General features: G+C 44.0%; 4 protein-coding genes across 7 annotated transcripts in view; 3 read left to right on the top strand and 1 right to left on the bottom strand.

Annotated features, from left to right (window-relative positions):
• DHODH (dihydroorotate dehydrogenase (quinone)) overlaps positions 1-7852 on the top strand; it is a 14307-nt gene extending 6455 nt beyond the window's left edge. The window contains exons 4-9 of the mRNA XM_081274205.1: positions 1860-1942; positions 4607-4794; positions 5377-5490; positions 6174-6327; positions 6495-6654; positions 7536-7852. Coding sequence (XP_081130331.1) covers positions 1860-1942; positions 4607-4794; positions 5377-5490; positions 6174-6327; positions 6495-6654; positions 7536-7590 — 754 coding nt within the window. The 3' untranslated portion in view covers positions 7591-7852. The remainder of the gene's footprint in view (positions 1-1859; positions 1943-4606; positions 4795-5376; positions 5491-6173; positions 6328-6494; positions 6655-7535) is intronic.
• A 25804-nt stretch (positions 7853-33656) lies between these two features.
• Positions 33657-38431, top strand: LOC308638329 (haptoglobin). 2 transcript variants are annotated; one of them, XM_081275673.1, is made up of 5 exons: positions 33657-33803; positions 35393-35475; positions 35741-35842; positions 36516-36590; positions 37486-38431. In XM_081275673.1, the coding sequence occupies exons 1-5, from the start codon at positions 33799-33801 to the stop codon at positions 38262-38264; spliced, it is 1044 nt and encodes a 347-aa protein (XP_081131799.1). In that variant the 5' UTR covers positions 33657-33798; the 3' UTR covers positions 38265-38431. The 2 variants fall into 2 exon arrangements, with proteins under 2 accessions (XP_081131799.1, XP_081131798.1); XM_081275672.1 differs by lacking the exon at positions 33657-33803 and adding an exon at positions 34099-34401.
• A 2385-nt stretch (positions 38432-40816) lies between these two features.
• On the bottom strand, positions 40817-48472 carry TXNL4B (thioredoxin like 4B). 3 transcript variants are annotated; one of them, XM_081274629.1, is made up of 4 exons: positions 48087-48472; positions 46063-46231; positions 44154-44305; positions 40817-42483 (listed from the first exon to the last, which is right to left on the bottom strand). In XM_081274629.1, exons 2-4 carry the CDS (start codon positions 46192-46194, stop codon positions 42318-42320), a joined length of 450 nt encoding a protein of 149 aa, XP_081130755.1. In that variant the 5' UTR covers positions 46195-46231; positions 48087-48472; the 3' UTR covers positions 40817-42317. The 3 variants fall into 3 exon arrangements, with proteins under 3 accessions (XP_081130755.1, XP_081130756.1, XP_081130757.1); XM_081274630.1 differs by lacking the exon at positions 46063-46231; XM_081274631.1 differs by lacking the exons at positions 46063-46231; positions 48087-48472 and adding an exon at positions 45082-45213.
• A 136-nt stretch (positions 48473-48608) lies between these two features.
• On the top strand, positions 48609-67376 carry DHX38 (DEAH-box helicase 38). The gene is made up of 27 exons (XM_081274628.1): positions 48609-48912; positions 51012-51353; positions 51708-51898; positions 52576-52680; positions 53644-53791; positions 53909-54027; positions 54188-54264; positions 54706-54861; positions 55383-55544; positions 55749-55856; positions 56207-56319; positions 57997-58134; positions 58507-58693; positions 58852-59037; positions 59419-59559; positions 59927-60037; positions 60132-60248; positions 60413-60520; positions 60949-61061; positions 61714-61922; positions 62030-62184; positions 62598-62753; positions 62850-62984; positions 63139-63264; positions 63766-63861; positions 65477-65598; positions 66879-67376. Exons 2-27 carry the CDS (start codon positions 51031-51033, stop codon positions 66961-66963), a joined length of 3687 nt encoding a protein of 1228 aa, XP_081130754.1. The 5' UTR covers positions 48609-48912; positions 51012-51030; the 3' UTR covers positions 66964-67376.
• The last annotated feature ends 2489 nt before the right edge of the window (positions 67377-69865 follow it).

The raw sequence follows: 69865 nt of genomic DNA, 5'->3' as shown, positions 1-69865 counted from the left end.
ATGAATGATATTAATAACATTATTGGTAATTATGATTTCATTATAAATAATATATTCTAAATATCATCATTTAAATATGTGGTCAGTACAAAAATTATTAATTAGTTATTTACCTTCTTTTACTTGCACCAATTCTTCCAAAGCTAGTGTTCCTTTTGTGTCCAGTACCTCTCACTGGACCAGCTACATTCTAGTGCTGAGGAGCCACGAGTGGCTAGCAGCTCTGTGTTAAGCAGCCCCACCTTCAGGAAATAGGATTATTTAGTATTCAGTACACATAGAAATCCTTCTAGATCATCTAAAATCTTTCTTCTTTTTTTTTTGGTGATTTTTTTTTTTATTTTAAACTTCAACAAACCCAGAAAATAAAGAAGTTCCTGCCTTTTTTTAAATATTTTTTTTTTTAGTTGTAGTTGGACACAATACCTTTCTTTATTTATTTTTAATGTGGTTCTGAGGATCAATCCTAGTACCTCACACGTAGTAAGCGTGTGCTCTCCTGCTGAGCCACAATCCCAGCCCCATGATCCTGCTTTTTGATAACAAAAGAGTTTTGGAGAACCCCCTTGGGGAGATTTTTATAGGCATCTTTGGGGCTTTAATGGCCTTCTAGGAGACTGACCTATCCTAAGTTTATATCACTGGGTTTCTTGCTTTATTGTGCTTGTTTCAGGGAAATCTGGCATCTGAGATCAAGTTATTGATTTTTCTGCTATAATGCAGGCTGCGATCAGTAGCTTTAGAACTGGCCAGGCAAAATATGTTTCTGATTCAGCTGCCCCAGGTAACTTCAGGTCTCAGGATGACGTTACTTGGCAGAATCCTGTTGATGAGTGGGATGGGATAGGAATCTGGTGCTCTTGGCACTTGTGTTTTCAGCCTCCTTACTCTGTGTGGCACAAACAAAGAGGAAGGGACAGAGGTCAACACCCCACAGTGGAACTGAGGATTCAGGAATGAAAAAGAGATATGAAGTCCCTGCCTTCTTGGGCTGTTTAGTGGTACAGGTGATAGGGGAGGAAGACACATCTCTTGCCTTGAAGATTATAACCTGGTGTGGAAACTTTAAGCATAGATGCGTATCCCGTTCCAGGAGAAAGACAGGCATAAAGTGCCCTGTGAATGCCAAGGTGAGGAATCCCTTGTGGTTGGGGGCTTTATGCAAGGAGAGAGGCAGCATTTGATCCAGGCCAGGAAGGAGGAGTGATTTTAACAGGCAGAAAGGATGGGGATGTGGGGTGGTAGGAGTAGTGTTTGGAGGTGGAAACAGGAAGTGGAAGTGGGAGGTGGAGAGTCTGTGCTTATCAGATAGTGGCTTGGCCCTGTAGGAGTGGAGGTAGGATCCAGGCAGGGCTGGGCTGCTTCCAGTGGTAGCTGACTGAGTAGCTTTTTCACACATTTTAATCTTTGCCTTTGTGTGAGTGTGTGTGTATGTGCATGTGTGTGCTTTGTGGTACTAGGGATTTAACCCAGGGCCCTCTACCTCTCAGCTATATCCCCAGCCCTATTTTTTTCTTTTTCTTTTTTTGGGACAGGGTTTCACTCAGTTGCTTAGGGCCCTTCTAAATTGCTTGAGGCTGGTTTTGAATTTGCCATCCTCCCATCTCAGCCTCCAGTTGCTTGGATTATAGGCATGTGCCACCATGCTTGTTTCCTTTGTCATTCAAAGTGTTTTGGCATGTTCTCTAGAAGTCCCAGGGGAGTTTAGACCTTGGAACTTTAAGAACTGATTCTGATTTTTTTTTTCTCTTTTGATTTATAAAGTCAGTATTTAGTATATGGTAGAAGTGCTTATGGTGCTTTTTCCAAAATCTTGCCTTCTAACCTTGCCCTCTCCCCTCTTGGCCTGTGTGCTACAGGTATGGATTTAACAGCCACGGACTCTCAGTGGTGGAACACAGGTTGCGGGCCAGACAGCAGAAGCAGACCAAGCTCACAGAAGGTAAAGTAGAGGTGCATGGGAGGGCTTTCTTCACCCATTAGAGGAAGAAATGTTGGGAGCATTCCTCGGGAAATGAATACAACTGAGCAATAGGAAAAACCACTGAGGGGGCTGGGGATGTGGCTCAAGCGGTAGCGCGCTCGCCTAGCATGTGTGCGGCCCGGGTTCGATCCTCAGCACCACATACCAACAAAGATGTTGTGTCCGCTGAGAACTAAAAAAAAATAAATATTAAAAATTCTCTCTCTCTCTCTCTCCTCTCTCACTCTCTCTTAAAAAAAAAAAAAAAAACCACTGAGGAACTCAGGCTCCTCTCCATTTTCCTGGTTCTAGTACAGCCTCCAAGATTTTAGCTCAATCTCACAGTTTATTTAGCAAAGCCTCACTGGTTCTGCTTCACAAGTGACCTTTGCTGTATCATCTAGGGGAGCCTGGAAGTGAGCCAGGTAGAACTCTCCCCCGTACCCACCAGCGTAGCCAAGATGTGAGCAGGACTGAGTGCCGACTTCGTCTTGCCTGCTATCCTTTTGTCCATGTATGAGTAATAATATATATTTTAGAAGAGTTAGTAGGTATAGAGCAGCCTAAAGAAGGAAAAGTAGAGTTACTCCTACTCCTCCCATTTAGGGGCAGTTAATGTGAGTGTTGGGGAAATATTCTTCAAGACTGATCTCAGAAACAATATGCACTTCTGAAGGCTGCCCTCCAGATACTGCTGCTTGTTCCCTGTGGCTCTGTGCTTTGCTGTCTCTAAGGGTGGGGGCACTTAGGGATCATAGTCCTGTGTTGTGTCATCCTGACCTTGGCTTCCCTGGCACCCTCTGGGATTGTGTGGGCTACAGGCCAGGAGGAAGAATCTTCCTCCTTAGGTCCTTCTGGAACTTCCTGGGTCTTAGTCTCATTAGATGTCCTGGTGACATATGAGGAAACATGCATTTATTTCAGGAAGTGAGGCAGAAGATATTAAACCATTTGGCAATTTCACCTTGTGGGAGCAGGAAGTGATCGTGTTTAGAGACCCCTAGCTTTGGCAGAACCAGACCCTGCTACACAATAGGTCTTCCCATTTAGGAACTTCGAAGGTTGTAATCTGACTTTCATGTTTTGTAACACTCTTCTGCCTTTTGTCTGCCTTTTCTTCATTTATACCTACAGTGCTCTGGTGCCAGCTTTATCTCCTGCTCTCCCTTGCCCACCCTGTCACCCCAGCTGTTCTTGCATTCCCTGGAGCGAAGCACAATCTAGAGCCATGCTCTGTGCATCTAGGAGCTAGGAGCCTTGAAGATGGCTTCTTGTTAGCATCATGCCAAGGAATAAAAAGTGATGGGCCCTTTGGGGAAAGGGTAGTTCTGCAATTCTCAACTCCAGAATCTTGTCATTCTGGTCAGATGACTATTAATGAAAGCTCCAATCACTCCATAAAAGCCACACTCTCAAGATAGTTTACCTGTGTGGGAAAGCATTGAAGCTTACAAATGATCCTGGCTTGGTGGGTGCTAGATGTGGGAGGCTTGGAGACCTGCTTACATAACTGTAGTTTTAATTGGGTTCCAATCCTAACCCTCAGCCCACTCAGAAAGTTCGTTACACATCTTATATACTTCAAGCTGATGATATAAATGTGATTGGGATCTGAGAAGGTGAGTAGCTTGACTGGGTGTTGTCCTTTAGTTTTCCCTGGATGGACATGTTGTGAACTAACTTGGTGTTCTAGATCTTTTCCCAGGAATCAGATGGAAGAAGCAGCCTGTACCATTGCTGTACCCTTGACTTTGCAGATGAGATAGTGTCTTAGGAGAAGCCAAGTGTAGACAACTCTTTCTTTCACACATAGCATGATTTTGTAAATGTATTTTTCTGGAGACCCAAAATGCAAGTCAATTGATAGTGCTGTTGATTTTTAATTATGGTAGCTGTGTCAGTGATGTGCAAATTGAGGCACTTTTAAAAGTGAAAGCAGGACAGGCATGAAACTTAAGCCCGGGCCACAGGGGTAATCAGGGCTGTCCTATAATGTATGGTTGCCATAATCATAAGGGGAAGTTCCTTTCCTCAGAGCACTAAGATTATAAATTTATAACTATGCTTCTACATTTTAGGCATGATAATTGAAAATACTTTCTAGTATTTTATACTTTTTCTTTAATTTTGTTTTTGCTACACCACTGCATAGCCAATCTCTTGACCCAAGACCTATGAGCATCTCTTGGTTAAAGTTGCCTCTCTGACATGCTTGTTGATGTGTATCTTCTCTCTGTTTTGTTAAATTTATGAAGTTTTTTTTTTTCTTTTTTTTTTTTTTTGGTGCTGGGGATTAAACCCAGGGCCTCATGCATGTTAAGCATATGCTCTACCACTGAATTACGCCTTCAGACCTATTTTTTTAGCATTAGTATTTGCATTCCTAATTTCTGTATTTTCCATTTAAATTTTAAAAATAAAAAGGGCAGAATGCAGTGAAACATCCTTGTAGTTGCCCAGCCTTTCCTGTTCAAAGATGTGTGCTCTTTTGAGGTCAGCAGGCAGCAGCAACCTGTAGCAGTTAGGGCATTTGTCCCCTGGTGTAGGAAAGTTCAGGTTTGGAAGCTATTCACAGGCTGTGGAGTCAAGGATGGTCTCAGAATGTTGCGCGGGAGACGGAACCTTGACTGGTGATATTTACAGATGGGCTGCCACTGGGAATAAACCTGGGGAAGAATAAAATGTCGGTGGATGCTGCTGCAGACTATGCAGAGGGGGTTCAGGTCCTGGGCCCTTTGGCCGACTACCTGGTAGTGAACGTGTCCAGTCCCAACACAGCTGGGCTGCGGAGCCTTCAGGGAAAGGCCGAGCTGCGCTGTCTGCTGACCAAGGTGGGCCATTGCATCTCTTCTCCAAGTCCCATTCCACTAGCCTATCCTCCTTATGCCTCTCCTTTGTCCTGGGCAAAGCTTTAGCATCTTCAATGAGAAGCTGTCCTTCGCACCTGGACTAGTTAAGAGCCCTTGTTGGACCTGAAAGCACTCTCTGATTCCTTAACACAGTACCGATTGTGTGTAATAATGAATGTTCAGTTGTCTGTGCTGCTGTTAAACCGTATGGTCCATAAGAGCAGGAACATGTCTCTCTGGTTCATCATTTTATCCCTTGCACCTAGCACGGTGCATGAATTGACTTTTATCACAGATGCTTGTGAAGTATTCCTTGTTATTTTTTTTGGAACAAAAGTCAAAACTCTTAAGATATTAGCTGTTGCAGTGGGGATCTCTTGGTTCAAAATAGTTGAACCAGATCTATCTTGGTGGGGTCGCTTCAGGAAACAGTAGGTTTTCTGTCTGAAGAGGAGAAATTGCTCCTGCCTTAGTTTGAAGCTTGTGTGAAAACATTGACTTGCACCACAGGTTGCGGTTGTAACTCCGGGCTGTGGTTCCTGTCTCTGGCCTGTGCTTCCCTAGGTGCTGCAGGAGAGGGATGCCTTGAAGGGAGTGCAGAAGCCGGCAGTACTGCTGAAGATTGCCCCTGACCTCACGGCTCAGGACAAGGAGGACATTGCCAGTGTGGCGAGAGAGGTTTGAGTTGGGCCAGGCCTGGGGGTGCCTCTCATTGTTAGAAGCCTTTTGATCCATTGGGATATCCCAGAATGGCATGATTTGTGACTAATTCTCTGTGATATTGGAGGCTTGTTGGGTGTTTGTCATCATGTAACTCATCTTGTGGTAAAGAGGGTATGTTCAAATAATTGTTTGAATGTGTCTTTTTCTCATGCCTCTTCCTTTCTCTTTGCTTATCTTCATCCAGCAAGGGCCTTACGGCTCGTGCTTGCATCTCTGACCAGTGTCAGTTGGGACAGGAGTATTGTTTGCCTTGTCCTCTCCGCTGGGTCTGAACACCAGGCCTCTATGGTGTAGGGGAACAGTGGAAACAGACTGAGCCCAGCAATGGGTTCAGATCCTGGTCCCACCACCCACTACCCAGGGCCTCAGACAATGCACTGTAAGCAGGTTGTTCTGAGGATTAACCCTGTTCTAGTGGAATGTTGTGGGTTGTCAGATGCGATGATGGCTGCTGTGTCACACTGAGGCTCATTCTGATACTTGTTCACCACAGGAAGTGGAGTGAGGCCCATGTAGCTCTTGCTTCCGGGGCTGTGAGTGTAGGCCCTGGCTGATGGCTGCCTCAGACCTCTAGAGAAGCTTCTCTGAGTTCCTCAGAGCCACGACTCAAAAGACTCTTTCTTTGTCTCTCACTGCAGTTGGGCATCGATGGGTTGATTGTCACAAACACCACAGTGAGTCGCCCTGCTGGTCTCCAAGGTGCTCTGCGCTCTGAGACAGGAGGGCTGAGTGGGAAGCCCCTCCGTGATTTATCAACTCAGACCATCCGGGAGATGTATGCGCTCACTCAAGGCAAGGTTTCTGCTGTCTGTCTGCTGCTGTGTGTGTGGCCCGCGCCTCTGGTTGTGACTGTTTCCTCATCTGCTGTGTTTGCTAGGTGGGGACTTTGGGGCTGAAGCCAGACTGAGGTCCTGGCTCTCACATCCTTCTTCACAGTGTTGCCATGTTCTTTTCTGCAGGCAGAATTCCCATAATTGGGGTCGGTGGTGTCAGCAGTGGGCAGGATGCGCTGGAGAAGATCCAGGCTGGTGCCTCCCTGGTGCAGCTGTACACGGCCCTCATCTACCAGGGGCCACCTGTGGTGGGCAGAGTTAAGCGGGAGCTGGAGGCCCTCTTGAAGTGAGTGTGGCCATGTGTGGCTGGAAATGAGAAGTCACTCAGAGTTAATTCAGAATGACCCAAATCAAAGGGTGTTATTGCCAGGCACAGTGGTGTACACCTGTGATCCCATCAGCTCAGGAAGCTGAGGCAGAAGGATCACGAATTCAAAGCCAGCTTCAGCAACTTAGTGGGGCCCTAAGCAATTCGTTGAGACCCTGTCTCTAAATAAAATATAAAAAAATGGTTGGGGGCGCTGGGGCTGTAGCTCAGTGGCAGAGCACTTGCCTACCACCTGTGAGGACTAGGTTCGATCCTTAGCACCACATAAAAATGAACAAATAAAATAAAGGCATACTATCCATCTACAACTAAAAAAATAAAAACGAAAAAAAAATGATTGGGGTGGTGAAGTGTCCCTGGGTTCACTCCCTGGTACCAAAAAAAAAAAAAAAAAAAAAAAAAAATCAAAGGGGTATTATTCATCCATTCATTGTTCACAGAAAAAGGATTTGAGGGATATACTGAACATAGGGGAAAATGACTTAATTACTTCTTTGACAAAGACTGTGCCAGGGGAGTTCAGGAGTAAGTCTAAGGCAAGGTTGGCCAGTTATTCAGGCCTGAGGAATCCTGGTAGAATTAAGCTGTTTTTAAAGTTACATTGGCTCAATGGCAGGGAGCTGTTGGTACGTGAAGTTGATTCCCTTCCTGCTCTGAAGGCCTGGGTGGAGATATCTCCAGGTTCCTGGTTGTGAAGGTAGTGAAGAGGGCATGAGATGTGCCTGGGATGAGATGGTTGTTCAGGAGAGAGAAGTGTGCTTGGGTGAACGCGGGCTTCTTCTGAGAGCAGGGCCTGTCCTTCACCTTTGCTGAAATTGCTTTGTTTCCTCACTTTCCAGAGAACAGGGTTTTAGCCGAGTCACAGATGCCATTGGAGCAGATCATCGGAGGTGAGGATGCTTGACAGAAATCCATGACTGGATCATGTGAAGAAGGACTCTAAAGCCATGTCTCCCAAACCATAGCTTAGCAGGACTATAACAGCCAATCATAAGGGGGTCACCAGAGTCAATGGAGACTTTTTTCAATTGGTTGCTCAAACATAGACTTATAGTTATGCTTCTTTCTGGATCCAAATCCCAGGATCCTTCAATTTGTAAGGATATTGAATATTTTGGGGGGAAATCATGGAAAAGATAAAGTCATTTAAATCCTGGCTTTGAACATATCCTCTTTCTGTAGAGCCAGGGCTTTGTCCAGTGTTGCAGGTCTTTCCAGGCCATACTCCCTGGATCTGCTGTGGGCTTCCCAGGACCATGACTTTCATTTTGTCACTGTTGTTATTTATCTTAAAATTTTTAACTTTATTTTGAAACTATTTCAAACAGACAAAAGTTGTAAGAATGGGGCTGGCCGTTGTGGCTCAGTGGTAGAGCACTTGCCTAGCATGTGTGAGGCACTGGGTTCAATCCTCAGCACTACATAAAATAAATGAATGAATGAATGAATGAATGAATGAATAAAGTTGTTATGCTCAACTGCAACTAAAAATATTTAAAAAAAAAAAGTTGCAAGAATGGTGCAGTGATGCTGGTTGTGGTGGTGCACGCCTGTAATCCCAGTGGCTCGGGAGGCTGAGGCAAGAGGATCACAAATTCAAAGCCAGCCTCAGCAACTTAGGCCTTAAGCAACTCAGTGAGATTCTGTCTCTAAATAAAATACAAAAAAGGGCTGGGGAAGCCAGGTGTGGTGGCACACCTGTAATCTGAGCAGTTCAGGAGGCTGAGACAGGAGGATCATGAGTTTGAAGCCAGCCTCAGCAAAAACAAGGTGCTAAGCAACTCAGGGAGACCTTATCTCTAAATGAAATACAAAATAGGGCTGGGGATGTGGCTTAATGGTTGAGTGCCCCTGAGTTCAATCCCTGGTACCTTAAAAAAAAAAAGTGCTGGGGATATGCCCAGTGGTCCAGTGCCCTGAGTTCAATCCCCAGTACCTAAAAAAAAAAAAAAAAAAAAAGGTGGGAGAGCGCTGGGATGCTCAGTGGTCGAGTGCCCCTGAGTTCAATCCCTGGTATGCAAAAGAAAGAAAGACACTGCCTCCAAATAAGGTCAGATTTTGAGGTACTTGGGGGTTAACTTCAACATATTAATTTTGAGGGGACCCAGTGCAATCCATAAGAGGAAATGAGCTTGCTCTTCCCCATTTCACTTATTTATTTATTTATTAGTACTGAGGATGAAATTCGGGCACTCGGCCACTGAGCCACATCCCAACTCTACTTTGTATTTTATTTATTTATTTTATTTTTTTTTTAAACAGGTGTATGATGGAGTTATCATTCATTTCAACTTGAGAGCATTTCTTTTTTTTTTATAAGATAGAGTGAGAGAGGAGAGAGAGAGAGAGAATTTTTTAATATTTATTTTTTAGTTATCGGCGGACACACAACATCTTTGTTTGTATGTGGTGCTGAGGATCGAACCCAGGCTGCACGCATGCCAGGCGAGCGCGCTACCGCTTGAGCCACATCCCCAGCCCTACTTTGTATTTTATTTAGGGACAGGGTCTCACTGAGTTGCCTAGTGCCTCAACATTGCTGAGGCTGGCTTTGAACTCGATCCTCCTGCCTCATCCTCCCAAGCCGCTGAGATTACAGGCATGTGCCATTGTGCCCGGTTCTTCCCCATTTTAATAGTGTCTGTGACTTAGGTGTGTGACAACATTAGATGAGACTAAAGGGGTCTAGTTGTAACTAAAACAATGTCAGCTTTAGCAATCTTACAACATAAAGTTTTATTTCTACTTGTACAGTGGTAATTTGATATATTGCATAATAAAAAAACTTTAAAAATCTAGAATGCACAAGTATTGCAGTTTGATCCCTAAATCGTTAGTTAAACAAACCTCATAAAACAGCTTCATGTCAGCCACTGCCATAAACTCATCAACACATCAGAACTGACAGATATTTTAGTTGTAACTAAAATAATGTCCATGTTTTCAGTGCCAAAGAGTGAATGGTTGGGGCTGGGGTTGTGGTTCAGCGGTAGAGCGCTTGCCTATTGTGTGAAGCACTGGGTTCTCAGCACCACATACAAATAAATTAAAAAATAAAGGTCCACTGACAACTAAATATTTAAAAAAAAAAAAAGAGTGAATGGTGGAATGAAGTTGGGAACCACTATTGACTCTGGCTTTCCTTCACAGCTCACGGAGACTCTCCTGGTCCTGTTACCTGAGCAAGGCTTGTAGTTTAAGCTCTTTTATTTGTTTCTTCAGTGCCAGGCCCCCATGCATGCTAGACATGTGCTTTACCACTGTGGTACATCCTCACTTCTACAGCTTTTATTTTAAATTTGAGTTCTTGGCACTTTATGGAGAGACACGGAACTTCAATGGAGATAACAGGTCATGTTGCCTAACTCTGGGCTTAGACAGTGCCTCCCCCTGCCACACACTCTGCCAAGAAGCCAGTAGCCAATCTCCCACTGACCTGTTCAAACATCTTTTCATGGTTTTTATTTTTGAAAATATAAACAAATTTAAATAACACAGAACTATAGGAGCCCCCAAACAAAAGTCGTATTCCCCACAAAACAATTACACTTTCCAGAGCTAACCACAGCTAACTTTTTTTGCTATTGTCTAGATTTTTCTAGACATTCTTCTTTGTATCTGGACATACACATGTATCCATAGTTTTCTGCCTTTTTGTCTCTCTGCACACATAGAAAAGTTCATGCAACTTTTTATATACTGAATCATATGAGAGTAATAAATTGCTAATCTGATGTTCCATTACCTTGAACATTTTAGTGTGGACTTCCTGTAAATGAGTGCATTCTGGGTAACCACAGTATGACCATCAGGGCTGCGTTACAGCAATGATTCGCTGAGTCCATTTAATCTCGAGGCATTTTAAGACATGGCTTTCAGGCATAGCTGTGAGGGGGTTTCCAGATGAGGCTGGCATTTATACTGGTGGGCTCAGTGTAGTAGGTCAGCCTCACCTATGTGGGTGGGCCTCATCCAGTCCTGAGGGCCTGAATATAGAGCCTGAGGAAGGAGAAATTTGGCATCTATTTGCACCTCGCCTGTCATAACTTGACGGGGAGCATCTCAACTTAATGTCGCCTGCCCCATGACTGGGATTTATATCATCCCTCCACTGGTTCTCTGGCCTTCGAGTCTTGACTGAACTATACCACCTGCTTTCCCAGCTCTCCAACGTGCAGACAGCAGATGAGACTTCTCAGCCTCTAATCAAAGAAGTTCCCTGATACATAAGCTGCCCCGCACTGTGTGATGGGGCCACATCCCAACAAACCCATTGTAGTTGAAAATACAAGTAAAAAATGCATTTAATATACCTAACTTACCTGAAATATGCTTAGAATGTTTATATTAGCCTATAGGTGGACAAAGTCATCTGTCATAGTCTATTATTAAGTTTTAAATATGTACACATACATTTTATACACACAATATGATACAAAGCCTAAGACAATATCCAAAAATCACTGGCAACATATACCACTTTGGAATATTGGTTGTTTATCTTCAAAATTATGTGGCTGACTGGCAGCTGGGCATGACACAGAGTCTCATATTGCAAATTGCTGAACTGGGCAAAGGTCAAAATTAAGAATTTCAGGTATGGTTTCTATGGAATGTGTAGTGCTTTTACACCATCATATTCAAAAGTATCCAGGACACAAAGTCAAGTACAGAGACACTTTCCCAGACACAAGGAGACTAAGAGGACAATTGAATGCAACCTATGATTCTGAATTTTACCTTTACAATAAAGAATATTATTAGGACAATTGGTTAGACAGGAAGCTGGCCTCTATTTTCTATTGCTATGTAACAAATCGCTATAAATAATGATTTGAAACAATACCCAGTGATTAGCTCAGCTCAGTAGGGCAGAAGTTGGAAACTCAAGTCAGTTGGGCTCTACCATCTATCTCTTATTTAAGATTCTGTATCTTTGGAGAACCATACTATAGTCCTACGACCACAAAGAACAATTTTGCCTACATCCTGAATGACCTTGAACATTGATTCTTTCCACAGACTCTGGGTAGTAAACTGATCCAGCTGGCCCGATGATGTCCATGATGTCAGCCTGTGAGTCTCAGCATGGAGTTCAGTTGAGCAGCCTCAGCTGCCCTTCTGAGTTTGAGTTAATCAGTGGTATTGTTTCAAACCATTGAGTTTGTAGTGATTTGTTAAAACAAGTGTAGACAGCTGTCCCCATAATGTTCTTTATTGTAAAGGTACCCAGTTCAAAATCACAGGTGGTCCTGTCTCCAGTCTCCTTGTGTCTGGAGGAGTTTCTCTCTGTCCTGGACGCTTTGGAAGATGATAGGCCAATTACTTTGTAAGTGCCTCTCATTTGGGTTTGTCTGGTGTTTTCTTATTGGATTCTGGTTCTGCAGTTTCATTGGGAACCTTATAGAAAAAATGCCATCTGATCAGGTGTCATTGCATCTTATCAGCCTCCGTTGGGGCCTAGGACAGTGAGTGCAGTGGTGCATGGAATTCCTAATATTCTTTGTATCATATGCTCTTGTATTTTTGTGGAGTGTCTGATGGGCATCCACATTATAAATGGAGTAAGTTTAATTGTATTCTGTAATTTGCTCTTTTCACATATCATTATAATGAGCAATTTGATATCTGTGCCTTAGGTCTACCTTGGTCTTTCTAGCAGAGCCAGCCTTGGTTTGCCATAGTGTAAGTATCAATGTGTGCTTAGGTGTAAACACGTTGGCTGCTTCCATTCTCCACATTACAGAGTACTGCACTGACTGGTTATAATTTTGTGCTCTTCCTTCAGCACTGCTGGAGAGTGTAACCCCAGAAGTGGTGTTGCTCAGGTTCTGAGCACTTAGCTGCTTCCGTTACTGCTGCTGGGATTACGGGTGTGCACCACTGCGCCTGGTTATTAGTTTTCACTTTTGACAGGAGGAATGTCAAAGAATTTGTGGAGATTAAAATTTTTTTTTTTAAATTTTGAGACAGGGCCTTGCTAATTTGCTTAGGAGTCTCACAAAGTTGCTGAGGCTGACCTTAAACTTGCAATCCTCCCACCACAGGCATGTGCCACTGTGTCAGCCACTACAGCAGGGGATTTTGAAAAAGTTCATTTGGTCTAATGTATGTGGATAGGTGCTTGGGAGTCTGTGAGGACAAAGCAGTAGTATTGGGATGAGCAGGGTCATCTTCCTAATAATCTTGTACATTCACAGAAAATCCCACATAATATCTTTTTAAAAAACATTTTTGTAGGTGAACACAATATCTTTTTCTTTTTCTTTTTTTTTTTCTTTTCATTTTATTTATGTGGCACTGAGGATCGAACCCAGGGCCTCACCCATGTGACATGAGTGAGTGCTCTACTCCTGAGCCCCAGTCCCAGCCCCCCATATAATATATATTTGATCTCCTGACAGCTCTCTGTGACATGATTATGATTCCCATTTTTAGAGATGAAGAAAATGGGGTTAAGTGCCTGCTCTTAGGTGATACAGGTAGGCATGGTGGAGGGAGGACCGTTTCTTCTAATCTCGATGCCAGCATCTGTCCTACTCTGCTTGGGGGTCCTGTTCCACTGTAGGCCTCCATGTGTAAGTTGTCTTGGCTCTCTTTCTACCCACTGCTGTTGTGCTGCCTCCAACACATGATGGAATGGATCATTGCTGCATCCCAGGTGATGAAGGAGGAGAGGCCGAGGACCAGGATGCAGTCTTCTCTCCTAAACAGACTCTGCGATGCAACCCAGCTAGGGATGTGAGGATTCCACCCATCACTCGTGGGACCTCTGTACTGGCTGGCTCTGGAGTGCTCCAGGAATGTCATGCTTTTTATCAGAAGGCAGTCAGCCTCATCTGAGAAAGACTGGGATAGCCAAACCAAATAGAGAATGACTCTCCCTCTGATGTGTGAACTGATCAATATAATCAATAAGTCATAGACATAGATAACAGATAAGCAACAGACATAGTTTATAGATAAGTTCATCAGGAGTAAGCCTAAGTAATAGTAATAAAATCATGAAACTGTAAGACATAGGATTTAGGCCACAGGAAAAGGATGGAACAGTGAAAGGTGATAAGTCAGTATGCCAGTACAGTTATAGATAAATATAGGCTGATAGGTTAGTATAGATGTAGACAAGGTTAAGTCAATATAGTTGTGAACAATTTTATTAGCTTGATCATGTAGACATAAGGCTTATAGATACCACTAATAAATTGATGAGTAAATGAGATAACTGCAAGCATCAAATAAGTTACCGGTCCTGGGATAGCGGGAATGGAGTCACTGTGGCTATGCGGAAAAAAAATGTGGCTGTCAGGACTCCATCTTAGCTGTTCTGACTCCATCTTAGTTTTCCTATTACTGCTCCTGTGAAGAGGGAACTGCATGGCCCATTTCTGAGAAACAGAAAGGAAAGCTGTCTTATAAAAAAATTGTTTTTCTACTTTGTACCCAAAGAATGTACCCAACTCAGGATATGGTGGTGGTGGTGAGCTACCTCCTGGGTTTGAGTACATTTATGGGTCTACATAACTTTGAAATAGATTATCACCCTCGCTCAGCTGAAACTCAGGATAGGTTGTCTAACACTTTTTTTTGGACAGAGATGCGGTTAAGCTAACTGCTTTTTTTTAGCTTCTGTAAATTGCTTGCTTACTAACTGGAAAATTCCAGTCCTTTGGTCCCACTGATTACTGTTTTTAGTTGTAGTTGGACACAACATCTTTATTTAATTAATTTATTTTTTACGTGGTGCTGAAGATTGAACCTAGCGCCTCGCACGTGCTAGGTACACGCTCTACCACTGAGCCCCAGCCCCAGCCCTGATTACTGTTTTAACTTCTGTGATTGGCTTGCTTACATGATGATAAACAAGCCACTGAGTTGTGGTTTTCATCCTTATATTCCCAAGACACAGGCCAGGAAGCTGCTGTTCTCCCACAGAGCATCAGTCTCTATGCATGGGTGACAGTCCCTGGCCAGGTAAATAAAGCTCTCTTTTGTTTGAATTTGTTTTCTGAGGTGGCTCCCCATGACACCTTTATTTTTTTTTCTTTAGTTGTTGATGAACCTTTATTTAATTTATTTATATGTGGTGCTGAGAATCGAACCCAGTGCCTCCCACATGCTAGGCAAGCGCTCTACCATTGGTCTACAACCCCAGTCTCCTCCTTTGATTATAAAAAATCTTAGACATACAGAAAATTAGAAAGGATAGTATATCCATTGTCCTACCTAGACTCCTAATTCTTACTATCTTTTCCATGTTTGTTCTGTCAATCTTTTAGACTATTTATATACTGTATTTTGACTCACTCCTAAGTAGTTCATAGCCTGTATTAAATGTATGTTCCTATACAACCATAATTACATAATCAACCTAAAATTAGCTGTGATTCTTTAATATCATCTAATATCTTTAAATTTCTCCTGTTTCCCCAAATTATCTTCCATAGTCAATCAAGATTCATCCATGTCTCTAGTTTCTTTTAATCTAGAACAATAACTTCTGAAGAGATCAGTCAGTTGTCTTGAAGATGTAGATTCCCAGAATAAGTACTACATTTCCCTATCATTGTTATATCTGGGTACGGTCATGTGACTCAGTTCTATTTAATGAGATGTATATGAAAATACTGTGTGAAATTTTGGGAAAGTCGTCAACTGCCTGAAACCTGGGTATGATAGCTGGAACTCTGGCAGTCACTTTATACTTCAGGATTAGGGTCACCTACCACTTAGAAAGGATAAGTGGTAAAAGCAGAGCTTCATGAATGGCCAATATCTGCCTACCCCGCTAGCTCTAACTTGTGAACATAAAACCCTGTGTGCTTAAGTCATTGTGAAACTTGGATTTTATATTCAACCAAATTTAATCCCAGTTGGTGAAGAGGTAAGTTGAGGCCTACAACAATCTTGTATTGGCCTGGAAAAGATGTCATTTGTTTCTGCTTGGCTAAGACAGGTTTCAGGACTTCTTTTTCCTCCAGGTGCAGATCTCTGGTGTCAGACCCCATGAGAATGTTCTGAAGCTGTCACCCTACCCAGCCTCTAGTCTTGGCAGTTGGGGAAATTTTCTGTAAGAACCTTGTGGTTATACATGTGGGAAATGAAGATGGTGTGGCATGCCACATGTAAAAGGACATCAAGGGACAGGGCTGAGAGGTGTCTGTACAAGAGCAGAGTGGGGACAAGCTGAAATTGGCACACAGTGAGGTTGTGAAGTACCTGGGAAGCAGCACAAGGGCATATTTATGAAGGGCAGGGCTTTGGGTGAGGAAATTCAATAAACATTGGCATCTTGAATTGTCAGCCAAGAGCAAGTTTCCTGGGTGTGAACAGCTCCATTTGGAAAGTGTCCCACTGGACACAGGAGTCACAGTGCTTGAGGCAGTCTGGCTGACCACCTGCTGCTTGGGTAATCACTTGATTTAGTGGTTTGAGAACAGAGCTGTGTCCAGAGGTGGGAACATTTCTTTTCTGCCCCAGCCCATGGAAGACATTCTCCTGAGTATTGTGACCTTGGTGCTGGCATTTCATCCTTGGTTTCTTGAGAAGACTTTGGTTATTCTCTTGGTTGTTGAAATTTCAGTTCTTAATCTAGTGACATCCTCCTACCTCAACAGAGCAAGGAGTGTAGATTCTAGGCTTGGGAACCCGAAATAAATCATTCTGGTTGAATTAAGATTTCAACTATATTTGAGTTTCTGATATGACCATTAAAAATAAACACACACACACACACACACACACACACACACATACACATACACACATGTTGTTGACCTATTTTCATCAGTTCTTTTATTCCTCCAAACAGTCATTTATTGAGATCCTGCTTCTTGCCTGGGGCTGAGCTATGTGTTGGGGATGAAGAAAACTGAGTTTTCTAGCATCTCTCGGTCTCTCAGAAGAGACAAATGCAAACACAACTGTTCAGAATCCAGTGCATCACACCCAACAACAGAGGAAGGAGCCTGGTGCTTTGGAGTAAAGAGGGAATTCACTTTAGGGTTTAACAAGTTTATATAAGTCCCGTATTTCTTGCACTGACTGCTCAAAATCAGAGCTCTATTTCAATACCATTCCTTCTAGAGAGATCTGTCAGGAGACCAGGATGGATGATTCAACTCCTTCCAACTTCTGGTGGCACAGGGGAACTCTGTTGTCCGAATGCTCTGTGAAGCAGTTTTCTGGTCTGTTTCCGTGGGTGTTCCTCAGCTGTTTCTTGGTCAGCTCCTCACAGCCTCCCTGCTGCAGTGCCTCCGGGGCCTGGGCAGAGACTCATGCTTGGGGAAGAGCCTCACTCCCTCTGAAGCATCAGGCTTCTCTAGCTGTGGGTGCCAGTGAATTAGGGTCTTCCTCCCTCTCTTTGCTTGGCGTCACTACCTTAGCAATGGTTTTAATCTGATGCACAAAGTTCTTAATGGTGTAAGCAAAAATAATGAAAATACAAATAACCAGGACGGAAGCAGCCCTCAAGTGGATCAGTAAGCTCTCCTTTATCCTGCAGCAGAGTGAATCAGTCAGGCACAGGAGGGCCCATTTTCTGGTTACAGAAATGGCCCCCGGGTTACAGAAGGAGTCTGAGTTTTACAGTTTACAGTGAGGGTGAATTAATCATTAGAGACTGCAGACGTGCTGTTCAGTCAGGGACCTAGTTGTGCAGGTTAAACTCAGGAAGGCAGTTGTAAGAAGTTTGAAACTCATTGTCACTGGGAAAAGCTCAGAACTCGGTGTTCACTGCTTATCTTCCTTCCTCTGGGACCCTTTGTTACCTAGAGCTTCACTATTTGCTTTTCTCTTCCAGGAAATGGGAAAGGGCAAAAGTCCATGTTAGGCCAAAGTCCATGTTAGGGCAGGCTGAACGAAATGTTAGCTGCAGGATAACCCACGCACTCAACCCCCTCTGTCTGGTTCTTTATCACCTGTTTGCCTCAAGTGCTCACCACCACCCCCCACAAGGATGAACACTCAGTCCCTGCTCATGGCTGAACACTCAGTGCCCCCTGCTCAAGGCTGAACACTCAATTCCCCCACTCAGGGCTGAACACTTAACCCCCCTTATGCCAACAAGGCAGCTTGCAAACCCAGAGACTCTATTAGATTTAGGCAGCACAGCAGAAGGACTATAAAACCCTTCTCCTGCTGGGCGCTCTCTCTCTCTCTCTCTCTCTCTCTCTCTCTCTCTCTCTCTCTCTCTCCTTTCTCCTCTTTCTCACTGCTGTAATAAAGATCACTTGGTCGCTCTGAGTGTCGAGGTCACTTTCCTTTCATCTGGTGCCAAAACCCAGGAAGAGGATTAAAACCCACTTTTGGGTCCCTCTTCCTTGGGAAGTGCCCCTCACTGGACGACCTGAACCCATTTTCTCGACCGCCAGAACTACAAGTACCACCAGCCTTCGATTGGTGAGTTTCCCCTTCCTGGAGTCCTAAACCCAATGGTGGTGTCGGGAGGATTTGAACGTAGATGGTTCGGCAAACCTCTTTGCCCACCTGCGGGGAGAAAAACACCTCACCGCAGCCTTCAAGGCCACGGTGGTCCTCAGGGACTCTGTCCTCCCACAGATTTGACCCTCGGGTCCAAAATTATTTCCCTTCCCCTTCCCTGGCATAACTTTATAGGTCATCCTCAAAGGATGTGTGACCTCTGGGAGCACATAACAGAGAACTGAAGATCACACCCCACCCAGACCTTCACGGTCCCGTGGCCCTCATAAAGTCCTCTCACCTTTAAGACTCGGCCGCTAGAGATACACTTATGCTCCCCTCCCACTCTCCTCTCTCTGGCCCTGGGAGTCTCCGGCCCCTCCAGGCGGTCCTGAAAAGCCTTGGCCAAGTCTCCCATGGCTCTGGCCCCGTCCAGGACTGGAGCTTCGACTGTCAGGATTTGGTTGGTGACGACCAATCTCTGCAGCTCAAACCTGCCACTAGGCACTACCTGATTTTTGGTTCTAGTGGGGACACCCCTTTTGCAAATAAATCAGTTCCTTCCCTCTCCCCTTATACTACGTTTGCAGGTCCTCCCCTCCCACCCCCCTGCCAACCCCCCCCCCCCCTTATACTATGTTTGCGATGTTTGCAACATGGGTAATGCATCCTCTCTGTGGTCGACTCTCCCTTACAATGCCTTTTAGACAAACTCAAAACCCTCTCCTTGACACCAGCTAGTAAACCCCCAAAACTAATCTACATTAAATATAGCACCCAGGCTTGGCCCACTTATGCCCTAGAAAACCAAAGCAAATGGCCCCCATTTGGGTCTTTAGATCCTCTATTCTAAGGGATCTTTACAATTACCGTGAGCATTTGAAAAAATGGGTAGAGATCTCTTATGTCCAAGCTTTCTCCTTCTCTGATCCAATCCTGCTCTCTGCACCTCTTGCAAACCTCTACAAATTCTTCTAGCTTACAAACCAACCCCCCTAGCCACCAATCCTCAACTTTCTCCTCCGGACTCATCCACTGCTTTTGATCCTGCTGATGAACCCCCACCCTATTGCCCGGCTCAAATAAGTCCTCACTCTCAACCTTCTGCCCCAGCCCCTCCACCGTCACTCCAGCCTCAACAACCTGCTTTCTCCCCTCCAATTTCTAGATCAAAAACCCAAACCACCACCCTTCCTCAGATCGTTGCCCTCTTGCGTGAGATAGCAGGTACTGAAGATATTGTCTGAGTGCATGTCCCCTTCTCTATGGCTGACCTTTCCCAAATTGAAAAACGACTAGGCTCATCTACTACCAACCCGGTCCTATATATCAAAGAATTCTAATACTTCACACAGGCCTACAGCCTCACCTTCCATAATGTCTATATGATCCTCTCCAATACTTTACTTCCTGAGGAGCAGAGAACAGGCTGGCACTTCTGCAGACGAGATCCATCAGACCAATCCGGCACATCCCACTGGGCCCCAAGCAGTCCCAGGCCAAGATCCCCTCTGGGACTACAACACCAGTAATGGCATCACAAACCAAGATCATTTCACCACTTGTATTCTAGCAGGCCTAAAAGGGGCAGTCCAGAAAGCAGTCAATTTTGAGAAACTTCAGGAAATTATCCAAGATAAACATGAGAACCCATCAGCCTTTCTGGACTCCCTAGCTAAGGCTCTCTTGTAGTACACTAATTTGGATCCAGAAACCCCTGACTGCCGATGGTTATTGATGACTTATTTCTTTGCCCAAAGTTTTTCTGATATTTGGATAAAACTTAAAAAATTAGAATGTGGCCCCCTTACTCCCCAGACTGAGATTCTTGCTACTGCTTTTAAGGTCTATCATAATCAAGATAAAAAGACTAAACGCCTAAAGAGCCAAATGCTGGCTCAGGCCCTCTGTGGGCCTTCGCAAAACTCATCTCCTATGTTGCGAGACTATCCCCCAAGGTCAGAATCCCCTGGGGCCTGCTTTAAGTATGGACAAGAAGGACATTGGAGCAGGGCCTGCCCAATCCAAGGCTATCTACCAGACCCTGCCCAAAATGGGCCACTAGGCTTCAGACTGTCCCAATACCCGAAGGCCCTAGCCCCCATAATCTCGTGGGATTGGCCATCGACGATTGATGGGCTGATGGGGCCTCAAGACTCCTGTCCCCACAAGTCCAATCACCATGCTGGAACCCAGAGTCCAAATGACAGTTGATGGTTGCAAAATCCTTTTTAAAATAGACACTGGAGCAACATTCTCGGTCTTACAGGAGTTTTGGGATCCTTGCTTTCCTCTCAGTCCCCTGTTGTTGGGGTAGGTGGACAAGCAATATACCCCAGAACCACCCCACCCCACCCTGCTTACTCTCAGGCCACCCGTTCTCACACTCCTTCCTGGTGACGCCCCAATGTCCCATCCCCCTTTTGGACAGAGATATTCTAAGTTTAAGGCCATGATTTCCTTTCCACTGTTTTCACCATCCTTCCTCCTCTCAGTTATAGCCCTGGCTGCCCTACAGGCTACACCAGATCATTCCCTTCCGCTTCCACAAGATCAAGTAAACCCATTGGCCTGGGACACCGAGACTCCATCCTTGGCTCAATTAAAAAACATCCATCACTTTCCAAACAAGCCTCAATATCCCCTCCTGATGTCCAGTCAAAAGGGACTACAACCCATCATTTCCAGCCTTCCCAAAAAGGGTTTTCTTAGGCCCACACACTCACCATATAATACTCCCATTCTTGTAGTCAAGAAACCCAATGGGACTTACTTCTTCCATGAGGCAGTCAAACCTATCCACCCACTAGTCCCAAACCCATAGATTCTCCTGTCCCTTATCCTGACCTCAACTTCCTATTTTTCTATTATAGACTTAAAGGATGCCCTTTTCACCATTCCTTTGGCCCCCCTTTCCCAAGACCTCTCTGCCTTTACCTGGACAGATCCAGATACTCAACAATCCCAACAATTAACAGGGGCTAAAGAGACAGCCCACATATTTTTGGTCAGACATTGTCTGCCGATCTAAAGGGCCTCAACCTCCCTCTGTCAAGTGTCTTCCAATATGTAGATGACTTACTCCTCTGCAGCCCCTCCCTCAATATTTCCAAGACTGATATCAACACACTTCTTAACTTTCTGGCTGACAAGGGTTACCAAGTGTCTCCCCAAAAGGTACAATTATCACAACCCAAGTCACCTACCTTGGAGTCCAACTCTCCCCAAATTCCAAGACAAAGACTCTAATTCGTGACTACCCCACCCCCAAAACCAAGGAGGCAATCCTATCCTTCCTGGGTCTGGCAGGATATTTTAAGGCTTGAATTCCCAACTTCTCACTCCTGGCCAAACCACTATACGAAATGGCCAAGGGGGACAAATGAGAGCCCCTCCCCTCGTCACCTAAATCTCATTTTCTTTCCCTACAACGAGCCCTCCTCCAAGCACCAGCCCTACATCTCCCAGACATCCAACAAACCTTTCTTCTTTTTTTTTTAAAGAGAGAGGAGAGAGAGAGAGAGAGAGAGAATTTTTAATATTTATTTTTTAGTTCTCGGCGGACACAACATCTTTGTTGGTATGTGGTGCTGAGGATCGAACCCGGGCCGCATGCATGCCAGGCGAGCGCGCTACCGCTTGAGCCACATCCCCAGCCCCCAAACCTTTCTTCTTTATATTCATGAAAAAATAGGCTTAGCCCTTGGAGTGTTGGGGGTCAGAATAAAGGGCCCACTTTTGCTCCTGTTGCTTACCTTTCCAAACAACTGGATTCAACTGTTAGGAGGTGGGCTCCATGCTTGCGTGCTCTAGCTACGCACACATTTTACTACAGGAGACAAAAAAAACTGACTTTCAGAGCACAAACTATTATCATTTCCCCTCACACTCTGGAGGATCTTCTCACTTAAAAAGGCTTACAGACCTTTCCCCTTTCCACTTCCTTTCCCTTTGGTCTCATTCCTCCATGATCCCTCCATTTCCTTAAGGCCTGCTCAGCCTTAAGCCCAGCCACTCTTTTTCCCAAGACTGAAGCACCTGCCTCCCACCACTGCCTTGAAATACTAGAAAACCTTATGCCCCGCCCCACTCATATCCATGAAGGGCCTTTTTGCCTGATGCCAGTTACACCTGGTTTACTGACGGCAGCGCCTTCACACTAGATGGTCATCATTATGCAGGCTACGCTGTTATCTCCCCGACTGACCCACTCGGCACAAAAATTTCTACAATGGAGGCAATCCCTGCCTCCACACACCACCAACCAGCAAGCTGAATTAATAGCTATCACTAGGGCATACTAAGTAGCAGCTGAACATTCCCTAAATTTATACACAGACTCTAAATATGTTTATCACATAATCCCCTCCCACTCTGCCATATGGAAAGAGAGAAGACTCCTTACAACTAGGGGCTCCACAGTCACCAATGCTAAGCTCATCACTGATCTCCTTAGAGCCTCACTCCTTCCCACTAAAATCGGAATCACACACTGTCGCTCACACCAACATGACTCTTCACCTGTCACAAGAGGCAATTCAAAGGCTGATCAGGAAGCCCGACTAGCAGGCCTTGCCCCATATTGTACCCTAGCACCAGTTATCCCGCAACCCAAGTCCTCAATGTCAACCAGATCCCTGCTCTCATACCTCCATTCCATCTTTCACACTAACTCCCAAAGCCTAAAAGCTTTCACAAGCTCATTTCTCACACTCAACCCCGACGATGTCCACTTCTAACTGCTCCATCTGTAAAAGAACAAATCCTCAAACCCCATTGAAACCTGGAACCTACCTCACATATCAAGCACGGGGCCACATTCCAGCAGCCAACTGGCAGTTAGATTTTACCAACATGCCACCAGTCCGCAAACTTAAATACCTACTAGTTCTAGTAGATACTTTCTTAGGATGGGTTGAAGCCTTCCCAACTGCCAACAAGCGGGCTACACAGTCGCCTCTATCCTCGTCTTTGAGATTATACCCTGATTTGGAATACCCACCTCTTTTCAGTCTGACAAGGGACCCAAATTCATTTCTCAGATTACACAGCATATTGCTAAAGCTCTTAACATCCCATGGCACCTACACATTCCTTATCATCCACAATCATCTGGAAAGGTGGAGCATACCAACTGGACAATAAAAGAAATTTTAACTAAACTTACCCTTGAGATTCACCTAGATTGGACCAAACTCCTTCCCCTCGGTTTATTCCAACTCAGAGTATTACCAAGGAAACCAACCCTTCTCTCCCCGTTTGAGGTCTGTATGGCCGTCCTGCCCTTCCCCCTGGTGTCATAGCTTCTCCGTGGACTCTACCAGGAAAGTCTCTCTTTCCCTCTCCTCTCCTTTATATGCTCCCAACTCTGGAAAAACCAAAAAACCCTACTCCCAGACCCCAAGAGGTTCCATGCTTCTTTTCCCCAGATGCCAGGAGCCTGGGTATTCTTCACTCCCCCACAACACCAAGGTTCTCCCTTGTCAGCAAAATGGGAAAGCCCCCTACAAGTTACTCTATGTACCCCCACCACTGCAAGGCTTCAGGAGTCTCCAACAAAGCTAACTCCCTGGATTCACATTTCCAGGTTAAAACCTTCATCAGCTCCTGAGCCTGAGTCTGCGGATACCTCCTCTTCTTCACCGGCATATGCCTGCAGCCTTTCTCCCACCAACCCACTGAAACTCTGTTTCACCAGGTCCCCCAAAAGTGATGAATAAATTCCAGGTCTGGGTCCACCTCCCTCACCTCCTCTTAGCCTACACCTCCTTTCCATATTTCCTTGGATCCTATATATGGAGGTTCACAGTAGTTGATCAATGGAAGGATGGATCCATATCAAAGACTGAACAAATTTCCACTTATGATATGCCCCTCAACTCAACTGCCCCCATTACCATTTCTCTTGAAAAATCTTGGTTCTACAAAACAGCCTCAATAGGACCCTATCTCTGCTTTCTATTTGATCAGACCCAATATTATTGCAAATGGTGGCCAGGCACTTATCAAGGCTGACCTTACTGGTCATGTAAAATCCATCACCAGGACAGGAAACTAGATACCAGTATGTTCCATTCCTGAGGAGACTTGGCAAGAGGCCTCAGCACAGGGCAGATGGCAAAAATACCATTTTGCGCTAAAAATCTATGATCCAGCCCATCCATCATGGGCCTCAGGAGTCACAAGCGCCACCTTTTGGGTGAATTACCAGACCAAACCCTCTGGATATTTATGGACAGGGAGAAGCATCATAGCACAGGCCTCATCCAGGTCAACAATCTTATCCTCAGACATAACAGTACTCTGAAAAGGTCCTAAGTAGGCAGTTAGGGGAACTCCAAGGTCCCTCCTCCTCAGACCCCTACAAACCTGGTTCTCAGATCCATACTTGGATCAAAATCATCCAAGACACACTTACATTTCTAAACATGACAGCCCACACACTAAATCCCCAAAACTGTTTTCTTTGTGCCTCCCTGGCAAGGCCCCTCCTGGCCGCAGTCCCCCTCAACTTCTCCTCTTATGATCTCTCCCCCACTGGCATTAAAATGCAACCTGCCTCAAACATCCCTTTGCAGGAACCCATACCCAGTACCACCAATTCCTCTTCCTTGCCCCGATGGCTCTGTATTAGCCCTTTGTCACACACCCAACACGACAGAAGCTCACATTACACGGTTGCTTCCACCAATAAATACACAAACCCTGGAGACTTTCTTTGGTGTAATGAAACCTTAACGACCCACATCTCTGACAATATAACTGCTCCCTGTTTTGTTGCCCAAGTAACCCCTCAACTTATTTTATGTAGAACCGCAGAGTTTGAGCTCTTACTCCCTCACCCTAATTCCCCACGCAGCAAGCGTGCAGCCTTTCTGCCTATTTTGATAGGAATCTCTGTAGCTGCAACTGTAGCAGCGGCTGGAGTCTCAGGAGGCGCTATAGGGCACTCTGTCTGGACTAAAGATGACCTTCACAAAAAGCTTCAAGCGGCTCCCGATGCTACGATGCTACGGCGAAGTCACTTTCCTCCCTCCAGAGGCAGGTCATCTCACTGGCTCAGGTGGTTCTCCCAAACCAATGAGCTCTAGACTGACTGCCAAAAAAGGGAGGTACTTGCTTTTTCTGAGGGAGGAATGCTGCTATTAAGTGAATGAATCAGGCCTAGTAGAACAGAGTGTTAACAAACTCACTGACCTTGCAACCCAACTGACTAAAGCTACTTCCCAAACTTCTTTTCTGGGATTCTTTCAAAATCCCTTATTCACCTGGCTCCTGCCCCTCCTGGGCCAACTTATAGGCATACTGCTCTTCTGCACCTCCCTCCCATGCATAATAAGTTCCTCCAAAACCAGATGAACACAATTTCTAACCGTTCCTTTAACCAGCTTGTCCTCAGGGACTGCCAATTGCTTCACAACCTAGATGACTCCAAATCATCTCCAGAAGCCCTCACCCAATGTTGACAATGCAAAAACAACAGCCAGTGGACAACGAGAGACAATGCATCCAGAGAACTTCTTAGCCTGTCATCCGGGATTTTTGAGCCTTTATGCCCTTTTGAGCCTCCTCATGGCCCTTGGCCTCTTCTCTGTTAGTCCCCCAACTTGGAACTCCTGCCTAAAACTGATCTTTGCTTTAATCCTCATCCTGTTTTTGCTTACTGTGATCCTCTTCAGGTGCTGGTGACGCCATGTGGAGACAACACTTTCAATACTTCCTAGAGTCCCTATGCCGGGATCAGTGGCCGTGATACGAAGGATCTCCTCTGCTCAGGAATGGTTTAATGCCATCGAAGACTTATGGCTTCAAGGGTCTTTTGTGGACTTTGCCCCTGACCAGATAACTGTCTACAGCCACTGGGGCTATTTCTAGCTGCCCTGGTATTCCCAGGCCTGTCCCTGAACATTCTTCCACTCTCCCAGGCAGGTCCCATGCTGCCCCCTCCTCTCAGCAGGAAGTAGCCAGACAAATTTTTGCCACCCCCACATCACTTAGAAACAAAAAGGGAGGAATGTTAGGTGCAGGGCAAGTTGAAAGAATGTTAGCTGCAGGATAACCTGGGCACTCAACCCCCCTCTGTCTGGTTCTTTATCACCTGTTTGCCTCAAGTCTGAAGCTCAACTCCCCCAAGACTGAACGCTTCCCCCCCTGCTCAAGGCTAAACTCTCACCCCTCCCATCACCCCCTCAAGGCTGAACACTTAACCCCCCTTATGCCAACAAGGCAGATTGCAAAAAACCCAGAGACCCTATTAGATTTAGGCAGCACAGCAGAAGGACTATAAAACCCTTCTCCTGCTGGGCGCTCTCTCTCCTCCTCTTTCTCACTGCTGTAATAAAGATCTCTTGGTCGCTCCGAGGGTCGTGGTCACTTTCCTTTCAGTCCAGGGTTCAGAGTATAAGTATCTGCCTCCTTCCTTCAGGACCCATTGTGGTTGGGAAGCAGGTGAATGTTTGCTTTTGGTGGATGCTGGGAAGGAACCCGGGAAGGGATGAAAGTCTGCTTTTTCCCTCAGGGCCCAGGGTTACTAGGAAGGGATGTACTGGAAGAGGTTTAATGTTTGGCTAATTTCTCTCCCTCTTCCCAAGCCACACTATCCCTGCCTTGTAGGAATATTATTTTCCATAACCCTTCAAGGGGTCCTCCATAGCCACTTAGAACTGATCCACTTAGCTGGCCAATGTGGTTAATTACAAGTTTGTTCCCTTCCGGGTAAGAAATGCTTTAACCCATAAAGGATGTGTCTCTAGCTGACTCTTAAAAGCGACTCCAGAGTTAAGAACTTGAGGCTGATTAAGTGAAAAGGCCATAAAGGGCTTGAATAGTTCATCAGTCAGGAGAGGAACCTTTGCCCCATGGTGGTCCAAGGCTTGGTCTGAGTTTGAGTCCTGCCTCCTATACTTATTAGTTGTCTTACCTTTAGCAAGTTCCTTACCCTTTCTGTGCCCCATCTGTAAAAATAGTGTTGTTAGCGTATAAAAGAACCTACTGATAAAAGGTCATTGAGAATCAGATGAATAAAAACAGGAAGCACACAGAACAGTGCCTGGCTGAGAGAAAGGATTCACAGTGTGACCTGTTATCATTGCTATAGATGGCCTTTTCTGTTGCAGGGCAAATCTTTCCAATAGATTTTATGCCCCTGAGGGCTGGATCTTCTAACTGCAGACAGAAGCTGAATCAGGCATTGCATTTATCCCCACACCAAAAGCTTTGAGGGTAGGTAGCAAACTGAACTGAGTGTCTGTTACATGCCACGCATTGCTGGGTATAGTGGGAAGGATGAGTAAGTAATTGCCAACATGGTCCTACCTTTCACCTAGAACCTAGGAGAATGTCTGCCCTGTAGATGTAGGTTGCAAAAAGTGAAGAAAGTTGATATGAATTCTTTTGAATATAGTCCATTTTTAGATGTATGCTAACATCCTTGTGCCTTTGGCTTTTTTTTTTTTTTTTTTTTTTTTGCACCAGGGATTGAACCCAGGGGCGCTTAACCACTGAGCAACATTTCCAGCCCTTTTTTATATTTTATTTAGAGACCCGGGTCTTGCTGAATTGCTAGGGCCTTGCTAAGTTGCTGAGGCTGGCTTTGAACTCATGATTCTTCTTGCCTCAGTCTCCTTAGCTGCTGGGATTACAGGCATGCACCACCACGCCAGTATTGCCTTTGACCTTTGACTAGCAAAGGCAGGTTTCACTAAAAATTGTGACAGACCGTGTGGGTTTCTTGGCTCTGGTTGGCTCTTGCTGGTAGGCAGCTGGCCTTAGGACAGTATATGAATTAGCAGCTTGGATCTTGCAAATTCCTCAGTTATAAAGTGTCTGGATTGATGCTACTTTTGAGAAGCTTTAAGAAAAGATTAAGTTTTAAGAAAAGATAAATGTCAGTATTTGTGCCAGCCCAGTTTTCAAAAACAGAATTGCTGATACTCTGGAAGTACAGCTAGGAGCCAATGCCCATGTTCCTGTCACATCAGTGACTTGGAGTCCCTGGACCCTGGAGTCCTAAAGTCACTCAAAATTTGGCTCAATATTTTTCCTTCTCAAAGCCATCCATAGGTATCAGTTCTTTCTCATTTTTGAACCTTGTATTTCTTTTGCCTGGTCAATATTTAGTTATTCCATTTTATTATTTTTTTCTGAAAATTCTTTTATATTTTTCCCTCTTTATTTTCTCCAACACTGAATTTGTCTTAATTATTTGCATTTCAAGTTATTTCAAATCTGACAGAAACTGTGTGTGTGTGTGTGTGTGTGAGTGTGTATGTGTGTGTGTGTGTGTGTGTGTGTGTGTGTGTGTGCGTGTGATGCTGGAGATTGAACCCAGGGCCTCGTTTATGTCAGGCAGACACTTTACCACTTCATGACTTTAGCCACATCCCCATAGGAAAAAAAAGTGTTAGGAGGGATTTTAAAATGTAGATGTAAATCAAGTGACAAGCATGAGGAGGGGAGGAAAGGTAAGGAGGATAGATCTGTAAAAAGTTCTTTCATTGTTTGGTAAGTGGTAAAGGAACTAACTTAAAGTAGACTGTGGTAAGACAAGAATGCATACCTTGAAATCAGAGGGTAACCACCAGAAAATAATATCAGAAAAACTTTTAGCTTTTTTGTTTAGAGGATAAACTTTTTAAAAAATTGGTTAATATAATAAAGGCAGGAGAGAAAAAAATCAGAGAAAAGAGGATTTCTGGGTTAAATGCAAAACAAATAGTACAATGGTACCCTTAAAACCAACTCTACTTATAATAATATTAAATATAAATAAACTAAATATTCCAATTAAAAGGCAAAAATTGTCAGAATGGATATGTCAGTTATATAGGTAAATATATGGAAAAAGACATAACACAAAATATTAAAAGAAAATTGGTGTATCTTGAGAAACTTTATGGAAAGAAGAATTACTAGAGATAAATAAGGATATGTCATAATGATGAATTAAATGGTCAATTTAACAGGAAGACACAAAAAAACCCTAAATTTGGATGTACCTGATAATAATATTATAAAAGAACAGACAAATTTATGAACTTTCTCTCAGTAATTAAAAGAGCAGAAAAAGTCAGTAAGATGACTTGAACTGAACAATTAATAAAATTGATCTAATTGATATATATAGATCATTACACCGAAAAACTATGTTCTTCTCCTTCTTCTTTTTAGAACTGTTGTCTTCTTAAGTGCATGTAGAACACTTATCCAAATAGGCCATATTCTGAGCCATATGATAAGTAAGTCTCAAAAATTTCAAAGGATGAAAATCATAAAGAGCATGTTCATTAAGCACTATGGAATTAAACTAGAAATCAATCATGGAAAAATCACTTAAAAATCTCCAAAACGCTTGGAAGCTTAGCAATATCCTTTTAAACAAATATAGAGCAATTTAGACACACATAGAAATTAACAACTATTTTAAAATTATTTATAAAATGGGCTGGGATTGTGGCCCAGTGGTAGAGTGCTTGCCTAGCACGGGTGGGACCTGGGTTCGCTCCTCAGCACCACATAAAAATAAAGGCATTGTGTTGTGTCCATCTACACCTAAAAGATAAATTTAAAAAAATTAAAAAAAATTATTTATAAAAATACAATACAGTAAAATTTATGGGATATAGGTAAAGAAGCATGTAGAGGAAAATACATAGTTTTTTTTTTGTTGTTGTTGTTACTGGGTATTGAACTCAGGGGCACTCAACCACTGAGCCACATGCCCATTCATTTTTTGTATTTTATTTAGAGACAGGGTCTCAATGAGTTGTTCAGGGCCTTGCTAAATTGCTAAGGCTGGCTTTGAACGTGCAATCCTCCAGCCTCAGCCTCCTGAGCCTTTGGGATTATAGGCATGCACCACCACACCCAGCTTTAACTCCTGCCTCAGCCTCCTGAGCTGCTGGGATTAGAGGTGTGTGCCACTGTGTCTGGCAAATATATAGTTTTAAATGCATGTATTAGAAATTAAAAGTTAACTTTTATTGATATGAGTTTCTACTTTAAAAATCCAGAAAAGAACAAATTAAATCTAAAGTAAGTGGAAGAAAACAAACAACAACAACCAGGGGACTGGGAAAGAGAAACAAGAATGGGAATCATGAAGCAGAAAAGAGACTAACAATATAAAAAACTAAGTAAGGGAAAAGTTTGAATTTTAAAAAAGATTAATAAAATTGATAAACCCTTGGCAAACTGTTCAAGTAAAAAATGAAGGAAAACAAATTATTATAATCATTATTTGATTATTATAAATAAAAGACAGGCTATCACTACTAATCTTACTGATATTAAATAAATAATGTTGGGAAGTTTTATGCCACTAACTTTGACTTCTTAATTGAAATGGCAAATTTCTAGACAAACACTTGTCACTAGAAAAAAGAGAATATCTAAAGAATCTTTTAATTAAGAAATTGAATCTGAAAGCTAAAATCTTCTCACAAGATTAACTACATGACTTCAGTGGAAACTTCTTTCAAACAATTAGGAAATTAATAATATCAATCTTACACAAAGTCCTTCATGGAATTAGGGAATGCTGCTCGCTTGCATTAAGAGATCAATATAACCTTAACGTGAAATCCTGGTGTAGACATTACAAGAAAGGAAAGTCATCAGCCAATATTTCTTAGAAACTCAGATGGCAAAAGAAAACTCAGCAAATCAAACCCAGAAAACATAAAAATCATACTACATCATGAGAAGCTGAGGTTTATTCCCAAAATGCACAGTTAGTGTAACATTAAAAAAATCAGTGAATGTAATTCACCACCATTAACAGAATAAATAGATGATCTTAATGAATAAAGACAAAGTATTCAACATCTCTCTTTTTTAAAATATCATTTATTTATTTATTTATTTATTTATTTATTTATTTATTTATTTATTGCTGAGGATCCAACCCAGTGCCTCATGCATGTGAGGCAAGCGGTCAACCACTGAGTCACAACCCCAGCCCAACATCTCTTTTTGGTTAAAAAAAAAAAATCAGTGAGCCAGGAATAGTAAGGAACTCACTTAATCTAATAAAGGATATCTATAAAAACAAAACAAAACAAAACACACAAATGATAACACAAAGAAAATAACAAAACAAAACTTCAGTTAACATAATCTTTAAGAGTGAGATTTTGACTGCTTTCTTGAAAGTCTGAGGGAAAACCAGGATGGAAACTCCTGACTGCTATGAAAATTCTAGTTAGTACAACGAGGTGAGAAAAGAAACAAAACATAATTATTATAAAAAAACTAGAAGAGGTAAAAGAGTTGTTATTTCCAGAAGACATAACTGTGGCTAAAATTTTTAGAATATTAATCAAACTATTAGATTTAATTAGTGAAGGTTGGGCACATACACCTGTCACCCCAGTGACTTAGGTGGCTGAGGCAGGAGGATTGAAAATTCAAAGCCAGGCTCAGCAATTTAGTGAGACCCTGTCTCAAGATAAAAAGGATGTAGCTCAGTGGTAAAGTGCCCCTGGATTAAATCCCTGGTTCCAAAACCAAAAATGCTGGGAACAATTATCCTCAGTACAAAAAAATATAGTTCTTCTTATTAGTAGCTATATGTATCTACACAATATATTGCAGTTTTATTTTTTCCCTCAAATAAAAAGTTTATTTACTATTTATTTCTTGAAATTTTTTTCTTGTGATAAAATGTATATAATACAAAATTTGAAATTTTAACAATAAAAAGCCATTCTTTTTTATTATAATTGTAAACGCATATTGATTTGAACCATTCTTAAGTGTACGATTCAGCAGCGTTCATTACATTAGCAATGTTACACAACCATCACCACTGTTTCCAAAATTTTTTCCTCATCTCAAACAGAAACTCTGTACCTATTGAGCAATTTAAAAAAAACCCATTCCTCCTCCCCCAGCTCCTGGCAGCTTCTACTTTCTGCCTCCATGAATTTGCCTATTTTAGACTTTAACATAAGTGGATCAAATAATGTCTGTTCTTTTGTGTCTGGCTTGTTTCATGTAGCTTGTTTTCAAGGTTTATTCATGTTGTAGCATTATCAACTTCATTTCTTTTTATAGGCGAATAATATTTTATTGCATTGTTTCTGCATTCTCCTGCTGTTTCCACCTTTTGGCTGTTGTGAAAGTGCCTCAGTGAATACTGATATAGGAGTCTCTGATTTCAGTTTTTTTGGGTATGCATCTGGAAGTGGAACTACTGCAATTCTATTAGATTTTTGAGTTGTTATCCACAGAGAATGCACCATTTTATATTCCCACTATCAAAATATGAGGGTTTGGGTTGGGGTTGTGGCTCAGTGGTAGAGCGCTTGCCTTGCATGTGTGAGGCACTGGGTTCAATTCTCAGCACTGTATATAAATAAATGAATAAAATAAAGGTCCATCAACAACTACAAAATATTTTAAAAAAATAGAGGGTTTCAATTTCTCCACATCCTTGCCAACACTTGCTACACTGTTGTTTCTTAAATGAGTTCCATTCTGGTAGATATGAAGTGGTTTCCCATTGTGACATTTCCCTAATGACATTTTTTAATCAGGCCGAACACTTTCATGTGATTTCTTTCCATTTATGTATCTTTTTTGGAGAAAGTCTACTCATATTATTTGCCCATATTTTAATGAGGTTGTCTTTTTGTTGTTGTTGTAGGAGTTCTTTGAATATTCTGGATATTAAACCTTCATCAGATAGATGATTTGCCAGTATTTTCTCCTATTCTGTAGATTGCCTTTTCACTTAAAAATTTTTTTTTAGTTGTATATGGACTTAAGGGCTTTATTTGTTTTTATGTGATGCTAGGATCGAAGCCAGTGCTTCACATGTGTGAGGCAAGCGCTCTACTATTGAGCCACAACCCCAGCCCTGTCTTTTCGCTTTCTTGATATTGTCTTTTGATGCACAAAAATTAATTCTGATGCACAGAAAGGATCAAAAAGGTGGGAGGTAGAATGACTATAAAAGGAAATATTTTCTTTACAGCCATCATCTATGCTAGAGAAGTATCTACACAGGGTTTGAAAGAACTCAAAGAAGGCCTTTTTAAGTGATGAAAATCCTCCAGAATAGAGACAGATTGGTGGTTCTGTGTCAATCAATACCATAGCTGAACTATCTTATGTGATTTCCTGCGAAGAGCAATCAAAGAATAAGACAAAACAGTTTACAGATTTCAGGTTGGAAAGATTTTAGCAACAGGAAGATGTTCACACAGGATGGGGAAACTGATTGTGAAAAGGAAATGCTTTCTTTACTGTTCCAGCTAAGCTAGGTTGGAGGAGAGTCCGTCAGGGGTTTGAAATAACTCAAAGGTCTTTTTCTGTGTTGAAAATCCTCCAAAAATTAGGCAGATTAGCAGGCCTCTCTTCCAGGCATTCTGCTCTGTCGCTGTTTTCTGGAAACACTTGGCAGGTACATGGGGACATAAAGTTGCCAGATTTCTTCAGGGTTGTAAAACAACACCATGGGAAAACCAAGCATGAAGCAAGAGCTCAACTCTTAACAGGGATATTGTTTGTGGTTTTGTTACTGGAAACTGCCAGTGACCTTAACAAGTCCTGTTATATAAACACAACTTTGGGTAAACACAGGAATTACAAATTAAGAAAGAGGTGGGGTGAGATTTTGAGGCATAAAAGGCTCAGCAGGTACCCCACAGTACTGCACGTCCAGAGGCCAAGTCAAAGATGAGGTGAGTTTATAGCACCCGGCCCCCTTCTTTATTTTATCCTTCTTTATATGTATTAGTATAGAAGAAGCCTACAGGGGAGATGCACAAATGTGACAAGGAACAAGGCCAAGGGCTAAACTGTGGTGGATTAAAGGGCTTCCTGTATTAAGGCCTTTCCCTTTTTTTTTTTTTTTTTGTATCCACAAAAGGCGGTATTGTCTTTCTCAGGAGACAGGATCTACTCTAAGGAGGATCTCCCTGCTCCTCCTCCTTTTCCTCCTCCTCTTCCTTCTCCTTCTTTTTCTTTTGCAGTACTGAGGCTTGAACCCAGGGTTGCTCTACCACTGAGCTATATCCTCAGCCCAGATGGTTTTTCTTGAAGTTACAGTTTTCCTCTTCAAAAGGGATGCAGCAGCTTCTTGGCATTTTAACTTTATTTACTAGCAATTTTTTTTTAAAAAAATTAGACCAATAGCAACACATTTGAGTGATACAATTAAGGATTTAGATTTTATCAAAATAAGACTTTTTGAAATGTTAAAATGACAAGAAACTAAACATCACCAAGTAATACCTGGATGATTGACATCTGCCAGCAAGATGGTTATGTGATTATGTGGTAAGTGTGGCCTGTGTGCTAATGTCCATGGCCACGGTCATGTCTTCAGGAAGCCAGTTCTCTTTCAGGTAACCTCCTGGCATTCTGGAGTTTGATACCATTTCTTTTTTAAGTTTTTTTTTTTTAATGTGTGTGTGTGTGTGTGTGGTTGTGGTTGGTACTAGCAATAGAACCCAGGAGCACTTTACCACTGAGCTATATCCCCAGCCCTTTTTATTTTTTGAGACTAGGTCTTGCTAAATTGCTGAGGCTGGCCTTGAACTTATGATCCTCCTGCCTCAGTCTCCTAGTCACTGGGATTACAGATGTGCACTCGGGCTGATTATATACCATTTCTTAAAAGCAAATGATCATAAAACAATTAAAACAATCATATGTAGATTTTAAATTGCATATTTGGGCTGGGTCCAGTGATGAGGGCTTGTAGTCCTAGTTACTCAGGAGGCTGAGGCAGGGGGATTGCTTGAGCCCTGGAGTTTGAGACCAACTTGGGTTGATCCCATCTCAGGAAAAAAGCAGTAAAATTTTAAAAAGTCTTTTATTATAGAAATTTTTAAAAAGTAGAGAGGTTAGCATAATAAGCCCCATGTTCCCTTTCTTTAAGTCCACATTGTATTGGGAGCATCTTTGTAGCCTAGTTTAGGGGTACCCAGTGGAGGTTCCTCTTGGCTGGAGAGCTCATATATTATTGCCAATTTAGTGTTTTCTGAAGGTGGCCATAAATTGAGACTCCCTTAACTCTGTGCCTTCGTATCTTGGTGGTTACTCTCTGAAGTGGACGTATTATTCCTAGCAGCATAGAACTTGCTGGAACCTGGGTGTGTTCAGAAGAGCTACTAAAGCATATATGTGGGTGGAGGAGCAACTTCTTGGTCCCGGCACTTCTATATATCTATTTTCTTTCCTGGGTGCTTGAGGGAGGGGTGTGTGTGTGTACGCGCTCTGTAAAGCAGGGGATCATTTTTGCATTCTTTCCTTCATCTCTCTGCAGCACCCTGGGAGCTCTGGTTGCTCTCCTGCTCTGCGGACAGCTTTTTGCTGCAGATGTGGGCAATGATGTCACAGATCTTACAGGTAGGTCTTTGGGTTTGGGCAGCAGTTGTGCATCCCCTTCTCTGCTGTGGCCCACTCTGACCCACTGGATCTGCATTCTTGGAGAAGACCTAGTGGTGCCTTCTTATCCTATTGTGTCTTAGCAATAAGGGTAGATGCCCTTTATTGTCTTCCAGAGGTTGGAAGGAAGTTGATAGGCACAGCAACTTCCTCTCTGACATTTTATAGGTCTCTGGGAGCAATAATTGAATATTAACTTCCTTTACTGGTTTCCTTTTGTTTGCAGATGACAGCTGCCCGAAGCCCCCTGAGATTGCAAATGGCCATGTGAATCACATGGTTCGATACCAGTGTAACACCTATTACAGACTGCGCACTGAAGGAGATGGTAAGACCCGGACAAGAGTCTCTGCCCAGCATACACCCTAGCCCTGACATCCCCATAATGGCCAAAAAGTTCATCTGCACTTCTTGGACCCAGGAGATTTAGATCCTGAGTTAGTTTTTGTCACCAGTAGGTGGTTCTGTGAGCAAACTTTTCTCAGCCCCAGTTTCTCTTTTGTTAAGTGGAGTCCAAGCCATGGAGCCTACCTATCTCAGAGTAAGCTCTCCGTCTATGAAAGGAGATACAGTAAAAGAACAAATGACAATGACAATGGGTAACCCTTCCCATTGTAGGCAGCACTATATTCCTGGCACTTTCTAAGTGCTTCCTATCTATTTAGAGCACTTTGTTCTCACAGCACTGCTCTGAAGAGATACTGTTATTCTTATTTTTCTGATGAGGAAACTGAAGCACAGAGAAAATGAATATCTTGCTCAAGTTCAGGTGGCCTTTGAGAGGTGGAGTCAGCTCTCCAGCCCCATCTCTACTTGTCCTATATCTTGTCATGAGCACAGTCTGTCCTGCTGGGGATGCCTGGAGCGCCCAGTGCTTGACGTGAAGCTCAGTGCTCCTCTCCTCCCTCCTTTTACAGTCTTCTCTTTAAATACCCTCTCACCCTACCTGAGGTCCAGAATCGCTCTCTCTCTCTGGGCTCATTTCTTTCCTTTTGTTTCAGGAGTATATACCTTAAACAGCGAGAAGCAGTGGATCAACAAAGACATCGGAGAGAAACTTCCTGAATGTGAAGCAGGTGTGTGCTGGGGTTAGGTCATGGGTAGGCAGCTAGGCTGAAATGTTGCAAAGCCACATCCCTTTTCTGTGGCTTCCTCTGAGCATACAGGAGCCAAGGCGAGGGATCAGGGAGAACCATAGCCAGTGGGGTCAAGACCTGGACAGTGAGGAGGTGACCTCTAAAGGAGCTTACTGAGCATCTTGTTTCTTTTGGGCTTGAAGGGCATTGTCTTTACTGCCCCTGGATTAGGAGACCCTATGCATATAGACAGCCTACCTAGAGAGCCTAGTTCAAAGGTAAAACGAGAAAGAACAAGTCAGGGAAGGTTGAGCAAAAGCTTAACCCATGGAGGGACAAAACAGGAGGCTGAAGATGAGCTGGGACTCCTGATTCCTTGCTCTCCCCCTTTCTTCTGGGAACAGAGGGTCTTGTCCACTTTCTGCCATCAGGGCTGTGGAACTGCTAATCTGCCTTGGATCAACTGCAGTGTCTATAAAATTTGCATTCCTGCCAGTGCTAACACACAGCCCTCGCTAGTCAGGAAGAAGGAATTAGATAGCATCCAGCCCTTTTAAGAGTTTCAGGGAACTGTGGAAATTCCTTTGTGGTGACAAAATTATTTAAATATACAAATAGTTTATCAGCTGGGGCTTAAAAATCTCAGTGCTACTTACTTCTTTTTTTTGTTGGAAAAGCAGGGACTAAAACTCTACTTTGTGATGTACAGAATGAAAAAACATTATTTTAAACTGTGAACATTGGCAGTGAGATGAGCAGATGGTAAGAGCAAAGCATTTGAGCATTTCTAATTTTGAAAAGGGTAGACAGTAAGAACATCAGTGCTTTAACTTGTTTTTCCTGGCCTGGGAGACTTTCACATGCCTGCTCTTGAGTTTCTTGCTCTCCTTGACAGTGTGTGGAAAGCCTAAGAATCCGGTGGATCAGGTGCAGCGCATCATTGGTGGATCTCTGGATGCCAAAGGCAGCTTTCCCTGGCAGGCTAAGATGATCTCGCGCCATGGTCTCACCACAGGGGCCACGCTGATCAATGAACAGTGGCTGTTGACCACGGCCAAAAATCTCTTCCTGAATCACACAGAGAATGCAAAAGCAAAGGACATTGCTCCTACTTTAAAACTCTTTGTGGGGAGAAGGCAGATGGTGGAGATTGAGAAGGTGGTTCTCCACCCTAACTACTCCATGATAGATATTGGGCTCATCAAACTCAAACAGAAGGTGCCTGTGAATGAGAGAGTGATGCCCATTTGCCTACCTTCCAAGGATTATGCGGAAGTGGGGCGTGTGGGTTATGTGTCTGGCTGGGGGCGAAATGTCAACTTTAATTTTACGGAGCGCCTCAAGTATGTCATGCTGCCCGTGGCTGACCAATACAATTGTGTGCTGCACTATGAGGGCAGTACAGTGCCTGAAAAGAAGACCCCAAAGAGCCCTGTGGGGGTGCAGCCCATCCTGAATGAGCACACCTTCTGTGCTGGCATGTCCAAGTACCAGGAAGACACCTGTTATGGTGATGCTGGCAGCGCCTTTGTCATTCATGACCTGGAGGATGACACCTGGTATGCCGCTGGGATCCTGAGCTTTGATAAGAGCTGCACTGTGGCCGAGTACGGTGTCTACGTGAAGGTGCCTTCCATCCTGGACTGGGTTCGGAAAACCATAGCTGACGAATAATACAAGCTGGCTGAAGTCTACTCAGAGGGGTGGTCTGAAGCCCTTGCCTGACAGTGAGACTTCATCCTGAAAGAGGGAAAGGTAGATGGGGCAGGACACCATCTGAAACTGATAGGCACTAGCCCTGAACTGATGAGTCAATAAATAAAGAACTTGCTTATGATTAATTTTGGTGCTGTTTTTAGTCTGGGCCTTTTTTATTCTTTCATTTATGGTACTGGGGAGACAAGTGGCATAGAGTTTACCGGAAGTATGTCAGAAAACACTCCAAGCTGCCTGGAAATTCCCAACATGATACAAATTGGTTCATTTTGGGGAACTGTGCATTGATTGAATGCCTACTGAATGCCCAATCTCAGAGAGATAACTCTTATCCTTGTTTTACAGATGAGGAAATACAGACTCACTTTGCTTAAGTTTCCACAGCTATTAAAAATGGAAGCTGAACCAGAACCTAGGTCTATTTAAATACAAACTGTGAGTTCTTTTTAACTGCATCCTGTTGCCTCTTTGAAGTGGATTAGGAGAAAGGGCACAGGAGTTATGGTTTAGATAATCGTCCCTCCAAAGCCTAGGAGTTGTAAGGCATGGTTTCCAGCCTGTGGCACTACTGGGAGGTCGTGGAGCCTTTGAGAGAACTTATGGGAGGAAGTTAGGTCAATGGGGGTGTGCCTTTAAAGGGGACTATGGGACTCTGGTCTTCTGCTCTTCCTCTTTGCTTTCTGGATGTCATGAGGTGAGCTGTTTTTTGCTCTATCACGTGTTTCCCTTCACGATGTGCTGCCTCACCACAGGTCCCAAGCAACAGGGCCAACTCTGAAACTCTGACCCAGAACAAAACTTTCCTTTTCTAAAGCTGATTATCTTAGGTATTTTGTCACAGTGAGGGAAACTGATACAAGCTAAAGTGGGATGAAAAGAACGTGTTCTGACCCAGACAATACTTTTACTGTTGTGTTTCAACTTTCCAGGGCCCCAGAAAACAAAACAAGGAGATATAAAGGAGGATCTCTGATTTGCTGGGTCTAAATCACAGCTCAGGCATAAACTGCTTTAAGCTCTCTGGCCATTATCAGATCCCTGGTCTCTTCCATAGGGATTTAACAGAGGAGCTCCAAAGTCTCTACCAGCTGCAATGCTCTGGGACTCTGTAAAAAGTTAGGAGTCTCTTCCACAGTAGGAGGAGATGTTTGTCAACCTGAAAGAAACCCATCCTCTACCAGGAGTCAAATGCAAGCTGTGTGATCTTCCATTTCACAAAGATACGGGCTTGCTCCTAAGGGTCTCACAGGTGAAAGGTGAACAGGAGGCTTTTCTCTCTGAATCCTTTCCTGCTCTAAGCCTTTAGTACACTGACCCTTCACCAATCCACCTTCTTATCATCTTAACATATGGCCTTCTCCTTCTCATAGTATGAAAGGTCAATGATGTCACTATTCGTTCACCAGGATCTGGCCTTCACTGTAAAGTTCTCTTCACATGCATCTTCCAGATCCATTAGTATATATCGACCGGTGGACTAATGGAAATGTGGAAGAAATAAGACAGAAACTGAAAATGACACAGTTAAATGCTTATAAAATGCCTCTCAGAATGCAGTCACTTATACCCTTTTCTTTTTTTTAATATTTATTTTTTAATTGTAGTTGGACATAATACCTTTATTTATTTATTTTTATGTGGTACTGAGAATCAAACCCAGGGCCTCACATGTTCTAAGCAAGCATTTTACTGCTGAGTCACACCCCAGCCCCTCTTTTTTTTAAACCTTTATTTTATCTTTATGTGGTGCTGAGGATCAAACTCAGGGCCTCATATGCGCTAGGCAAGCACTCTACCGCTGAGCCACAACCCCCGCCCCTCATTTATACCTTTTTCTTTTGATAGTATCTTCAGTACAAAGTTTTCTGGAAGAAGAAACCATCCCAGTTCACTAAAGAATTATCTGGTTGTATTAAATGGCTTCTGATCACTCCTCAGAGGAAAATAATGATGAGAAAGACAAGAAAATCACTTATGTTCTCTGCCTTCCTAGCAGCACCTCCTGCTGTCCGGGCCTCGTTCTTGGTTCCAGAACAGAGTGTGAGCTCTCTCTGCTGCCTCCACCCTTGGGCCTTTTCCCTTGGGTCCCTCCCCTTTCTGTATAAGGTCTCTTACTCTCCCTTAAGACTCAGACATTGCCTCCTCTCAGAACTTATATTTATGCAGCAGCTAGTGTCAGACGGGGCACCCAGAATGTACTCAAAAAGTACTTGTGGAATAGAAAGAATTAAGATAGGATCAAAAAATAAAAATCAGGACTTCAGAGAAGATTCCCTGAAGTGCTCAATGAGACGATATAATTTTAGCATGCAAGTTCTGAGTTTTGGGTGGTTATTTAAATACTTATCATGTACCAAATATCGTGTGATTGAGGCTGTGAAGAACAGAAAACTCGACCAACAGTGACTTAGGTAAATAATTATTTTTTTTTCTTTCATAGAAGTCTGGAGAGAGGTACATATAGAATTCACTCAGGTACTCAATAATGTCACCGTGGATCAGACCCTTTCATTGTTCTTTTCAGCATATTATTTTCTCATATCGATGCTGGTTGCCTTCTGAGCCTAAGAATGGCTGCTATAGTTCCATGCATCATGATTTAAACTAAGTGGGAAGTGGTAGGACAGAAGACAGGTGGTGGTGGAAGGATTTTCTTTTGCTTTATCCCTGGAGTAACTCTCTCCTTTTATCAGCAAAGGACACATAAACCCCCAGCAGTCTTTCTTCTGTGCCACATTAGCTTGAATTAAGTCTCATTGCCATCCCTCCTGTGAGACAATCTTGGACAGAAGCACCTAGCAAAAGGGTCAGCAGGTAGTGAGTACTGCCCTGAACAGAAATGGGCTTCTGCTGGTAAAGAAGGCAGTGGCTGCCAGGCAGATAACATGTTGCCTGATCCACTTTCTGTAGCTCAGTGTCCATTATCTCATTCTAGAAAGTCAGTACTCAGAGCTGCCATGAGGCTTAAGAGAAGCAGTACTCGCCCAAGGCTGTGCCAGGAGGACTCTGAAGAGCAAGGCTTCTTTGTAAAGTCATTAGGGTTGGCAACTCCTATAAAGGTGATATTTTTTTCTAGAACTTCTAACATTTTTTCAATCTTGAACCCTTGAATGCAATTTTCTGTCTCAGGAAGAGGTAGCAACTCAGACTTCTGGGAAAGCTTTGCTCTAAGGGTAGTTAAGTTTTTGTTTAGTTCAAACTGGGTACTGGATGATGTTAAAGTTCTTGCTTCTTGAGCAATTTAATAACACAAAATCTAGTTTATATTATCAAGAACAACCAAGATAGTTTTTCACCATTACCTGGCTTCTCGCTTTCTGAAATGAGGTCTCATTGTTGCCCAGGCTGGCCTTGAATTCCTGGGCTCAAGCAGTACTGCCTCAGCTGCCTAAGCAGCTGGGATTACAGGTGTGCACCACTGTGCCTGGCTCAGGATGGCATTTTTGAAAGTCTCAGTTCAAAAGATTCCAAAAAAAAAAAAAAAAAGCCTACTATTAGTAGACAATTACTATTCCAAGAGAGATTGGAGTAGAAAGGCCTGGAGCTGGGGGAGTAGGAGGGATATGAGTAGAAGAATGGGCAGGGGTTTGCATGTGTATCCAGGGTAGAGAAGAAGTACTTTTTCTCTTACAGGACTGACTTTCCATTTACTTGTGCATCAGATAACATGGATAAATCAACTGTACTTGCAATGTCTAGAAGGATTCTGTATCATCTTGAGGGACAAAGAAAAGCAGTCTACAGGACAGTTAGAAAAACTACCCTGTGGAAAATGAACACGATCCCTTGATTGCTTAGAGGCCTGCAGAGAGAAGATGCTCAGCCCTTCAGACCGGGGAGCGCCGCCGGGTAGTCTTCTGCTCAGGGGCCAGACATCATACACACAAGTCACACCTCTTCTCTTCTGGGATACTGAACACATTTCTGAGGGAGTTCAGAAAATAGCACAGCTGGATTCAGACACTGTTTCAATGCATGCCATTCTCTTCATTTCCAACAGTGGTTAATATGCTAAATGTCTTGATAGAGAAGGTCATATTTGGGAATATTCTTGGGATCAATAGGACTTTGGACAATAAGCTTTCCTCTCATGGCTCCCCGATAGATTACTTCAATCAAATCTATGAAGTCTTGTTTGGTTTTGAAACTTCCCACAAACTTAGTGTGATCTGGAGACCTACATGGCACAGGAGAGAAATAACTGCTTTCAGATCACTTGCTGAAGACTTGCAGGATAAACAAAATGAACAGCAGATTCATTACTTCTTTCTTATCAGGGAGACTTTAGACACATAGCCCGACACATGAATTTTCCCACTTGGTATATGATACATGACTAATACCAGTGCTGTGGATCACACTGTGGTATGTGAAAGATTCTGCTTAATATATTTTAATCATTTTATAAGTCATCATCAAGTAGAATTCACTAGCATTAGAGTGGGCATGGTTAGTATTTCTGTGCAAAGCCCATTAATTAGTCATGGTCTCCTAAGTTCCACCACTTATACTTTTGAGTTGTAGGTATTAACAGATTATTAAAAAAGTTTCTTAAACATTAGGTATATTTTAAACATTAGGTATATTTATTTTTTAAACATTTTAAACATTAGGTATATTTATTGTATAACTTTTTAGAGAGAAATAAAATCACCAGTGAGGACAGAAAACACCTTTTGGTGTTATATCCTTCCAAACTTATGTGTATGTGTGTATATGTCTATGTATAAGTGTATTCAATTGTTCATGATAATGAGAATCATATTCAAACTATTTAGTAACACATTTTTTCAATATATATATATATATATATATATATATCTATCTTTCAAAGTCATTAACTATACACCTACAACATCATATTAAATGTTTAAACACTTTTAAGATGTTTTGATACATGGTGTCATAAATTGTCCTTTAAAAAGTTTGTTTAAAACTAATACTTACATCAAGTAAGTATTACTTTCCTGTGTTCCAGGAAAATAAATAGCTTTAAAACACTTTCAAACAGTATATAACTCACTTTCTAACATATAATACAAACCAAGTATACATTTCAACCAGAGTAAGAAATGTTTAGAATGACGAATACAGTCAGTAACATTCAGTATTGGGATGCTAACTAGATGGAACGGAAGATATTAAAAAACTAATGTTACATTTTTTTGAGGTGGAGGGTACTAGGGATTGAACTCAGGGGCACTTGGCCACTGAGCTACATTCCCAACCCTATTTTGTATTTTATTTAGAGAAAGGGTCTCACTGAGTTGCTTAGTGCCTCATTTTTGCTGAGGCTGGCTTTGAGCTCACAATCTTCCTGCCTCAGCCTCCTGAGCCACTGGGATTATAGGTGTATGCCACAGTGCCTGGCTCATGGTACAAGTTTTGACAGGCCTGGTTGAAGAATGACTTCAAATTCTCTGAGTAACAGAAGATACTTGGCAAGAGAGAAGTTTGCTGGTAGAAAGGCTTCTTTTATAAATATCATCTACCAATCCCAAAAGTTTAAGAACAACTATATATTGTGTTTCAAATAAAATTCCTGGGAAACTTTTTATATTCTATACTTAGTTAATTTAACTATTTTGTATTTATCAACTTGAGGATGATTAGTGCTTCGTAAACTATTCTTTCATATTTAAGTTGGAAATTAAAAAATTTGCTAATCATTTATGAAATACTCTTATTTTGTACCTAATTTTCATATAAAAATTAAAGGATACATCAACTGAGGAAATAGTACTAACACAAGACTCAGAGAGCAAACATCACATGCAAATAGGTAAGTTGGAAATGGCTTAGATAAAGGACACTTTCAAGATTGCAATGACTTCAAAGTCAACTTACCCATAGTCCACCTTCATATGCTGCCCGTTGAAGAAAAATACAGTAGATGGAATATAACTGATGTCAAAATACTGTGTATAAACTGGAGTGTGGTCCACATCTACCAGGTATATAGCAGCCATTTTACTTAAGTCAGAAGAAGTTTTAGAGAGCTAAATGACAAGAGAGAGGGAGGTTACAATATGAGAAGTAGCCAATGTTTCTTCTGAGAAACTTTTTACTACAACATATTGTTTGAAAAAATTACTGGGCCAAGACTCTAGTCTATTTGGGTTTTATATTAGATAGAGTATAACTATTGTTCACAGGTTGAATCACTGTTGACAGGTTATGAGAGCTCCCTGGGAAAAATAAATTTATTTTTTAAACTTTTTTGTCCATGTTGGATTGCTCCTCTAAAAGTAATCCATACTCATTTTAAGTGGGTTGTTGTATAGAGCTCAGTGGCAAAGCACTTGTCTAGCCTGCACAGGGACCTGGGTTCTATCTCCAGTACCACAAAACAAACAAAAACCACATATTATACTCACTTAAAACAGAACAACTCAGAAACATGTAATATAGATACTGAAATTCCCCCAAGTCTCTTTCTTCCCAATATTCTAGAAACAATTATTCTAATAGCAAATGTTTATACAACACTTCCTGCATGCTAACTGTCCTAAATGCTTTCATTTGCTGACTAATTTAATCCTTACACATTCCTATGAGGTATGGATTGTTTGAGTCCCTATTTTATAGAAGAAGAAAGAGAAGCACAAGAAGTAAAATAACTTGTCCCAGTTCATACAGTTCCTAAGCAGTAGGGCTGGGATTTGAATTTTGGCAGCTTGGCTTCAGAAACTATATTCCTCCCCTCCCCCGCCCCCCAGCGCAGGATTGAACCCAGGGCCTCACACATGCTAGACAAAGTGCTCTGAGGACATACCGCAGCTCAGAATCTACCCTCTTGACTTCTGTACTATTTTTTCCTCCACACAGGTAAGGGTATAATTTTCTGGTCATTTGTCTTCCAGGTTAACACATCACACATCTGTTTTTAACCAAATTAAATTACACTTAATTTCCATGGTGGATGGCAGCAACTGAAGGGGGAAGACGTCTTAGTACTTGGTTAAAACTCTCTATAATAGACAGAGACAAGAATACACTCACTCTGTCCCATAATTTTTCCCCTTACTAATCAGAATGTGAAGATGTGCTGTGAGATCAGAAACCATCATCAGGGACATTCTAGAGGAAGCACATAAGAAAAGGGATTGGCAGCTAGAGAAAACTGAATTTAAATCCCAGCTCTTCAATTAAGTGCATCTGTGCCAGTGGGCAGCTCCGTGACTTCTCTGGTGTTTGTTTCTGCCACTGGGAAATGGGGCCACTGCTCTAGCATCAAAAAAAGATAACAGGGGCTGGGGTTGTGGCTCAGTGGTAGAGTGCCCACCTAGGCACAGGTTCAATACTAAGTATCACATAACAATAATAGCTGATGGAGTTAAAAAAAAAAAAGGTAATGTTCATAGACTCTTGGTAATGTTTTCTGCTCTTTCACTGCCTTATCTGTGAAAATGAGTTTTGAAATCTGATAGTGGGGAAGGACACTGGAGCAGATTCAGCACAATAACAAATTTGGAGGTTCAGCTCAGGGCAAACACAGGATCAGCTCTTAGAGTAACTGTGTTAATGAACCAAGAGTTACATCTGAGCCTTGCCTGCTTCCATTCATTTTTCAGACATGGAGGCAGTTATTTGGGCTGGGGCTGTAGCTCAGTGGAAGAGCATTTGCCTAGCATGTGTGAGGCACAAGGTTCAATCCTTACCACAGCATAAAAATAAACAAACAAAATAAAGGCATTCTGTCCATATACAACTACAAAAAAATTAAAAAACCCATTTGTTTAAAAAATTCACTTACAATGTCATCTAGTTGCAGACAGACAGGATCCTCATCTCTCCCAAACCTGAGAACCAACACTTTCTCTGCAGTGCTTTTTATGGCTTGGTCTACTTCTTTTTTGCTAGTCAGTTTGGGCAACAGGAAGCTCATCTTGAAATAATTCAAATATTAATCCCCACCATCAATCCTGAAATGAAGTTGCAATGTTTAAAGCAGTTTAAATTAAGTGCATGAGCTCTAATTTAAAAAAAAATAAAATTTTAGAGTAGGTAATATAATTACATGATTAAAAAAGAAACATTATAGAAAGGTACACATGTCCCTCTCCCCATGGCCCTTCTTGGGCCTGGTTCCCACTGCCACACATGCCCCACATACCAGGAAACTGTTGTCATTAATTTCTAATGTATCTTCCAGAGTTTTGTCATATATTCACAAAAAATACTAATATGTGTTTCTTTCTTTAATTTTTTTTTAGTTGTAGATGGACACAATGCCTTTATTTTATTTATTTATGTGTGGTGCTGAGGATTGAACCCACGGCCTCACACATTCTAGGCAAGTGCTCTACCACTGAACTACAACCCCAGCCCATGTGTTTCATTTTTTTAAAATATTTTTTTTAGTTGTTAAAGGACCTTTATTTTATTTATTTATTTTTTAAATATTTATTTTTTAGTTGTAGTTGGACACAATACCTTTATTTTACTTATGTATTTTTATGTGGTGCTGAGGATTGAACCCAGGGTCCCTCCCGCAAGTGTGAGGCGAGCGCTCAACCGCTGAGCCACAACCCTAGCCCGGACCTTTATATTTTTAATTTACATTTATTACACTTATTTTATTTATTTATATTACATTATTTTATTTATACCAAATTTCTAGTCTAGTGTTACTTTTAAAATCTGGGAGTGGTGATGCATGTCTGTAATCCCAGAGGCTCAGGAGGCTGAGGCTGAAGAATTGCAAGTTCAAAGCCAGCCTAAGCAACTCAATGAGAAATTTCATATTTGAGAAGCTCATTGATCAAGGAGCATATTATTGCATCTACAGAAGACTTCACTGAGACACCTGACACTTTGAATTCAGTTTCAGAGTTGGCTAATGCTACAAAAAGGTAGTATTTCTTTTTCTATGTATATTTTTGGTCACATATCAATTTTTAGATATGAACTTAATAAAAATTCATGCAGGAAATGAAAGTGTTCCAGCAATAGGTACACTTTAAATAGGGAAGCTGATTTCCAGGGGGGACTTTGTCATATTTGGCAGAAAAAATTCCTGATGAAAGAGAAATTCAAAGAGAATATAGATCTGTTCTATCACTGGAATTCAGACAAAGAGTAAATCCTCAAGGTTACTATTAAAGAGGAGGAAATAAGGGGAGAGCAATGTCAACAGAGAGGCAAGGGATGGGCTTGGACAAATGCTGGAGACAGTATTGAGACCCACCTGAGAAGATGTTCATAGAAAAGGAAAATCAGAATAAAGAATTCACAAAAGAAGAGGTACAGATGGGTAGTGAACACGTTTGGAAGGTTAAGCTTTACAAGTAAGCAGATGAAAGCAAAACCAAAAAAAAAAAAAAAAAAACCAAACAAACCGATTAAATTGACAAAGATTAAACAATATAGTAATACACAATAAGGGCGACAGTGTGAATGCAGGGGCAGGAATTAGATAAAGCCAAAATTATTTCCATTTTACAGATATAGAAAAAGCAGAGGGAAAAACCTTTCTGGAAAGAAAACTGACATACTCTTTGACAATTCCATTTTTGAGAACTATTTCTTAGTAAATCATTAGACAAATGCACAAAGGTTTATGTACATACGCTATTCAATGCACTTAGGGCAAAAAGCTGAAAACAATGTAAATGGACATTGGTGAAATAAATGACAGCACAGTCCTGCAGCCATCGAAGAAAAGTTACAAAACAGTATATAAAGATTGATCCCACATTTTCTACGAAACTTAGCTTGTATATAATTCATATTTACAAAGAAAAGTGGAATATTTTAAAACATCATCAATGGACATACCTGCATCTGAACAGACGGGTGATTTTTATTTACATGGGGCCTACGTCTCTACTTTCGAAAATACCCCATGTAAGTTTTTTTGAAGATGCTTGTGTTTGGGCTGCTCTTGACCCACAGCTGAGAGGGACGACGATACTTGACACGTCCCAGTCACCTCCGCTCCAGGGCCCTCAGCAACCTGGATCCCTTCTCTGAGTACCCAGGCCGCGGGCGGCGCACTTCTTCAGTCCCAAGCAGGCCCGCAACCTCAAGCTAAAGTAACCCCGAGTTGTTGCCTAGCAACGCTCGTCAGCCCACTGCGTGAGAAATACACGGAAATGGAAAACGCACAGGGGAAAGACCTCGTTGTAGAGGATCCCACTCAACAGACCAATAAAATCAGAAGAGATTATTGCAGATACCGCCTACCTCCCCTGACCGGAAGCTTGTTGTCATTTCCGCCCTTAGCAAATATGGCCGTTCCACTCCCCCAGCCAACCCCGCTCTCCCGCACACAGACTAGAGGCGGGTTTTCACCTCTCGAACTAAGCGTGATTGGTCGCAATGTCTCGGAAATGTCTCTGATCAGAGCTGATCCCCAGAAGACACTCTAGCTTTGAGAGCTGGTTCTCGTTCTGTCCCACACTTGGCCTAGGAGCCGACGTTTCCTGGACTGTTCTCGATGGTATCTTTGGATGATAGAGGGGGCCGCGCAAGGTATTATGGGAGGATAATGGCGGCTTTCAAGGAGTGGAATTTGTCTTTTTGAGGCCTTCAGACCGAGGGGTGGCAGCGCCAGAACCCCCAAATCCGGAACAGAAGGGCCCCAAGAATCGCTCTTGGTGAGGTGAGTGTCCCTTTTTCCTTCCTGACCTGGCCTTCGCCAGTCACAGCGGCTCCAAGAGACAGATACCGGTCTCCGGTTCAGGTTTCCCCACTTTGGAAAGTGCCTTCCTCCTTGTCACCTAACTTGCTTTACTAACCTCGATGATATTGTGCCCATCCTGTTTCCTGCGGCCTTTCTCCTTGCTCTGGTTAGATGCTGAGATCCAGAGGTGCTGTCCAGGGTCGCCCTGCGCCCTTACTTAGGACTTGGCCCTAGCCCACTCCTAGGCAGTCTCTGCGCCTGAGCAGGGCTCCTCCGTCTTCCTGTTCTACCTCACAGTGGTATCTCAACCCGGAGATTTAGTGGAAGACCTCCTATATTAGAATGTAAGCTCCGAGGATGCCAGGGATTTTTATTTTTGTCTATCTCTTTTGCTGAGAACAGGGATGGCTCAAGGAGGCATTCAGTGAATAATTATTGATCGAGTAAGTCCAGATTTCTTCACTGACTTTCTGGTACCCTCTCGCCTCTTTGCTATTAATCTTTTTGCAGAGTCTGGCCTCTTAACTCTTTGTTCGTCTCTGCAGCCAGTTAAGTCCTCTCTCTGAGACTCCCATGTGCTCTGTTGCTGCTATCTTTTCATGCTGTTTCTAGAAACGTTTGATTTCCTGTTCTCCTTTAAGTTTAAATTTACTTATTCATTTATTCATCACATGTTTATATTGCTACACTGAGCCATAGCAGTCAACAAAACAGACCAGGTTCCCTTGTTTGCATAGAATGGCCTTTAGGGGCATAATTCCTAATTCAGATAACTGTTGATGACAGCATGTGTACCCCAGTCTTCCTGCCTGGATTTCCTTACATGCATACAAATGCTTGTGAGGAAACCAGCATGCAGGTTTCTCTTTTCTGTTGTGCCTGATGACGTTTTCAAAATGCAACTCTTGTTCTTGCGTCCACATTATGTTTGTAATACTCCTCTGTAGAGCTGTGCATGTTGATTAGAATCTGGCAGAAAATTTTGGATTCTGGAGGTATCTTACCCCTTGACAGTTCTTTGCTTCACTTACTTGTTTGAATGAGGGCATTTATCAAAGTGCCCAGCATAGATGTACATTTATAAGTGGATAGTGTGTAGTCAGAGACAAAGAGGAAAATGTTACAAGTTAAGCTCCAGGGAATCTGCCTAATTCAGTGTTTCCCATAAGTATTTTTGGTAAACATGGATTGTTATTAAACTGATTTTGACTTCTGAAAGGTAATTGTTTTTTTTAAAAAATACTACTGGTCCAGAAAAAGTCACTAAAGTGGGCAGAACATGAATGGTAACCTTCTGTCTTCACGTCTTTACTCTGCTATACCTTTAATTGAAAGGGAGGGAGAGGTAGAAGAACTCATGTAAAAAACTGGTAAGGAACCCAATTAATATATAGGAGTATAGCAAATAAAATATGAAATAGTGTAACCATTATGTCTATAAATCTGGCTACAGAATACTTTTTTTGATTCTTGTAATAATTCTATAGATTAGATAAAGCCAAAATTATTTCCATTTTACAGATATAGAAATTATGGCTAATCCAAAGATGAAGTTGCTTACCATCACAGAAGTAGAAAATGCCAAAAGTTTGGTTTCTAATTGAGTTTCTGACTTCAAATCTAGTTTCCCCTGCACTCAGTTTATAGATGGTATCTTGTTCCAGTAAGCAACCCTTAGTGAGGTCTTTTCTTGCCTGTATGATATCCTTTTGGATATTGATGTTCTTGGGTCCACATTATGTTTGTAATACTCCTCTGTAGAGCTGTGCATGTTGATTAGAATCTGGCAGACATTTTTGGATTAATTGTAATTATTATTTTGTAATATTGTAATATTTGGTGTGTGTGTATGTATATCTGTATCTTTGGTGTGGGGGTGAGAATAGGAGGGTCTTTTGAGAATGTCATTGATTTGATGGAAAGGTCTTGGCAAGAGGTAGCAAAAGAAGTTCTGGTCTTGGTAGTGGGTAGGTAGGCTTAACCACCTAAGTATACCTGTAGCTATAGTTATTCTGGGCTATAGCGTAGCTGAGCTTTATTTCTTATGTTCTGTACCAAATGATTCTCCTCCCTCCCAGAGAAATCCCAGAGCCTGTGATGGAGGACACCAATGAGGATGCCTCAATCCATCGGTTAGAAGGCACTGATCTGGACTCTCAGGTTGGTGGTCTTATTTGCAAGACCAAAAGTGCAGCCAGTGAGCAGCATGTCTTCAAAGCCCCTGCTCCCCGCCCTTCATTGCTGGGACTGGACTTGTTGGCTTCCCTGAAACGGAGGGAGCGAGAAGAGAAAGATGATGGGGAGGACAAGAAGAAGTCCAGAATCTCTTCCTACAAGGACTGGGAGGAGAGCAAGGATGACCAGAAGGATGCTGAAGAGGACGGTGATGAGCAGGCTGGCCGAAGTAGCCGTAAAGACAGGTAAAGGCCTTTGGGTAGGTTAGCCCAAAGGGGATAAAAGTGGAGGCCAGAAAACAATAGCCCATGATTAGTTTCCAGTTTTCCTATTGGACATTCAGAGCTTGTAATTTTTTTAATGATTTTGTAATACTGATGCTACGTAGAATTAGCATTTTCTTCACATTTGTGGTAAGAATTCAAAGGCAGCTAAGGGGGAGATGATAGAGGTTAGAAGTGCCTTGGGTTGATTCCGTATGTAAGCCTGCAGCATCAAGGAGTAGAAAAGGACAGGTCACTTGTTTGGCACAGCCAGAGGTTTGGGGTGGGGATCTTCTCCTATGGGGGGCTCTTTACCAGCTGCACTCCCTGTTTCAGACACTATCGGTCTGCTCATGTAGAGACTCCATCCCATCCTGGGGGTGTGAGTGAAGAGTTTTGGGAACGTAGTCGGCAGAGAGAGCGGGAGAGGCGGGAACATGGTGTCTATGCCTCATCCAAAGAAGAAAAGGATCGGAAGAAAGAGAAATCACGGGATCGAGGAGACCATGACCGCAAAAGGGACAGAGGTAAACTACGCAGCATGGTTCCTGTGCCTGTTAGCATGTGAATAGACACATGCCAGGCTTTTTCATGTTGCACAAACTTGAATTGTGCCCATTAACTGGATATCCCTGTGTGCATGATGTCAGCCTGTGGGTTTTACCCTGCTGGGATTGGGGATAGCAGGCAGTTTAAGAACAGGTGTCAGTTGTAACACCTGGTATGCTTGAGCATATTGTCCTTGTTTTATTATGAAAACTCATGATAAAGGAAACAATGGATAATTCATATAAGAAACCAGAGTTTACAAGAGTGTCGGAGATAGAGAAAGGACAGTGATATGGAGTGAAGCTAGACATAAAAGCCAGTGCTGGTCTTGCTCAGTATTTTATGACTTATATGCTTTTAACTTTATAAAACTATTCACTGTAGACTTGAAACTATTTTTTTTTTTTTGAAATCTTGCAGGAAAATAACTCTTATTGTGAGTTTGAAATTTTCTAGCCAGTAACTATATTTTTCCCTTTGAAAGAATGGGAATGTGTGAGTTCAGGAACCCATGGACCGCGTTAGAGCAGTACAGGTTGCACCTGGGAGTGAGTGAGGCGGCCTGTCCTTTCTCTAGGGTGCAGCTGGGTATGTGTGAGGACAGGACACAGCTGCACTCTGTGTGGTGCTGAGCTCTGTGTGTGACTCTTCATAGATGAGCGGGATAGAAGTAGGCACAGCAGCAGATCGGAGCGAGATGGAGGCTCAGAGCGCAGCAGCAGAAGAAATGAACCGGAGAGCCCACGGCATCGACCTAAAGGTAGACTTAGCTCTTTTCTGTGGTAGTTGTGATGGTTTGTGATGGTTTAGGTGACTACAAGGCTGACTGACTTTCTTTCTAGTGGGTTGCTGAGGCAGTGAGACAGAAGCCCTGACTCTATCTTGAGCCTCTGGGAATACTGGGCCCTGAGTCAAGTGGATGCAGCCGTACCCTTGTTAGGTTGCATGTGTTTCCTTTAGGTGATAGGCTGGATGGCCAGTTTTCCAAATGTCAGGAAAGGATAGAGAGATAGGGGCTTATGAAGGATTTATAAAAAAGAATTATTTGCATTTAAGATGGATATGTTTGCTGAGAGAAATTAAATATTCCTTAAAAAATTGTTATTAGCAGAATGAAAACTGGACCACTAAATTCAGATATCTTGTCAGGCATGGTGTCATGTCCTTGTAATCCCAGTGGCTCGGGAGAGGCCAGGAGGATTGCAAGATTAAAGCTAGCCTCAGGAATTTAGCAAGGCCTTAATCAACTTGTTAAGACCCTGTCTCTAATTTAAAAGAAATAGAAAGGGCTGAGGATGCTGCTGCTCAGTGGTTAAGTGCTCCTGGGTTCAATCCCTGGTACCAAAAAAAAAAAAAAGAAAATTCAGATACCTTTAAAAAACTCTCAGAACCATCTTATCCATTACAAATAGATGGGCTGGGGATGTGGCTCAAGCGGTAGCGTGCTCGCCTGGAATGCGTGCGGCCCGGGTTCGATCCTCAGCACCACATACAAACAAAGATGTTGTGTCCGCCGAGAACTAAGAAATAAATATTAAAAATTCTCTCTCTCCTCTCTCACTCTCTCTAAAAAAAAAAAAAAAAAAAAACATTACAAATAGATGCAAAGGTTTATAAACAGTAAAATAAATAAATTGGGGGAGTTAACTTTTGGTTAGTTGTTTTGGAGCTGCATCTCTGGTGAAATTGGATGCTTCTGGCGATGTGTCTCTTGTGGCCCCAGACGCAGCCACTCCTTCAAGATCTACCTGGGAGGAGGAGGACAGTAGCTATGGCTCCTCAAGGCGCTCTCAGTGGGAGTCACCCTCCCCGACACCTTCATATCGGGATTCTGAGCGGAGCCATCGGCCATCCACTCGAGATCGAGACAGGTGATGCCTGGGTAGAGCTGCCTTGGGTCTTGGCGAGGCGGTAAAGGGATCTGGGCAGGGAGAGCTGGTGGCTGAGGACACAGCTCAACTCTGTGCCTGTTGGTCTTGCTGTCCCAGGTCTGTGAGGAGCAAGTACTCAGACGACACGCCTCTGCCAACTCCCTCCTACAAATACAACGAGTGGGCTGATGACAGACGACACCTAGGTTCCACCCCTCGTCTGTCCAGGGGCCGAGGTAAGGCCTGGGGGACAGGAGGCAGAAGAGCACTTTGGCTTATCTTGGGGAGGCTGAGAAGAGGCTTTTGTTCTTGGGGTTTGTGGCTTTGCAGGTCTTTTGGGGGCCTCTAGGATAAGCCAGGTTGGTGTGAACTGACCTACCATCTGCTGATTTTCAGGAAGACGTGAGGATGGTGAAGAAGGGATTTCATTTGACACAGAAGAGGAGCGGCAGCAGTGGGAGGATGACCAGAGGGTAAAGGCAACAGACGTCTTTGAGGGATTCAGAGTGGGCTATGACTGACTGTAGGGGCACGGGTGAAAGGGGGTATCAGAGCCCAAGGGCCCTGAGGGAGTCTCCAGCAGTACTGGGCTTTGAGGAGGATAGTTGGTGCTGTGCAGTGGACTCTCCTTGGAAAAACCCAGGCTGCAGCAAGACCTCTCCTAATGTAGCAGGTCATACATAACTCGTTATGTGGTGGTGCCACCATGTGGTGAATCTAAGAAGTGCCGTCGTGATGGGTGGCCAAGTCAAGTCAGCCCTGTGTCGTCCTCCACTAGGTGGACTTTCCTGCACCTCTCAGGAGGGTAGTTCTAGTGCCCACTTAACTTCCTACTAAATATCTGTTCCCCTCTACCTGTGTCTCATGCATAAACTTGATCTTCCCCTTGTTCTTGTTGCTTTGTCTCCCTGCAGCAAGCTGACCGGGACTGGTACATGATGGATGAGGGGTATGATGAGTTCCACAACCCCCTGGCCTACTCCTCCGAGGACTATGTGAGGCGGCGGGAGCAGCATCTGCATAAACAGAAGCAGAAGCGAATTTCGGCCCAGCGCAGGCAGATCAATGAGGTGAGGCCACTGGCAGTGGTTGGTGCAGGTTCAGAGCTGGAGTCCGGATGTGGGAGAAGTAGCAGGTCTCACTAGGTGAAGAAAGCCTAGCTAGTCTTCTGTTGCTGAGAGGACAGGATCAGATATGCCTCTGGCCAGAGAGAAAGGTTGGATAGGGAAACCCGTGGGTCACTTAGGAATACCTAGTTCATACTTCTGTCATCTGCAGTGCTATGGGTGAGAACTGGTACTGTGGCACCTGCCTCTGTGGTCTGTGTTCTTTGTGTCTCTGAGTGGGGCTGTGGATAGTCACTGTTCGTATGTCTGTCTAGATCAAAAGTGTTGCTTCTTGGAACAAAGTATTGCTGGTGATCTAAGGTCAATGACTCTTTTAGTGAACTGCAGGGTAGAGAGATCTGTGATGCCTCTGTGGCCACCATGGCCCACCCATCTGTTGAGACAGGATATGGGAACTTGCTTGGAGACTTTTTAGGATGGCTTCTGGTTGCAGTCTGAGTGGGACTCCCACTGTGTCCTCACAGGATAATGAGCGCTGGGAGACTAACCGCATGCTGACCAGTGGGGTGGTCCATCGGCTGGAGGTGGACGAGGACTTTGAAGAGGACAACGCAGCCAAAGTACACCTGATGGTTCACAACCTGGTGCCTCCCTTTCTGGATGGACGCATTGTCTTCACCAAGCAGGTGAGGCTCCTGTGGCCAGAAGCAGGGACATTCAGAAAGATTAGAGGAATAGAAGGAAGAAAGAAATAAAAGTGGGGAAACAGCCCTGTGTCATGATAGGATAACCCCTCTGCCCTATTACTCCCGAGAACTGTTAGGACACAGGTCCTCTGGTTGGCCTTAGAGACTAATGGATGATTTCTCTTTTTCTTCCACCTCCTGCAGCCAGAGCCCGTGATTCCAGTTAAGGATGCTACTTCTGACCTGGCCATCATTGCTCGGAAAGGCAGCCAAACAGTGCGGAAACACAGGGAGCAAAAGGAGCGCAAAAAGGTTGGCCTCTCGCCACCCTGGCTGGGAAGTCTGTGCATGTTTTTCTTTTCCTATTTAAAACACTTATTAGACTACTCAAGTGTGCTTCCTTGTAGAAATGGGGCACATGGAGAAAGACTCAGCTCTTGGAGAAGGGCACTGCTTTCCTCCACTGTCCTTAGTCAAGGCAGCCACAAGCCTGGGGTTTGGGGATCTGGAGGCTTGAGTCTTGGAATGTGTTGCCTGGTACCCCCAGTGCCTTGTGGGATTTGCCACCTTATAGATGAAACTGATGTCAGCTGGGACTGAGTTTCCATTGCCACAGTTGCATCACAGGATGGAGTGGACTTTATTTTTCTTGTCTTCTTCAGGCTCAGCACAAACACTGGGAACTGGCTGGGACCAAACTGGGAGATATAATGGGTGTCAAAAAAGAAGAAGAGCCAGATAAAGCTCTGACAGAGGATGGGAAGGTGGACTACAGGTGGGGAGTCTTCGCCAGCAGCAGACTTGCTCTGAAAACCAAGGACAGTCATGGCAGAACTGATAGACTTCATGACTTATGAACTGAAAAATGACAGCTGTTACTCTGAATCTTGTTTTCCTTGATATCTTCATCCTGATCTTTCTTCTATTATCTTTAGCTTTTCGTAGGTGTTAGGCTTACTACCACTACCACAGGGGCTTCCTCTTGGCCTGGCAGTGGTCTGAGTACTATGAGGCCCTGGAAGATTAGGGAATTTGTTGAGGTCACTCAGCTAGTAAATAGTGGCATCAGGGTTGGTCCCAGACAGTCTGTCTTTGGAGCCCATGCATTTGGCCTTGCTACTGACCAGTAGCTTCTACATAAAGCACTCAATGTCTGACATGTGGATACATCCAAGACCCAGAAGGACTGTGGCATCTTCCCAAGTCAGCACTCCCTGAGCTTTGGTGTATTTCAGGTGTTCGTGGGGAGAAGATGGGTTTTGTTCTTTTAGTCAAATTTTAATTCCATATGAGGAACAATTATTTTAATAGAGATTCCAAAATAGAAAGTGTTATCAGGTAGTGACTTATCTGTTTATAGATGTATTAAGTATATATTGCATACTCTTTGTTGGGATTACTGCCTTGAGTAGCTGAAAGACACAAATGTCCCTCATGATTCATTCTTTGAATTCTCTTACATCTTTCTTTTTTTTTTTTTTTTTGGTGTGTGTGTGTGGGGTGTACTGGAGATTGAACTCAAGGGCACTCAACCACTGAGCCACATCCCTAGCTCTATTTTGTATTTTATTTAGAGACCAGGTCTTACTGAGTTGCTTAGAGCCTTACACCCAGCTGTTACATCCTTCTGAACTGTCATCTGAATTAATAATTCTCTGTACCCCTGTGTGAAATATCTTCAATGAGAAGTTGGCATTATTGGTTAGCTCTTGTTAGTTTCAGGGTAGTTTAATCTCTTAGATATCATTTGTTGGGTGAAATTAGAAACAGGAAGCAGTTAATTGGTCTGAAGGAGGAAGTATCTCTTGGAAGAGGTGACTGGAAGATGGTGTGGGCTCAGGGAGTGGAGTACTTATTTGGGAATATGCCACAGTGCTTCTAGTGTCGGGATGTATCCACATATCAGACATTGAGTGCTTTTGGTAGAAGCTACTGGTCAGTAGTAAGTGAGTTTTTCTCAGATTTTTGAAAACGAGTCCTTATGGGCCATGCTGCCCTGTTATGAAGGGGGAAGATTGACCTACACTGTGTGCTGTGGCCATAACTCCTAGAAGACCCTAGATGGCTAAAATAGGTGGCTGTTTTGGCCCTTTAAGTATTGTGCAGAAATTGCCCAAGGTGTTCTCTACAAGTTAGTGAGTGTGGTTGACTTTAGCCCCTCTCCTGGTCACTTTCTATTTAGGGCACAGCATTTGCCCACTTGATAATCTGTACCTCCTTAGATCCTTGGTTAGCTCTGTTTGACCCTATGGTGTCGAGAGTGTATCATAGATTCTCACTGCAGTTCCAGTCCTTAGTTCTGAAGAGAAATAATCTCAGACGACCTGGCTGCTTTTGTGTGTCAGATTTATTGCTTCTTGTTAAAGTCATTCATATTCCTTGAGCAAGAAGAAGGGCAGGAGGTACCATGGGGGACATTATGCATGGTGCTTAGGCTGCTCTGTGTTCCCAGGACAGAGCAGAAGTTTGCAGACCACATGAAGAAAAAAAGTGAAGCCAGCAGCGAGTTTGCAAAGAAGAAGTCAATCCTGGAGCAGAGGCAGTATCTGCCAATCTTTGCTGTGCAGCAAGAGCTACTCACTATTATCAGGTAATGCCACCAGATCCAAGGATCCCAGTGTCAAATCAGTGGCCCCTCTGTCTCCTGTGTTTGCTCAGGAGCTCTTTTTTGTTTTTGTGCATTGTCTGGTGGGAAGGGAACTCATTTGTTTTCCCAGGACTATGCTGCATAAAGTAACACAATGGCATTGTTCTTTTTTAGTGCACCTGTTTAAACCTCACTGTGTTCCAGATATCTCAGGTGGTAGTTCTGTAGGAGGCTCTTTTCCCAAGGAAATCATCTTTTCTGAGCAGGCATGCTCTCTGCCTAGCTAGCCATGGTGAAGACAGGTGGCAGAGGCTTCTTGGAGTTAGCCTTCAGCTGAGGAAGCTGTTGAACCTTTTGAACTGCTTTTCCTTGCAGGGACAACAGCATTGTGATTGTGGTTGGGGAGACAGGGAGCGGCAAGACCACTCAGCTGACCCAGTATTTGCATGAAGATGGTTACACAGACTATGGGATGATTGGGTGTACCCAGCCCCGGCGAGTGGCTGCCATGTCAGTGGCCAAAAGAGTCAGTGAAGAGATGGGGGGAAACCTTGGTGAGGAGGTGAGTGGACATGAGTCCTGAGCCAAATATTCTTTTCCCAATACTCTGCCCATTTGAGCCAGAGGGTGTGATCTGCTAAGACCTGGACTCAAGGATGGGGTGTGCTCACAGTGAGCGGGTGGCTCCAGCTCTGAGTGAGCCATCTGTCTGACCTCCAGGTGGGTTATGCCATCCGCTTTGAAGACTGCACTTCAGAAAACACCCTGATAAAGTACATGACTGATGGGATCCTGCTCCGAGAGTCCCTCCGGGAAGCTGACCTGGATCACTATAGTGCCATCATCATGGACGAGGCCCACGAACGCTCCCTCAACACGGATGTGCTCTTTGGGCTGCTCCGGGAGGTAAGGACCGTGAGGTCTAGTCCCTTTGTACTTGGGGCTTTGACCAGTGCACTGCCAGTAGCCAGTGATTGAGGTGCTACAGGTGGGTTGGGACTATTCTGGGGACACTGAGAGGGTCTCTGGCAGACTAGGGTTTTCCCTGAGGCTCCGTGTTATCACGTTCAAGTCTGATCTTGTAATTTACTCTCTTCTCACTCAGCTGAGTGACTTATGGTTTTCTTGGCTATGGCCCTGTTGCTCAAATCTCTAGGATTGTTAAATCTAATAAGCCAGTTTGCAAGCTTTGGCTTCTGCTTTATTCAGGGGTAGTGCTGATAGGATTGGAGGGCAGAGCCAAGGGTCCCAAACTCAAGGGAGCTGCTGCGTGACTTTTTCTTTCAGGTTGTGGCTCGTCGCTCAGACCTCAAGCTCATTGTTACGTCAGCCACTATGGATGCAGAGAAATTTGCTTCCTTTTTTGGGAATGTTCCCATCTTCCATATTCCTGGTCGAACCTTCCCTGTGGATATCCTCTTCAGCAAGGTACTGAGGGTCTGTTTTTTGAATTGACTCTCCATGCCGTGTGCCTCTTTGGTGAGAAGCCAGCTGGAGTGGATAGAATACTGAGTTGGGGGAGATTTGTGGGGTGCCACGGAGCAAAATGGGGCAGCCTATAGCTCTAGGCTTAGAGGACTGTGCTCTGGGGGAGGGTTTATTTCCTTGCTTCTTTGAAGCTAAAACATGGGCCCAGGGAGGCACCAGGACTTCTTGTAGGGGCCTTGCAATCAGACCCCCAGGTGTAGCAGCCCTGAAAGTCCACTTATCAGCCCAGACCAGTTAGTGGCTGTGGGGCTCCCAGAGGGAGGCCTGGTCCTTGCTACCCTCTGACTGTTCCTGGCTGCTGTTACAGACCCCGCAGGAGGATTATGTGGAGGCCGCAGTGAAGCAGTCTTTGCAGGTGCACCTCTCAGGGGCCCCTGGGGACATCCTTATCTTCATGCCTGGCCAAGAGGATATTGAGGTGTGTGCCTTGGTCACCATTGTGGTGAATGGGGGTGTTCTCCATATGAGAGTTTGGGGCTTCAGAGTCTTATGACTCCTCCTGGTGCGTTTAGGTGACCTCAGACCAGATTGTGGAGCACCTGGAAGAACTGGAAAATGCGCCTGCTTTGGCTGTGCTGCCCATCTACTCCCAGCTGCCCTCTGACCTTCAGGCCAAAATCTTCCAGAAGGTATGACAACAAAAATTTTTTGGGATCCCCATCTTTGGGTATCTCCCCTTCCATCAGAGAGCAAAGGGGAGGAGATGTTCCTTCACTAGAAGGGGTGGGAGGGAGGTGGGCTGGGTCCTGCCTTGTGTAGTCTTTCTACCTCTGCATGACCTGCTCGGCCCTAGGCTCCAGATGGCGTCCGGAAGTGTATTGTTGCCACCAACATTGCTGAGACATCTCTGACTGTTGATGGAATCATGTTTGTTATTGACTCTGGTTATTGCAAATTAAAGGTAAGGAGAGATGTGGGAAGTGGGGCCCTGGGTCTTCACCTGAAGCTGACTGAGCTTAGTGGGTGGGAGGTTAGGCCCTAGTCCTCCTGGAAGGTGACACCCATGTAACTGGTGGTGCAAGGCCAACATTTAGTGAGTGCTGGTTTTGCTGTGAGTTTGATTCATTTAATCTTTGTGATTATTTGAAGAGGTAGATCATTTAAATAATTTTGTAGAGATTTATACAGTTGGTGTTTCTGGGGAAAACTCCTTCAGGTGTTTATGAGAACATTTCTGAAGGCGTATGGCTCTAAAAGGATGGCTATTGGTGTTGCTGAGACACTTCCTCTGTGATGTGCAGCAGCTGGGTTTTGGCTTTTCTGTATTTTAGAGCCACTCCCCCCCGCCCCAACTTTATCCTTAATTAGCTTCTTTCTACCTCCTCCTAGGTCTTTAACCCCAGGATTGGCATGGATGCTTTGCAGATCTACCCCATCAGCCAGGCCAACGCCAACCAGAGGTCAGGGCGAGCTGGCAGGACGGGCCCAGGTCAGTGTTTCAGGTAGGAGCCCTGTGCTAGCCTGCTATTTGGGGCAGCGCTGGGATTGCTGAGAGTCTGCACCAGGGTGGGGGGATGCTGATCCCAGAGCTGATCCCCAAGACTAGGGCTCCTATGGGCTGCCATGTGGTGGTACTGCTGAGTGGAAGAAGAAACCTTTCCAGGGAGTTGTGAGGTATGAGGCAGACTAAGAAGGAATGTCCACGCAGTGGAAGACCCATACAGCAGGCTCCCCCATCAAGGATGGAGCTGAGCAAAGGATGTCATTTGTTGTTTTGTACTTTTTCAATTATTCTTTGTTGTGGTTTTTTAAAATAATGTATTCATTATAGAGATTCAGTGTATACAAAGATACTGAGAAAATAAAACCTTGCCATAGTTCTAGTCTCAGGCACTTTAGTTCCAGAAATGAAACAGGTATATAGAAGGCATACCTGAGTAGGTAGAAATGAATGAGTTAAAGGAGTGGAGGTGGGGAAAAGAAATGGGTGTTTCCCCATCTGTAGGATTTCCTGGCTGCTATGGAGTACACTTAGAAGAAGCTAGAATAGTGTTGATCTTCCACCATGGGGTCCTGTGGGAAGCCAGTGTAGTAAGAGGCCTTGTGGGCCAATGTGGTGCAGGTGCAGCAAAACCAGAGTCTTCTCCCTGCCAGGCTGTACACACAGAGTGCCTATAAGAATGAACTCCTGACCACCACGGTGCCTGAGATCCAGAGGACCAACTTGGCCAATGTGGTACTGCTGCTCAAGTCCCTTGGGGTGCAGGACCTGCTACAGTTCCACTTCATGGACCCACCCCCAGAAGACAACATGCTCAACTCCATGTATCAGCTCTGGATCCTTGGGGCCCTGGACAACACAGGTGTCGTGGCCCTGGGAACCGGCAGGGCCTCAGGGGTGCTGGTGTGTGGCTTCTCTCTCTGTACTCCACTGTCCCGTTGAATGTCTGGATTTGCTTCTCTCTCCTAGGTGGTCTTACATCCACAGGGCGGCTGATGGTGGAGTTCCCTTTGGACCCAGCCCTGTCCAAGATGCTCATCGTGTCCTGTGACATGGGCTGCAGCTCTGAGATCCTGCTCATTGTGTCCATGCTCTCAGTCCCGGCCATCTTCTACAGGCCCAAGGTAGGAGTTGGTGGCTGGCTCCCCTCCCTTCTAGGAAGGCTTGGGGAGTATTTGAGAGAGGAAGAGCTCTCTGTATTTTGGAAGTGGAACATAAGGCTGGGAATCAGAGTTTTTGAAGCATGATTTTGCTGTCTTCTGTTAGGTGGTGTGGGGGGAGCAAGGTTGGGTTGGATCAGTGGTCCGCTCGGGGTGTCTTGGAAATTTGCAAGAACATCCTTTGTCTTCTAGTATGGTTGTTTCTGAGCTTTTACATTTTAACATTTTATTATAAATTATTTTTATTCCATATCATTAGGCAGTATATTGCTGTGTTTGAAGTTATATGTGGGTAGGTGATAGTGTGAGAATCCCTGGATATGCTTGGTGGGCCTGATCTTCCTTGCCTAGGGTTAAGCTTCTTTTTCCCTCCCTAGGGCCGAGAGGAGGAGAGTGATCAAATCCGGGAGAAGTTTGCAGTCCCTGAGAGTGATCATTTGACCTACCTGAATGTTTACCTGCAGTGGAAAAACAATAATTACTCCACCATCTGGTGTAATGACCATTTCATCCATGCCAAGGCCATGCGGAAGGTGGGGCCACAGATGAGCGAGCAGGACTTCTGGATTGCAGGGTGGGAGAAGAGGGGAAGGAGGGCTCCGTTCTGGTTTGCTTGTGTTCTGCTCTAGGTCAGGGAGGTGCGGGCCCAACTCAAGGACATCATGGTGCAGCAGCGGATGAGCCTGGCCTCATGTGGCACTGACTGGGACATTGTCAGGAAGTGTATCTGTGCTGCCTATTTCCACCAGGCAGCCAAGCTCAAGGTGAGCCTTGGGAGCCCTGTGGAGCTCTGGCCGCCTCCTCCTGTGGTACCTGAGGGTAGGTGCCACACCTGGGTCAAGATGATTTTAAGGGATGGAGTAGCTTCCCAAGTAGGCAGTGTGTCTCTGATGTGCCTGCCTTTTGTGTCTTCCCTAGGGAATCGGGGAGTATGTGAATATCCGCACAGGGATGCCGTGTCACTTGCACCCCACCAGCTCCCTCTTTGGAATGGGCTACACCCCGGACTACATAGTGTACCATGAGTTGGTCATGACCACCAAGGTGAGTCTTTCCTGAGGTGCTCGCGTAATGTGGGTCCACCTTCCTGGCCACACTTTCATGACCCTCCCCTGCCTTTTACAATGAGCTTTTGCTCCGGCAGACTTGGGACCACACACGTTGCTTTGCAGGGCTTTTGAGGCTGGTGTTCAACTGGAGGGCCTGGGGAAGCTTTATAGAATGAATCTCTAGAATACAGTTACCTCAACCCTGCCAGCAAGATGGTTTCCTATTTGCTATTTGGGATTAGTGACCCCTGTTGATGTCATTAGAAGGGCTTTCTGCAGTGCTGAACCTTTTCTCTGGTATATTTGGGAGTGTTTTTCAAGCATGGGAGAACTTGGATAGGAGAAGGGATGACAATCAGTATCTGGGGCTCTCCCCTGCCTTTTCCAGCCTAGATGGGCTGGGGACAGGGCCCTTCTCAAGTGACTCCTAATTGTGGAACCTGTGGGAGGGACTGGCCCACCCATGACCTCTGCCTCACTGCCCCTCTGCCCACAGGAGTACATGCAGTGTGTGACTGCTGTAGATGGAGAGTGGCTGGCGGAGCTGGGCCCCATGTTCTACAGCGTGAAGCAGGCAGGCAAGTCGCGGCAGGTGAGCATCCTACATTTCCCATGGAGATGCTGTTTGCCCATGATTGAAGACTCTGTCATCTGATCCCTTCTTCCTCCAAATATAAAATCTGGGATCAAGTCTTCCTGATGTGTCTTATTTCCCCATCATTCAGGTGGCTGAGTCACTGAGCTTTATTTTTTAAAAATTTTTTGAAATTTCCAAATATTCAGCAAAGTGGAGAAAACACTACCACTATATCTAGCTTGAAAGGAGTCACTTTTTTTTTTCTTTAATGGACACAATACCTTTATTTTACTTATTTATTTTGTATGTGGTGCTTAGGATCGAACCCAGTGCCTCATGCGTACTAGGTGAGCACTCTACCACTAAGCCATAACCCCAGCCCTTGAAAGGTCTTATTTTTTTTATTCTAATTTGTTATATATGACAGTAGAATGCATTTCAATTCATATTACACATATAGAGTACAATTTTTCATATCTCTGGTTGTATACAACATAGAGTCACACCATTCATGTCTTCATACATGTACCATCTCATTCCACCATCTTTCCTACCCCCATGTCCCCTTCTTTCCCCCTCCTTCCCCTTTGCCGTATCTAGAGTTTGTCTATTCCTCCCATGCTCTGCGACCCGCCTTCCCATGAATCAGCATCTTTATATCAGAGAAAACATTCGGAATTTGTTTTTTTGGAATTGGCTTACTTCCCTTAGCATTATATTCTCCAACTCCATCCATTTGCCTGCGAGTGCCATGATTTTATTCTCTTTTAATGCTGAGTAATATTCCATTGTGTATATATACCACAGTTTCTTTATCCATTCATCTATTGAAGGGCATCTATATTGGTTCTACAGTTTAGCTATTGTGAATTGTGCTGCAGTAAACATTGTTGTGGCTGTGTCCCTGTAGTATGCTGTGTTTAAGTCCTTTGGGTATAGATCGAGGAGTGGGATAGCTGGGTCAAATGGTGGTTCTATTCCCAGTTTTCCAAGGAATCTCCATACTTCTTTCCATATTGGCTGCACCAATTTTCAGTCCCACTAGCAATGTATGAGTGTGGAAGGGACTTACTTTTAAAATACTCTTAGGAGGCACATGAGATCTGGTGGCCCCACTTTTGGTGATGCTAAGGTTGAGGAGTAGCGTGTTCTAAATTCTCAGCTGCTATCCATCTCCTCAAGGATTTGATGTCCATTGATGACCCTCATTTATGTTCCTTATTTAGGGTCGCAAAATGTTGTTAGGCTTTTATTTTCCCAATCAGCGTAGTTCTCTCCATATCTGACCAAGCACATCTTCCATCTGTCCTTTCCAGCCAGGTGACTTCCTTATTTTCCCATTCTCTCTGGCATAGATGTGAACTTGATTTTAAAAATTTAAGTACTTAACTGATGTGACTGGAGTGCTGAGGCATGACTGGCTTAGGACTGACCTGTCTAATGTCTATTGTGAATCAATAAAAAAATCAGGCCTTAGCTACAGAAGAAGAAGTGGCCTGCTGTGGGGCAGGCAGCCCCACAGTCTCTGACCCTGACAGCTGGTCTTGTGCTACAAGCACCTGGGTTCAGACAGGGCCTCCTCACCTGATGTCCTCAGTGGGCTCAGCCAGTGCCTCTACCCCTTCTCCAGGAGAATCGCCGTCGGGCCAAAGAGGAAGCCTCTGCCATGGAAGAGGAAATGGCGCTGGCTGAGGAGCAGCTACGAGCCCGTCGGCAGGAGCAGGAGAAGCGTAGCCCCCTGGGCAGTGTCAGGTGAGCTTCTGCCTTGGGACCTGGCTGGGAGGCTGCCAGGGGCTAGGCCCTGGTCATGATTTAAGAGAAGTTGACTATATAAAGGCGAATTGGTGACAGAAGCTGCTTCCGTCCTGGTTGGTCACATGTGGAGATACAGGAAGAATTCCTAACTCCTTTAAAGGCATGGTCATTCATTTGCAGTCCTTGGTCATTGCCACGTTGTATGCAGGGCTTGGGGTGGTGTGGAGTAGCACGGGAGGTCTAATGACTCTGCTGACAAGCCAGGACATTAGAAGAAATAGCGGCCAGGGGAGAAGAGAGTCTTGGGTTCGTGCCTCTGTGCAGCATCTGGTGTTCGGTCAGATTTTCACAAGTTAGGGGCACAGTCCTCCACAGGGGTGCCCTTACTTCAAACACCAGCTGCAAGCTTCGAGGTCACCCTTACTTTTGATAAACTTGCTTACAAATTTGGGGATCTCCTTGAACTTTGCTGGAATGACTCAAAATGCAGGAAAGTGGTATACAGTTTTATTATAGCAAAAGGGTATAAATCAGAACAAGCCAGAGTGAGATATGCATAAAGAAGGTGTGAGAGGGTCCCAAAAGTGACAATTTTTGTCCTCAGGGCTCAGTTACCCTCCTGGCACATAAGTGACAGTACACACAGGGTATTGCCAACCAGGGAGGCTCTTCTGAGCTTGGGTTCAGAGTTTCATTGGAGTTTCATGACTTTGGCATGAATGATTGAATCCTTGCCCATGTGGCTGAACTCAAGTCTCTGGCCTCCTTCCCCTCCTCAGCGATTAGGCTGATATCACATGACTCAGAGTCCTGATTCTGAGGCTCAAAGTCCCAATTATAATCACATAGTTGGTCTTTCTGGCCAGGCCAGCCCATCTTACTCCGCCGTCAGACGTGGTCTGCAGGGCCCACTATGAACAGCAGAAGCATTCTAGTCCCTTGGTAATTCCTCCTAGAAAGTGGCCATGGAGGCGAGTCCACTCTTCATTACACAGCTCTAGTGGTGGTCTGCTGGAGTGGATGGGAGCTATCGCCGCAGCTCAGCCTGGGGGTGTGGTAGGAGTTATTTAAAATGGATATCATAATGAAGTGCTTGCTTTATTTTATTATACTCCTGATCAAAAATGGAGAGACACGGGAGTGTGTGTGTGCTGGGGAAAAGATGCTTTAGCTCCAGAGCTGCTTCACACATAAGTTAGAAGAGCAAGGCCTTAGGCTGTGTGTCCTGCTGGGGTAAGGAGTAATGCCTCTCCTATACCCTCTTTCTGTGTCTCCAGGTCCACGAAGATCTACACTCCAGGTCGGAAAGAGCAGGGGGAGCCTATGACACCTCGCCGCACGCCAGCCCGCTTTGGGCTGTGAGCTAAGGCTGTCTGAGAAGACGGTGGCAGCAGGTGTTGGGTCCCGAGCCCTCTGGTGGGAGTGCTCCCAGGCTGTGGACAAAGCCTTCTCATCTGTGGACTTCATCTGTGTACATCAAGGCCCTGGGGCAGTTCCTGCTGGGCCAGGCTCTGTCACAGAGGAAGGAGGAGCTCCTGGGTGTAGGAGCCTGGCAGGAGCTGGGGCTGCAGAGCAGCTGAAGTGCTGCCAGAGCAGAGGGAGGTGGCTGGACCCATCTATCCACAAAACCTGTCCCTGGGTGCCTGGTACATGAGTGACTTGGCTGTGACTATGTCTTTTTTTAATCCTTGTGTAAAGCAGTAAGATAGACTCAGAGGCAATTGTAATTTGGTTATCATTCAGGATTTGAAAATACATTTATTATTTGTAAAATGTGATTGCATTTTTTTTCCCTTTTTCCCTCACTGCCTTAAGTCCTACAATAGGAAAGGGAAAGCCTTGCTGACTCTGCTTGCCTGGCTCTTCCTAGAACCTACCTCCATCATTACGTTCACTCTGCAGGCAGGGCATCTTAGAGGAGGGGTTGGCAGGCTGGACACAGCTTAGAGACCTAGGAATGGCCTGGGTCCTCAAACCCAAACTCAGAGGATGCCTGAATGTTCCTAAGGCTGGTGGGCAATGATGAGGCTGGCCTTGGTGACCAGGACTGGAGGGAGGTAAGCAGGAACCTGCTGCTGCCCAGCCAGGGGTAGGCTGGCTGCTTTAAAGAGGCCTGTGCTATTGCTCAGAATGGTAGAGGTTTCTACCCTTTGCAGGTATAATGGCTGCAAAGTAGTATAAAATGTCACTTATTTTCATGTAAAAGTTGATCCTTATGACGGAATTGCTAATCTTTTGTTGAACAGATTCTTAAATCTGTGGAGGTGGGTTTTTCAGTATTTGGCCCTTTACACCAACCTAGGTCTTTATTTTGTGATTCCTTAGCCTTGGGCTTCTGCTAGATCTTTGGTTGGCAGGTGTGCTGGGGCTGAGTTGTTGATGTGGTTGAGGCTCAGAAGCACCTCTGCGGGCCAGTGCTCAGGGCAAGCCCCTTGGTTCCTGGCTACTGGGCTGTAGGTTCCAATCTCCCACTCCTTTCAAAATTTGAATTTCCTTAAGTTAAAATATAAGTCAATTTTGTGTATGAGTTTGGAAGCCCAGCTTTGCTAGCCAGCATGGGTACCACCCCTACTTTGTTCTCCATATCTCCAGTTGTCTTTATTGGGAATGACTTTTCAGGGCTCTGTGGTGAAGAGAGGCTTATAGCTGCTTGTGTGGGAAGGCTTCTGATCTCGGCCCTGGGAGAAGTGTGTCTGTTTATTCTGCAGGGAGAAAGTTGGCTGGGGATGAAATCTTTAAATATGATTAAGGCTCAGGATACAATGAAATAGGAAAAGATTGGGGTTCCAGTTGGTTCCAGTTGGTTCTTGATGTCACTAACAAGCTGTGACCTTTTTTTTTTGGTACCAGGGATTGAACCCAGGATGCTTAACCTCTGGGCCATATCCCAGCCCCTCCTCTCCTTTAAATTTTTTTTTTTTTTTTTTTTTTAAATTTTGAGACAGGGTCTCACCAAGTTGCTTAGAGCCTTGCTAAGTTGCTGAGGCTGCTGTGAATTTGTGATCCTCCTGCCTCAGCCCCCTGAGTCACTGGGATTACAAGCATGTGCCACTGTGCCCAGCCACTCAGCTTCTTATCTTAAGTCCCTTAAGAAAAATCAGGCCAGAGAGGTTATGAAAACTATATGTCCTATCCAACCTAGTTTAAAAGTAAGGAATCCCTGGCAAAGGACATTTGGTGTCCCCAGATGAGTGGGGGAGGTACCTGCTCCCCCAGCAGCTCTGTTTTAGTGTTGGAACTGCCCAAGACTCTGTCTGGACCTACATCTCCAAGGTTTTCTTATAATTTTAGGCCCTTTTCATTTCACCCATCCTTGAGGTTCCTTTCAGCTGTACCCCTGGTTCTCACTGGCTTCCTCAGATGATAATGATGCTTTCTCTAGAGGACAGAGCATTTCTATGACAATGTCTGTTCTCTGAAGTGGGCTCCTGAATCTAGCTTCAGGCCTCAGACTTGCTGGAGTGAGGGAACCAAGAACCGTGGTCTGGACAGTTTTTATAAGAGACCCCGGCCCCAGGCTCTGTCATGTGCCAGACAAAGTCATCTACTAACAAAGTAGATGGGTACTGTGGACACTAGAGGTGTCAGTCATTAAAAGTCTGAGGCTGAGATGAGCGCTCCTGGGACCCCAGAGCTGGCTTGACAGGTCTTTTCTGCAGCAGATTCCCAACACGGTCCTCAGTTGGGCTGCATGGAAAAGGTTCAAAAGGCACATTTATTTGCGGCAGATGGTGGTTCAGGCAGCTTCCCCTTCTCAGGGAGGAAGGTGGAACTTTAGTCAGGAAGGAGGTGGGCTGGGGGCTGATGTTTGCTCTGGGTTCCTTTAGCTAAAGGAGACCCATACTCCTGTGGGGAGAGGAGATCTGCTTCTAGCAGGATTCTGTTGTCACTGGTTTTCAAAAATGGAGTGCTGTCCTCACCCTGGGGGCCTTCGGTGCTTATTTTATTTATAATCTCTTGGCTAAGTCCTAGTTTTGTCAGCATGTCTTTGCCAGATCACGTGACTAAATCGGTCAGGGTCACTCCCGGTGAATTGGGCTGGCCAACAAATCACACAGACACAGAAAGTACCTTTTTCTTGGGGTTCCCTGACAGCTCCTCTGCCTCAGCTCCCACAAGGGAGGCAAGAGGCCAGCAAGAGAGAGAGAGAGAGGAAAAAAGAGAGCACACCCCCAAACCCTATTTTTTTTTTGGGGGGGAAGACACTCGAGAAAGTTCCACCCAAATGAGGCAAGGGATTGGGTTTCAGGGGTGCGTAGCCTAG

This window comes from Spermophilus citellus, assembly GCF_964194105.1.
Source record: "Spermophilus citellus genome assembly, chromosome: 18".
NCBI classification, from domain to species: domain Eukaryota; kingdom Metazoa; phylum Chordata; class Mammalia; order Rodentia; family Sciuridae; genus Spermophilus; species Spermophilus citellus.
This window is presented reverse-complemented; position numbering and strand designations above follow the sequence as displayed.

Coding starts and splice junctions, on each gene's coding strand:
- TXNL4B (XM_081274629.1), bottom strand. CDS start 46,194: ATGAGCTTCCTGTTGCCCAAACTGACTAGCAAAAAAGAAGTAGACCAA. Junction 44,306..46,062: donor GTCTGCAACTAGATGACATT/GTAAGTGAATTT, acceptor CTTGTCATTTAG/CTCTCTAAAACTTCTTCTGA. Junction 42,484..44,153: donor CATATGAAGGTGGACTATGG/GTAAGTTGACTT, acceptor TGTGCCATGTAG/GTCTCCAGATCACACTAAGT.
- DHX38 (XM_081274628.1), top strand. CDS start 51,031: ATGGAGGACACCAATGAGGATGCCTCAATCCATCGGTTAGAAGGCACT. Junction 56,320..57,996: donor GATGGGAAGGTGGACTACAG/GTGGGGAGTCTT, acceptor CTGTGTTCCCAG/GACAGAGCAGAAGTTTGCAG. Junction 60,038..60,131: donor CTGGCCAAGAGGATATTGAG/GTGTGTGCCTTG, acceptor TGGTGCGTTTAG/GTGACCTCAGACCAGATTGT.
- LOC308638329 (XM_081275672.1), top strand. CDS start 34,361: ATGATTGACATCTGCCAGCAAGATGGTTATGTGATTATGTG. Junction 34,402..35,392: donor GATGGTTATGTGATTATGTG/GTAAGTGTGGCC, acceptor ATCTCTCTGCAG/CACCCTGGGAGCTCTGGTTG. Junction 35,843..36,515: donor ACTGCGCACTGAAGGAGATG/GTAAGACCCGGA, acceptor CTTTTGTTTCAG/GAGTATATACCTTAAACAGC.